This window comes from Triticum urartu, chromosome 5A (genome assembly GCF_056163025.1).
Source record: "Triticum urartu cultivar PI428250 chromosome 5A, HENAU_Tu73, whole genome shotgun sequence".
Taxonomy (NCBI): Eukaryota; Viridiplantae; Streptophyta; class Magnoliopsida; order Poales; family Poaceae; genus Triticum; species Triticum urartu.
In genome coordinates this window covers 488,663,768-488,734,369 of record NC_141877.1, presented here as the reverse complement: position 1 = coordinate 488,734,369, position 70,602 = coordinate 488,663,768, and the positions used below count along the sequence as shown (strand labels likewise).

Here is a 70,602-nt window from a genome sequence, read left to right as displayed (position 1 = left end):
TCCTACCCTCCCGTGGCAGCGGGGTCCTATTGGAAACTAAGGGATATTAAGGCCTCCTTTTAATAGAGAACCGAAACAAAGCATTAGCACATAGTGAATACATGAACTCCTCAAACTATGGTCATCGCCGGGAGTGGTCCCGATTATTGTCACTTCGGGGTTGTCGGATCATAACACATAGTAGGTGACTATAAACTTGCAAGATAGGATCAAGAACTCACATATATTCATGAAAACATAATAGGTTCGGATCTGAAATCATGGCACTCGGGCCCTAGTGACAAGCATTAAGCATAGCAAAGTCATAGCAACATCAATCTCAGAATATAATGGATACTAGGGATCAAACCCTAACAAAACTAACTCGATTACATGATAAATCTCATCCAATCCATCATCGTCCAGCAAGCCTACGATGGAATTACTCACGCACGGCGGTGAGCATCATGAAATTGGTGATGGAGGATGGTTGATGATGACGACGGCGACGAATCCCCCTCTCCAGAGCCCCGAACGGACTCCAGATCAGCCCTCCCGAGAGGTTTTAGGGCTTGGCGGCGGCTTCGTATCGTAAAACGCGATGATTTCTTCTCTCTGATTTTTTCTCTCTCTGAAAGCAAATATATAGAGTTGGAGTTGGCGTCGGAGGGTCAACAGGGGCCCCACGGGTAGGGGGGCGTGCCCTAGGGGGGCGCGCCCCCACCCTCGTGGAAAGGGTGTGGGCCCCCTGGTCTTCATATTTGGCGAGGATTTTTTATTATTTTTTCTAAGACCTCCCGTGGAGTTTCAGGTCATTCCGGGAATATTTGTTTTCTGCACATAAAACAACATCATGGTAATTCTGCTGAAAACAGCGTCAGTCCGGGTTAGTTCCATTCAAATCATACAAGTTAGAGTCTAAAACAAGGGCAAAAGTGTTTGGAAAAGTAGATACGATGAAGACGTATCAACTCCCCCAAGCTTAAACCCTTGCTTGTCCTCAAGCAATTCAGTTGACAAACTGAAAGACAGAAAGAAAAACTTTTACAAACTCTGTTTGCTCTTGTTGTTGTAACTATGTCAAGCCAGCATTCAAGTTTTCAGCATAGATCATAACTAACCACACTTGCAATAAGTCTTAGGTCTCATCATTACTCATATCAATAGCATAATCAACTAGCAAGTCATAATAATAAATCTCGGATGACAACACTTTCTCAAAACAATCATAGTATGATATAACAAGATGGTATCTCGCTAGCCCTTTCTGAGACCGCAAAACATAAATGCAGAGCACCTTTAAAGATCAAGGACTGACTAGACATTGTAATTCATGGTAAAAGAGATCCAATACCCAACATAGATTAATAGTGACGAATGAAAATGACAGCTGTGCTCTCCAGCTAGTGCTTTTTAATAAGAGGGTGATGACTCAACATAAAAGTAAATGGATAGGCCCTTCGCAGAGGGAAGAAGGGATTTGTAGAGGTGCGAGAGCTCAGTTTTGAAATAGAGATAAATTGTATTGTGAGCGGTATACTTTCATTATCAACGTAACAACTAAGAGATGGCGATATCTTCCATGCTAAACACATTATAGGCGGTTCCCAAACAGAATGGTAAAGTTTATACTCCCCCTCCACCAACAGGCTTCAATCCATGGCTTGCTCGAAACAACGAGTGCCTCCAACATACATCAGGTCCCAGGGGGAGTTTTGCTTGCAATTAATTTTGATTTAGTTTGCATAAAGCATGGGACTGGGCATCCCGGTGACCAGCCATTTTCTCGTGAGTGAGGAGCGGAGTCCACTCCTCTGGAGAATAACCCGCCTAACACGGAATATAAGGGCAGCCTTTGTTGATACATAAGCTATTCGAGCATACAAAATAGAATATTTATTTGAAGGTTTAGAGTTTAGCACATACAAATTTACTTAGAACAGCAGGTAGATACCGCATATAGGAAGGTATAGTGGACTCATCTGGAATAACTTTGGGGTTTAAGGGATTGGATGCACAAGCAGTATTCCCGCTTAGTACAAGTGAAGGCTAGCAAAATACTGGGAAGCGACCAACTAGAGAGCGACAACAGCCATGTACATGCATTAAAATTAAGAAACATTGGATGCAAGCATGAGTAGGATATAATCCACCATGAACATAAATATCGTGAAGGCTATGTTGATTTTGTTTCAACTACATGCGTGAACATGTGCCAAGTCAAGTCACTTAAATCATTCAAAGGAGGATACCACCCCATCATACCACATCATAATCATCTCAATAGCATGTTGGCACACAAGGTAAACCATTATAACTCATAGCTAATCAAGCATGGCACAAGCAACTATGATCTCTAATTGTCATTGCAAACATGTTTATTCATAATAAGCTGAATCAAGAACGCGGGATCCATCATATTTACAAAAACAAAAGAGGTCGAGTTCATACCGGTTTTTGTTATCTCAGTCAGTCCATCATATATCATCATAATTGCCTTTCACTTGCATGACCGAACGGTGTGAATAATAATAAGAGTGCACGTGCATTGGACTAAGCTGGAATCTGCGAGCATTCAATAAACAGGAGAAGACAAGGCAATATGGGCTCTGGTTAAATCAACAATAATGCATATAAGAGCCACTTCAACAATTTAATTATGGTATTCTCCTACTGACCCCCAAAGAAAAGAAATAAAACTATTTACACGGGAAAGCTCCCAACAAGCAAAAGAAGAACGGGAAATATTTTTGGGTTTTCTTTCAGTTATTACTACTACAACAGAAAATAAACTACTACTAATTTTTTTTGGTTTTTCTTAAGGTTTATTAAACACACAAGAAGAAAGCAGGAAAAGGAAAATAAACTAGCATGGATATTACAATGAAAAAGTATGAGCACCGACATCTAGCAATGAGTGTGTGTGAACATAAATGTAATGTCGGTGAGAAATACGTACTCCCCCAAGCTTAGGCTTTTGGCCTAAGTTGGTCTATGGCCACGGCTGGCCTGGCGGATATCCATAATAATAGTTGTTGGGGTCGTACTATGATGAGGAAGGATAATTGGGATCATATTGATGTGCAGCGGTTATCGCCTGCTGAGCTGCAGCGTGGAGTCGGGCTGCCTCCGCTCTCCTCTCGTACTCTTCTGCCTCCTCTCTGGTAATAACATATCTTCCTTTTGTCTGTGAATCAAAGAAGGCAGGAGCAGGGAGAGTTATACGGAAAACACGTCGTTTATCAAAAATTAAGCAATATAAGAGAGGTGATTCAGGCCTCTCGACAAACTGGTGTGAAGCCATAGAGTTATAATCTAAATATGCAGGAGGCAACTCCATATCACCCTCACGAATGTCTATTTCAAGAAAATGAGCCAAGCGGGTTGCATAAATTCCTCCAAAGAAATCTCCATTATGTCTATTATGATGCAACCTACAAGCTACAGTGGCTCCCATATGATAAGATTGGTCTCCTAACACAGCACTCCTAAGAATGCTGAGATCAGGGACACACATGTGACATGCTTCATCCTTAGCATTTATGCATCTACCGATGAAAAGAGCAAAATAATGTATAGAAGGAAAGTGAATGCTCCCTATGGTAGCCTGCGTTATATCTCTGGATTCCCCCACAGTTATACTAGCAAGAAAGTTTCTAAATTCAGATTTAGGGGGATCCCTAATACTGCCCCATGATGGAAGTTTGCAAGCAGAAGTGAAATCCTCTAGGTCCATGGTATAAGATTTGTCATAAAGATCAAACATGACTGAAGGAGAATTACGCGAAGATGAATACTCAAACCTCCTCACAAATGAACTTGTGAGATCATGATACTCGGGGCATTTGTTAGCCTCAAAATCTTCAAAACCGGCATCGCGCAAATATGACTTGAATTCTTCTTTAATTCTCGCACGGTCCATAAAATTTTGCGACGGCCATTCACAAGGCCGTAACGAAGCGTCTCTTGGTGGATCCTCGTCAGCATCGCGCATAGCAATCCTGGATCCTTGCTTCTTAGAGGAACCACCTTGGAACATCTTCCTAAACATATTGTTTTTCTCTGAAAAATTCTGAATTTTTTTAGTAACTTCAAAATAAAAGTAAACCAAACTCAATAAAACTGATAGCAACTACTCCTACAAGTGCCTAGAGCCTATATCAAGCATTAGAACTACTTGGAACCATATAAATTTGACATGCAAGCTCAAGAACATGGTCACCTATGCAGCACAAATTTGCAAAGAGTAAAGCACTAGAACAAAAACCAATTGGACCAATGGAGGAGTCACATACCAAGGAACAATCTCCCCAAGCAGTTTTGCGAGAGGTGCTTTGAGCAAGGAGATCGAAAATCACAGCAAAAGTGGATGGCACTCGTGCTTGAGTTGGTTTTTCGGGTTTGTGTGAGACAGAGGAAGAAGATGGGTGCTGGGATAAGTGGAGGAGGGCCACCATGGGCCCACGAGGCAGGGGGCGTGCCCTATAGGGGGGGCGCGCCCACCACCCTCGTGGCCAGGTGGCAGCTCCTCCCGCGGTAATTTTTGCACGGTAAATCCTCAAATATTCCTAAAAAATCATATTAAATTGGCATGGCATTCTGAGGACTTCTATTTTCGGGATATTTTTATATTGCATAGATAAATCAGGAAACAGACAGAAAATTACTATTTTTTTACTTTATTTAATATAAATGACAGAAAATATAAAGAGGGTACAAAAGTTTGTGCTTCTAGTTTCATCCATCTCATGCTCATCAAAAAGAATCCACTAACAAGGTTGATCAAGTCTTGTTAACAAACTCATTCCGATTAACATGAAACCAGAGAAATTTTGAATAACACTAGGTTACCTCAATGGGGATATGCACATCCCCTATAATAAGTATATCATATTTCTTCTTGACAGTAGGAAGAGGAAATTCAAAACCTCCAAATATAATCGATGGAATTTTTCTAATAGAGTTGATACTATGAACTTGAGGTTGTTTCCTCGGAAAGTGTACCGTATGCTCATTACCATTAACATGAAAAGTGACATTGCCTTTGTTGCAATCAATAACATCCCCTGCAGTATTAAGAAAAGGTCTTCCAAGAATAATAGACGTACTATCATCCTCGGGAATATCAAGAATAACAAAGTCCGTTAAAATAGTAACATTTGCAACCACAACGGGCACATCCTCACAAATACCGACAGGTATAGCAGTTGATTTATCAGCCATTTGCAAAGATATTTCGGTAGGTGTCAGCTTATTCAAGTCAAGTCTACGATATAAAGAGAGAGGCATAACACTAACACCGGCTCCAAGATCACATAAAGCAGTTTTAATATAATTTCTTTTAATGGAGCAAGATATAGTAGGTACTCCGGGGTCTCCAAGTTTCTTTGGTATTCCACCCTTAAAAGTGTAATTAGCAAGCATGGTAGAAATTCCAGCTTCCGGTATCTTTCTTTTATTAGTAATGATATCTTTCATATATTTAGCATAAGGATTTGTTTTGAGCACATCAGTTAATCTCATACGCAAAAAGATAGGCCTAATCATTTCAGCAAAGCGCTCAAAATCCTCATCATCCTTTTTCTTGGATGGTTTCGGAGGAAAAGGCATGGGTTTCTGAACCCAAGGTTCTCTTTCTTTACCATGTTTCCTAGCAACAAAGTCTCTTTTATCATAACATTGATTCTTTGATTGTGGGTTATCAAGATCAACAGCAGGTTCAATTTCTACATCATTATCATTACTAGGTTGAACATCATCATGGACATTTTTATTAGGTTCATGTTCATTACCAGATTGTGTTTCAGCATCAGACATAGATATATCATTTGGATTATCAGGTGGTTCAGCAATAGGTTCACTAGAAGTTTGCACAGTTCTATCATTTTTCTTCTTCTTTTTAGAAGAACTAGGAACATCAATATTATTTCTTTGAGAATCTTGCTCGATTCTCTTAGGGTGGCCTTAAGGATACAAAGGTTCCTGGGTCATTCTACCAGTTCTAGTAGCCACTCTAACAGCATAATCATTTTTCTTACTATTCATTTCATCAAGCACTTCTTTTTGAGACTTAAGTACTTGTTCTAATTGAGTGGTAACCATAGAAGCATGTTTGCTAACAAGTTTAAGTTCACCTTTAATATCAGCCATATAATCACCCAAGCGTCTAATCATATAAGCATTTTCTTTTAATTGTCTACCAAAATAAGCATTGAAGTCGTCTTGCTTATACATAAAGTTATCAAACTCATCCAAGCATTGACTAGCAATTTTAGTAGGAGGGACTTCAGCTTTATCATATCTATAGAGAGAATTTACCTTTACTACCTGTGTCGGGATATCGGGATCAGGAGGTCCTTCAGTAAATAAATAATTGAGATCATATGTTTCTTCAACAGGTGGTGAACTAAGACCATGTATTTCTTCAATAGGAGGTAAATTCTTAACGTCTTCAGCTTTAATACCTTTTTCTTTCATAGATTTCTTTGCCTCTTGCATATCTTCGGGACTGAGGAATAGAACACCTCTCTTCTTCGGAGTTGGTTTAGGAATAGGCTCAGTAATTGGAGCAGGAGTTGGCTCAGGAGCTGGCTCAGGAGGTGCCCAATTATTTTCATTTGTCAACATATTATTCAATAGAATTTCAGCTTCATCCGGTGTTCTTTCCCTGAAAAGAGAACCAGCACAACTATCCAGGTAATCTTTGGAAGCATCGGTTAGTCCATTATAAAAGATATCAAGTATTTCAGGTTTCTTAAGAGGATGATCAGGCAAAGCATTAAGTAACTTGAGAAGCCTCCCCCAAGCTTGTGGGAGACTCTCTTCTTTAATTTGCACAAAATTGTATATTTCCCTCAAAGCAGCTTGTTTCTTATGAGCAGGAAAATATTTAGCAGAGAAGTAATAAATCATATCCTCGGGACTACGCACACAACCAGGATCAAGAGAATTAAACCATATCTTAGCATCACCCTTTAATGAGAACGGAAATATTTTGAGTAAATAGAGGTAACGTGATCTCTCATTATTAGTGAACAGGGCAGCTATATCATTTAACTTAGTAAGATGTGCCACAACAGTTTCAGATTCATAGCCATAAAACGGATCAGATTCAACCAAAGTAATTATATCAGGATCAATAGAGAATTCATAATCTTTATCAGGAACACATATAGGTGAAGTAGCAAAAGCAGGGTCGGGTTTCATTTTATCTCTAAGTGATTCTTTGTTCCATTTAATTAATAACCTCTTAAGCTCATATCTATCTCTGCAAGCTAAAATAGCTCAAGAAGCATCATGATCAAATAAATAACCCTCAGGAATAACAAGCATATTTTCATCATCACTATCATCATCGTATTCAGATTCAATAATTTCTCTTTCTCTAGACCTAGCAATTTGTTCATCAAGAAATTCACTAAGGGGCACAGTAGTATCAGGCATAGAAGCAGTTTCATCATAAGTATCATGCATAGCAGAAGTGGCATCATCAATAACATGCGACATATCAGAATGAATAGCAGAAGCAGGTGTAGGTGTCGCAAACTTACTCATAACAGAAGGTGAATCAAGTGCAGAGCTAGATGGCAGTTCCTTACCTCCCCTCGTAATTGAGGGATAGATCTTGGTTTTTGGATCTCTCAAGTTCTTCATAGTGTCCAGCAAATATAAATCCAAAATGACTCAAAGAATAGAGCTATGCTCCCTGGCAACGGCGCCAGAAATTTGTCTTGATAACCCACAAGTATAGGGGATCGCAACAGCTTTCGAGGGTACAGTATTCAACCCAAATTTATTGATTCGACACAAGGGGAGCCAAAGAATATTCTCAAGTATTAGCAGCTGAGTTGTCAATTCAACCACACCTAGAAACTTAGTATCTGCAGCAAAGTGTTTAGTAGCAAAGTAATATGATAGTGGTGGTAGCGGCAACAAAAGTAAAGACAGCAAAAGTAATGTTTTTGGTATTTTGTAGTGATTGTAACAGTAGCAACTGAAAAGTAAATAAGCGAGAACCAGTATATGGAAAACTCGTAGGCACCGAATCAGTGATGGATAATTATGCCAGATGCGGTTCATCATGTAACAGTCATAACATAGGGTGACACAGAACTAGCTCCAGTTCGTCAATGTAATGTAGGCATGTATTCCGTAAATAGTCATACGTGCTTATGGAAAAGAACTTGCATGACATCTTTTGTCCTACCCTCCCATGGCAGCGGGGTCCTATTGGAAACTAAGGGATATTAAGGCCTCCTTTTAATAGAGAACCGGAACAAAGCATTAGCACATAGTGAATACATGAACTCCTCAAACTATGGTCATCACCGGGAGTGGTCCCGATTATTGTCACTTCGGGGTTTCCGGATCATAACACATAGTAGGTGACTATAAACTTGCAAGATAGGATCAAGAACTCACATATATTCGTGAAAACATAATAGGTTCAGATCTGAAATCATGGCACTCGGGCCCTAGTGACAAGCATTAAGCATAGAAAAGTCATAGCAACATCAATCTCAGAACATAATGGATACTAGGGATCAAACCCTAACAAAACTAACTCGATTACATGATAAATCTCATCCAACCCATCACCGTCTAGCAAGCGTACGATGGAATTACTCACGCACGGCGGTGAGCATCATGAAATTGGTGATGGAGGATGGTTGATAATGACGACAGCGACGAATCCCCCTCTCTGGAGCCCCGAACGGACTCCAAATCAGCCCTCCCGAGAGGTTTTAGGGCTTGGCGGCGGCTCCGTATCGTAAAACGCGATGATTTCTTCTCTCTGATTTTTTTCTCTCTGAAAGCAAATATATAGAGTTGGAGTTGGCGTCGGAGGGTCAACAGGGGGACCACGAGGTAGGGGGCGCGCCCTAGGGAGGGGCGTCCCCCACCCTCGTGGAAAGGGTGTGGGCCCCCTGGTCTTCATATTTGGCGAGGATTTTTTATTATTTTTTTCTAAGACCTCCCGTGGAGTTTCAGGTCATTCCGAGAATATTTGTTTTCTGCACATAAAACAACATCATGGTAATTCTGCTGAAAACAGCATCAGTCCGGGTTAGTTCCATTCAAATCATACAAGTTAGAGTCCAAAACAAGGGCAAAGTGTTCGGAAAAGTAGATACGACGGAGATGTATCACTCCTCATTGGGTTCGACACTCTTACTAATCGAAAACTGTTGCGATCCCCTATACTTGTGGGTTATCAAGACCTTTTTCTGGCGCCATTGCCGGGGAGCAATAGCGTGGGGTGAATATTCTCGTGTGTGCTTGTTTGCTTTATCACTAAGTAATTTTTATTTGTTGTTCTTAGTTGTTCTCTATCTTTAGTTATGGATATGGAACACGAAATACCAAAGAAATTAGGTGTACTTGCTACTCATGGAGATGGGGAACCTCCTAAAACCCTCGATGCTGGTTATGTGAAAAATATTATGTACTACTTTAATAATCCTGAGAAAACCCCATTCAATTATATAATGGGAATAACGTTGGATCAACATGAATACTTTAGGGATTACCGCTTGACACAAAAAGGGAAACTATTATGGGATCAAATTCATATATTGAATTGGTATGCTAGGCAACTATGCTTGAGATATGATTATACTTGTTGCTCTAAGGTGAAGGCTCCACACCTTCCCTTTTCATGTGAATTTAATGATAATGAAACCTTAGCTTCTTATGCTAATGGTATATATGATTACTATGATGTGGAACAAATAGAAGAATTTGTTGCTTTTAAGGGTGCTTATGAAATTGAATCTTTGTTTGAAAAGAATGAAGCTTATGATGATGATGTTTATAGGCCTGAAAATTTAGCTATCTTAAAATATTGCTATGATAATTATGTATATAATTCCTATATTAATGCGCTTATTGAGAAAGTCTCCGTTGTCCAAGAAGAGACTAATATTTTGCACGAGTCTATGGAAGAAGAAATTGATGAAACTGTGTGCTCATTGGATGAAAAAGATGAGGAGGAGAGCGAAGAACAAAAGGAGGAAGAGCGGATTAGCTACCCGTGCCCATCTTCTAATGAGAGTAACTCTTCAACCCATACATTGTTTAATTTCCCTTCGTGCTTACCGGAGGATGATTTCTATGATGATTGTTATGATCCCGTTGATTCTTTTGAAATATCCCTTTTTGATGATGCTTGCTATGCTTGTGGCCAAGATGCCAATATGAATTATGCTTATGGAGATGAACTTGCTATAGTTCCTTATGTTAAACATGAAATTGTTGCTATTGCACCCACACATGATAGTCCTATTATCTTTTTGAATTCTCCAAACTACACTATATCGGAGAAGTTTGCTCTTATTAAGGAATATATTGATGGGTTGCCTTTTACCATTGCACATGATGATTTTGATGAATATAATATGCATGTGCTTGCTGCTCCTACTGGCAATTATTATGAGAGAGGAACTATATCTCCACCTCTCTATGTTTCCAATATGATAAAATTGCAAGAAACTGTTTATACTATGCATTGGCCTTTACTTTGTGTGCATGAATTGTTCTTTTATGACATGTCGATGCATAGGAAGAGAGTTAGACTTCGTCATTACATGATATATGTTACCTTGTGCTCACCACTAAATTACAAATCATTGTTAATTAAAATTGGCTTTGATATACCTTGGGATCCGGGTGGATCCATTACTTGAGCACTATATGCCTAGCTTAATGGCTTTAAAGAAAGCGCTGCCAGGGAGACAGCCCAGAAGTTTTAGAGAGTCATTTATTTCTGTTTAGTGCTTTTATATAGTTTAAAAACAACAAAAATAAAGAGGGGAACCCAAAACCTTTTCAAAAAGGAAAGCGAAAGTGAGAAAGACAAGCATTGTTGAAGTGGGAGCTAGCCTTGAACTTTGTTCATGCTCACGGAAACTTTGTGAATCTTGATTACAGAAACTTTTCAATAAAAATAATTATCCCCTTGTACAATTCCATTGTATTATAAAAATAATGTGCCAAGGTTTGCCTTTAGGATGTTTACATTTGCTTGATGGTTTGTACGGTGTAGGACAGAAACTATGGCTGTAGTGTGCGATTTTACATTTTTTTGCTGGAACGTCAAATGGTTCTGATTCTTTTTGCACTGTCTTCCTATACAAATTTTTTATTTTTCCTAATTTTGGTAGAATTTTCAAGTATCATAAGTATGATGAATGTTTAGATTATTACAGACTGTTCTGTTTTAGATAGATTTTGTTTTTGATGCATAGTTTGCTTGTTTTGATGAAACTAACGATTCATATCAGTGGATTAAGCCATGAAAAACTTATACTACAGTAGACACAATGCAAACACAACATATGAATTGGTTTGCAACAGTACTTAGAGTAGTGATTTGCTTTATTATACTAACGGATCTTACCGAGTTTTTTGTTGAAGTTTTGTGTGGATGAAGTGTTCGATGATCGAGAAGGTCTCGATGTGAGAAGAAGGAAGAGAGGCAAGATCTCAAGCTTTGGGATGCCCGAGGCACCCCAAGTAAATATTCAAGGAGACTCAAGCTTCTAAGCTTGGTGATGCCCCGGAAGGCATCCCCTCTTTCTTCAACAAATATCGGTATGTTTTCGGATTCGTTTCGTTCATGCGATATGTGCAATCTTGGAGCATCTTTTGCATTTAGTTTTCATTTTTCTTTTATGCACCATGCTGGTATGAGATAGTCCTTGGTTGATTTATAGAATGCTCTATGCACTTCACTTATATCTTTTGAGTATGGCTTTATAGAATGCTTCATGTGCTTCACTTATATCATTTGAAGTTTGGATTGCCTATTTCTCTTTACATAGAAAACCGCCATTTGTAGAATGCTCTTTTGCTTCACTTAGATTTTTTAGAGCACGGGCATATCTTTTGTAAAAAGAATTAAACTCTCTCGCTTCACTTATATCTATTTGGAGAGATGACAGGAACTGGTCATTCACATGGTTAGTCATAAAATCCTACATAAAACTTGTAGATCACTGAATATGATATGTTTGATTCCTTGCAATAGTTTTGCGATATAAAAATGGTGATATTAGAGTCATGCTAGTGGGTAGTTGTGGATTAGTAGAAATACTTGTGTTGAGGTTTGTGATTCTCGTAGCATGCACGTATGGTGAACCGTTATGTGATGAAGTCGGAGCATGATTTATTTATTGATTGTCTTCCTTATGAGTGGCGGTCGGGGACGAGCCATGGTCTTTTCCTACCAATCTATCCCCCTAGGAGCATGCTTAGTAGTACTTTTTTCCGATAACTAATAGATTTTTGCAATAAGTATGTGAGTTCTTTATGACTAATGTTGAGTCCATGGATTATACGCACTCTCACCCTTCCACCATTGCTAGCCTCTCTAGTATCGCGCAACTTTCGCCGGTACCTTAAACCCACCATATATCTTCCTCAAAACAGCCACCATACCTACCTATCATGGCATTTCCATAGTCATTCCGAGATATATTGCCATGCAACTTCCATCATCATCATATACATGACTTGAGCATTCATTGTCATATTGCTTTGCATGATCGTAAGATAGCTAGCATGATGTTTTCATGGCTTGTCTGTTTTTTGATGTCATTGCTACGCTAGATCATTGCACATCCCGGTACACCGCCGGAGGCATCCATATAGAGTCATATCTTTGTTTTAGACATTGAGTTGTAATATTGAGTTGTAAGTCAATAAAAGTGTGATGATCATCATTATTAGAGCATTACCCCAGTGAGGAAAGGATGATGGAGACTATGATCCCCACATAAGTCGGGATGAGACTCCGGACTTTACAAAAAAATAAAAGAGGCCAAAGAAGCCCAAATAAAAAAAGAGGCCAAAGAAGCCCACCAAAAAAATAAAAACAAAAAAACAAAAAAATGAGAGAAAAAGAGAGAAGGGGCAGTGCTACTATCCTTTTTCCACACTTGTGCTTCAAAGTAGCACCATGTTCTTCATATAGAGAGTCTCTTGAGTTATCACTTTCATATACTAGTGGGAATTTTCATTATAGAACTTGGCTTGTATATTCTGATGATGGGCATCCTCAAATGCCCGAGGTCTTCATGAGCAAGCAAGTTGGATGCACACCCACTTAGTTTCAGTTGGAGCTTTCATACACTTATAGCTCTGGTGCATCCGTTGCATGGCAATCCCTACTCACTCACATTGATATCTATTGATGGGCATCTCCATAGCCTGTTGATACGCCTAGTTGATGTGAGACTATCTTCTCCTTTTTGACTTCTCCACCATCATATTCTATTCCACCTATAGTGCTATGTCCATGGCTAACGCTCATGTATTGCGTGAAATTTGAAAAGGTTTGAGAACGTCAAAAGTATGAAACAATTGCTTGGCTTGTCATCGGGGTTGTGCATGATGTGAACATTTTGTGTGGTGAAGATGGAGCATAGCCAGACTATATGATTTTGTAGGGATAACTTTCTTTGGCCATGTTATTTTGAGAAGACGTGATTTCTTTATTAGTAGGCTTGAAGTATTATTGTTTTTATGTCAAATGATAGACTATTGCTTTGAATCACTCGTATCTTAATATTCATGCCATGATTAGATATGTGATCAAGATTATGCTAGGTAGCATTCCACATCAAATATTATCTTTTTTATTATTTACCTACTCGAGGACGAGAAGGAATTAAGCTTGGGGATGCTGATACGTCTCCGTCGTATCTATAATTTTTGATTGTTCCATGCCAATATTCTACAACTTTCATATACTTTCGGCAACTTTTTATACTATTTTTGGGACTAACATATTGATCCAGTGCCCAGTGCCAGTTCCGGTTTGTTGCATGTTTTTTGTTTCGCAGAATATCCATATCAAACGGAGTCCAAACGGAATAAAAACTGATGGGGATTTTTTTTGGAATATATATGATTTTTAGGAAGAAAAATCCACGCGAGACGATGCTCGAGGGGCCCACGAGGCAGGGGGCGCGCCCCTGACCCTCGTGGCCACCCCGTAAGGCGGTTGATGCCCTTCTTTCGCCGCAAGAAAGCTAATATCCGAATAGAGATCGTGTCAAAATTTCAGCCCAATCGAAGTTACGGATCTCCGGGAATATAAGAAACGATGAAAGGGTAGAATCTGAGAACGCAGAAACAGAGAGAGACAGATCCAATCTCGGAAGGGCTCTCGCCCCTCCCTTGCCATGGAGGCCATGGACCAGAGGGGAAACCCTTCTCCCATCTAGGGAGGAGGTCAAGGAAGAAGAAGAAGGAGGGGGGCTCTCTCCCCCTCGCTTCCGGTGGCACCGGAGTGCCACCGGGGGCCATCATCATCACCGCGATCTACACCAACACCTCCGCCATCTTCACCAACATCTCCATAACCTTCCCCCCTCTATCTACAGCGGTCCACTCTCCCGCAACCCGCTGTACCCTCTACTTGAACATGGTGCTTTATGCTTCATATTATTATCCAATGATGTGTTGCCATCCTATGATGTCTGAGTAGATTTTCGTTGTCCTATCGGCGGTTGATGAATTGCTATGATTGATTTAATTTGCTTGTGGTTATGTTGCTGTACTTTGGTGCCCATCATATGATTGCGCGCGTGGATCACACCCTAGGGTTAGTTGTATGTTGATAGGACTATGTATTGGAGGGCAAGAGTGACAGAAGCTTCAACCTAGCATAGAAATTGATGCATACGGGATTGAAGGGGGACCAATATACCTTAATGCTATGGTTGGGTTTTACCTTAATGAACATTAGTAGTTGCCGATGCTTGCTAATAGTTCCAATCATAAGTGCATAGAATTCCAAGTTAGGGATGACATGCTAGCAGTGGCCTCTCCCACATAATACTTTCTATCGGTCTAGTAAAGTAGTCAATTGCTTAGGGGCAATTTCGCAACTCCTACCACCACTTTTCCACACTCGCTATATTTACATTATTGTTTATTTATCTAAAAAGCCCCTACCTTTTATTTACGTGCTCTTTATATTCTTGAAAACCTATCCAACAACACCTACAAAGTACTTCTAGTTTCATACTTGTTCTAGGTAAAGCGAACATTAAGCGTGCGTAGAGTTGTATTGGTGGTCGATAGAACTTGAGGGAATATTTGTTCTGCCTTTAGCTCCTCGTTGGGTTCGACACTCTTACTTATCGAAAACTGTTGCGATCCCCTATACTTGTGGGTTATCAATGACTTATTGGAAATAATACATACCGATGTATGCGGTCCAATGAGTGTTGAAGTTCGCGGCAGGTATCGTTATTTTCTAATGTTCATAGATGATCTGAGCAGATATGGGTATATCTACTTGATGAAACACAAGTCTGAAACATTTGAAAAGTTCGAAGGATTTCAGAGTGAAGTGGAGAATCATCGTAGCAAGAAAATAAAGTTTCCACGATCTGATAGCGGAGGCGAATATTTGAGTTACGAGTTTAGCCTTCATGTAAAGCAATGTGGAATAGTTTCACAACTCGTGCCACCTGGAACACCACAGTGTAATGGTGTGTCCGAACGTCGTAACTGTACTTTATTAGATATGGTGCGATCTATGATGTCTTTTATCGATTTACCAGTACCGTTTTGGGGTCATGCATTAGAGACAGGTGCATTCACGTTAAATAGGGCACCGTCTAAATCCGTTGAGATGACACCGTATGAACTGTGGTTTGGCAAGAAACCTAAGTTGTCATTTCTTAAAGTTTGGGGTTGCGATGCTTATGTGAAAAAGCTTCAGCCTGATAAGCTAGAACCCAAATCAAAGAAGTGCGTCTTCATAGGATACCCAAAAGAAACCATTGGGTACACCTTCTACCATAGATCCGAAGGCAACATCTTTGTTGCTAAGAATGGATCCTTTCTAGAGAAGGATTTTCTCTCGAAAGAAGTGAGTGGGAGGAAAGTAGAACTTAATGAGGTAATTGTACCTTCTCTCGAATTGGAAAGTAGCCCATCACAGAAAACCATTCCCGTGATACCTACACCAACTAGAGAGGAAGCTAATGATAATGATCATGAAACTTCGGATCAAGTTACTACTGAACCTCATAGGTCAACCAGAGCATGTCCGGCAACAGAGTGGTATGGTAACCCTGTTCCGGAAGTCATGTTACGAGACCATGACGAACCTACGAACTATGAAGAAGCTACGATGAGCCCAGATTCCAATAAATGGCTTGAAACCATGAAATCTGAGATAGGGTCCATGTATGAGAACAAAGTGTGGACTTTGGTTGACTTGCCCGATGATCGGCGAGCCATATAGAATAAATGGATCTTCAAGAAGAAGACTGACGCTGATGCTAATGTTATTGTCTATAAAGCTCGACTTGTCGCGAAAGGTTTTCGGCAAGTTTAAGGAGTTGACTACGAGGAGACTTTCTCACCCATAGCGATGCTTAAGTCTGTCCAAATCATTTTAGCAATTGCTGCATTTTATGATTATGAAATCTGGCCAATGGACGTCCAAACTGCATTCCTTAATGGATTTCTTAAAGAAGAGTTGTATATGATGCAACCAAAAGGTTTTGTCGATCCTAACGGTGCTAACAAAGTGTGCAAGCTCCAGTGATCCATCTATGGACTGGTGCAAGCATCTCGGAGTTGGAATATACACTTTGATGAGGTGATCAAAGCATATGGTTTTATACAGACTTTCGAAGAAGTCTGTATTTGCAATAAAGTGAGTGGGAGCTCTGTAGCATTTCCAATATTATATGTGGATGGCATATTGTTGATTAGAAATGATATAGAATTTCTGGATATCATAAAAGGATACTTGAATAAAAGTTTTTCAATGAAAGACCTCGGTGAAGCTGCTTATATATCGGGCATCAAGATCTATAGAGATAGATCAAGACGCTTAATTGGACTTTCACAAAGCACATACCTTGATAAAGTTTTGAAGAAGTTCAAAATGAATCAGTCAAAGAAAGGGTTCTGGCCTGTGTTAGAAGGTGTGAAGTTGAGCAGACTCAATGCCCGACCACTGTAGAAGATAGAGAGAAAATGAAAGTCATTCGCTATGCCTCAGCCATAGGTTCTATCATGTATGCTATCTGTGTACCAGATCTTATGTGTGCCTTGCTATAAGTTTAGCAGGGAGGTACCAAAGTAATCCAGGGGTGGATCACTGGACAACGGTGAAGAACATCCTGAAGTACCCGAAAAGGACTGAGGATATGTTTCTCGTTTTTGGAGGTGATAAAGAGCTCATCGTAAATGGTTATGTTGATGCTAGCTTTGACACTGATCCGGATGACTCTAATTCATAAACCGGATACATATTTATATTGAATGGTGGAGCTATCAGTTGGTGCAGTTCCAAGCAGAGCATCGTGGCGGGATCTACGTGTGAAGTAGAGTACATAGCTGCTTCGGAAGCAGCAAATGAAGGAGTCTGGATGAAGGAGTTCATATACGATCTAGGTGTAATACCTAGTGCATCGGGTCCAATGAAAATCTTTTGTGACAATACTGGAGCAATTGCCTTGGCGAAGGAATCCAAATTTCATAAAAGAACCAAACACATCAAGAGACGCTTCAACTCCATCCATGATCAAGTCAAGGAGGGAGACATAGAGATTTGCAAAATACATACGGATCTGAATGTGGCAGACCCATTGACTAAGCCTCTTCCACGAGGAAAACATGATCAACACCAAGACTCCATGGGTGTTAGAATCATTACAATGTCATCCCGATTATTGACTCTAGTGCAAGTGGGAGACTGAAGGAAATATGCCCTAGAGGCAATAATAAAGTTATTATTTTATATTTACTTATATCATGATAAATGTTTATTATTCATGCTAGAATTGTATTAACCGGAAACTTGATACATGTGTGGATACATAGACAAAACACCGTATCCCTAGTAAGCCTCTACTAGACTAGCTCGTTAATCAAAGATGGTTAAATTTCCTAACCATTGACACGTGTTGTCATTTGATGAACGGGATCACATCATTAGGAGAATGATGTGAAGGACAAGACCCATCCGTTAGCTTAGCATATTGATTATTCAGTTTTATTGCTATTACTTTCTTCATGCCATATACATATTCCTTTGACTATGAGATTATGCAACTCGCGAATACCAGAGGAATACCTTGTGTGCTATCAAACGTCACAACGTAACTGGGTGATTATAAAGATGCTGTACAGGTATCTCCGGAGGTGTTTGTTGGGTTGGCATAGATCGAGATTATGATTTGTCACTCCAAGTATCGGAGAGGTATCTCTGGCCTCTCTCTGTAATACACATCATAAGAAGCCTTGCAAGCAAAGTGACTAATGAGTTAGTTACAGGATGATGTATTATGGAACGCGTAAAGAGCCTTGACAGTAACGAGATTGAACTAGGTATGAAGATACCAACGATCGAATCTCGGGCAAGTAACATACCGATGGACAAAGGGAATTATGTATGTTGTCCTAAGGTTCGACCGATAAAGATTCGCTATTGGTTATTGACCGGAGAGGTGTCTCGGTCATGTCTACATAGTTCTCGAACCCGTAGGGTCCGCGCGCTTAACGCTCATTGACGATACAGTTTTATATGAGTTATGTATGTTGGTGACCGAATGTTGTTCAGAGTCTCGGATGTGATCACGGACATGGCGAGGAGATCCGTAATGGTCTAGAGGTAAAGATTGATATATGGGATAATTGTGTTTGGTCTCCGGAAGGGTTCCAGAGTTCACCTGAAGGGGTTTCGGATGTTTTCCGAAATGTTTGGGTATGAGAACACATTATTTGGGCCAAAGGGGAAAGCCCACGAGGCTTTTGGAAAGTGCAAAAGGGAGTTTTGCGGAGACCAGAGGCTAGACGCCAGGAACCCTGGCGTCTAGGGGGTAGACGTCGGGAACCCTGGCGTCCAACCCTGGAGTCCGAGAAGGACTCTTGCCTTTCGGGCAAAACCGACTTTGAGGAGGCTTTTACTCCAAGTTTCGACCACAGGGCTCAACATATAAATAGAGGGGCAGGGGTAGCACCCAAGACACATCAAGGTTCATCAAGCCGTGTGTCGGCAACCCCGTCCCCTCTAGTTTATCCTCCGTCTAGTATCTGTAATGCTTGGCGAAGCCCTGCGGAGATTGTTCTTCATCACCAACCGTCACCACGTCGTCGTGCTGCTGGAACTCATCTACTACTTCGCATGTCTTGCTGGATCAAGAAGGCGAGGACATCATCGAGCTGAACGTGTGCTGAACACGGAGGTGCCGTACGTTCGGTACTTGATCAGGGCAGATCGTGAAGGTTTACGACTACATCAACCGCGTTGATAAACGCTTTCGCTTTGCGATCTTCAAGGGTATGAAAATGCTCTCCCCCTCTCGTAGCTATGCATCTCCATGGATAGATCTTGCGTGTGCGTAGAATTTTTTTTGTTTTTCATGCTACGTTTCCCAACAGGGGGTCCAAACAACAGCGTCTCGAAGTCAAAATCTCATAATTGTTGACTTGATCTATGGTCATGAATCTTGATGGCGTCTTATAGAAGTCATGGTCTAGATAGCGGCAATTGGTGGGAAATGTTGGGGACGAGTGAGCCTATGATAGGCTCTCTGCGTGAGCCTAACATGAACCGGAACAACATGTGAACACTATGATGCCTAGTTTATAGTGAAACAAAGGTTTTAGGTTGGGCATCGAGAATCGTAATCCTATGAAAAAACTCTTATCCATAGTAGCACATAACTGAAATTGAAAAAGGGTTCAGAAGACTGAGATTTTTATTACAAGCATTGGAGTAATTCAAGCATGAGGCTCGTGAAATTTTTCTTCCAAAACTTCGATGTATCTTTCTTTTAGTTATTCTCGTACGCAATCTAACATTATTCATGCACGTCATAAAAAAACTCTTTCCGATTTTGGTGGTACTCCCTCCGTGTGGATACATACCGTGCATTTTCACTGGTTGTTAAGACATGTCTTTGACTAACAAGTACTTCATTAAAATATATTTTATGTAGTATAAACGATAGTTATAGTTACTATTGATTATAAACCTTTTGAGATTATGTTAATTAATCTTAAAGTGTTATTGCAAAATAAACTCATGTCTTAGGAAATCAAAATACGGTATGTGTATGTGGATAGCAGCATGTGATGCCATGTCATTTAATTAAGGTTGTGCTAGGCGTGAGCCGACTATAATTGGGTGAAAACCAACTGCGTACCCGGCCATCGGATTTGATTTTAAGTCAGGATCCAGAGCAATCTGGTCTATGCAATAGTAAAGAATTCCCCCATCCAACATGTGTGTCGTGTGTTGCGACATTTCCTGAAGGAAAGTATGAGAAAATGATGCAACATTTCAACACATACATGCAACAAGAAAAATCTTGGCACACAATGAATCCCCAACGATTTGTAGAGTTAGGTTTGGAAATGGATCGCAACACTCGCATCATGCAAGACAAACACATGCATCACACATACAACAATGTGGAAACACATTCGCAATATAAAGTTGAATCCTTCCCAACAGGCATAAGGAACCATTGCAACATAGTGAACCTGAGTAGACAACAAACATCATAGAATTTGGCAAATGTCAAAACACCACGCCTCACAGGCTGACATCAGAAGAACTTGAGAGTGACCTTACATGTGGTTTTACAGAGAGAAAGAGAGACAACGGGGGAAGAAGAGGGGTAGTTTGTTCTTAGGTGAGAGCAACCGATTTTTCTTCGAGATCTGTCCATTGGATTGGATCCTTTTCCTTTTAATTGTCCATTTTTAGGGATTTCAGTAGCACTTTTGAACTATGTTCGTACTCCAGGTTTCCCAGGTACACTAGTCCACTTCAGTCAACTGCTTGCTGCAAGATTTGTGCACTTTGGCTAGACAGCACGATCTATCGCCATTTCACATGACATAAGTTTCTCGTCGGGTGCGAATATGTGGTTAGGTTTTTTGCCTCCCTTCGGCGCCGATGTCGATCTACTTCATAACCAGTGGAGCTAGGGCCATATGGGGGCATGGTGGATCCCGACCCTTACTGACAGGAGCACTCTATTTTTAGATATGTTTTTAGTTTGGTTAGGTTTTCTGTCCTGCTCAGGAAAACGAGACAATTGTGGCTTCCTGAAGATGGAATAAGTTTCTCCTTACCTAGCCTCCATTCCAACGGTGCGTCTAGCGTCATCGGAGGGCATGTGGAGGTGTGTCTGCGGCAGATATTGCGGGATTCGATCAATGCTTGTCTTCAGTGGATCTGATTGGATCCGACCTCTGTTCGTCTGTGTTCATGTCTACAGGTTGAATCCTTTTGATCTATGCGTCTCTTCATCTACGACGGTTGCCGTTTTGGTGCGCTGGTCTTATGGGACTTAGTATGACAACTTTCCGGCTGTTTACTAGAACAAAGTTTGCCCAGCTCCGATGAAGGAGGGGTGATGGCGACGACGCGCCTTTGTCTCGTTTCAGTGCTTATAGTAGTCACTAGATGGTCTACAGATATGGATGTAATCTGTGTTACTTTTGATATTTTTTGTACTGCATTGATAGTTGATGAACAGATTGAATATTTTTCAGAAAAAGAAAATCGCCACTTCACAATCGAACTAGCTAGCGAGGTCGCAGCTGGCCGGCCGGTTCTGGTCATCGGGCAACAAACCTGCAGTCACTTCACACAGCAAGGCAGCGATGGATGGATGGACCTCGATCGATCGCCCGGGTCTCCGTCCGTCCAATCGAAATGCACATATATAGTCCCCGCGGCATCCGTTCTCGATCAACGCACGTACCCGGTACCCGCGCTGGCCGCAGGCAGCTGTGTCCATCCGTCCGTCGTCAAAGGATGAAATCACCGTACCATCTGTCCCCCTGGCCCTTCCGCCGGACGACACGGCGAGCTCTGGCCCGCGGCGCCGTGCCGGCCGGCCGGCGAGCCCGCCCGCCCGCCCGTGTGCACACGTACCTACAGTATATGTCAGCGCGCCCGAAACGCACGCGAATGCATGGCAGGTGGCCGCTGCCCGTTGATCGGATGGCGCGCGCACACCGGCAGCGCAGCATGGGCGCGTGACGGTGTCGTCCTAGGACTGCAGCGGTCGCCGTCCGCCGGCCGGGTCGACGTCGGCCAGCTGCTTGATTACCATCGATACCGATCGGTTGGCCGGGTGTGGGCGCGGAGGTCTCGCGGGGGAGGAACACGTACGCCCGGACCGCTCGACAAGGACGCTGCCAGCTGATCCACCACCCGTCTCGTCTTTGATGATTGAAGGTCGGTTCGGCTGGATCGTTGACTCATCGGTTGGCGCCTTGGCGGTGAGCGATAATGATTGATCGATCGAAAGAGGCGGTGTACGTGCGTTTGCGTGTACATGGTAACATAGACGTGGCATAATTCGTGACGGAGCTAGCTAGCTAGCTGGAAAATTGTGTTCAACGGGATCAATGTGCCGACAACAAGATAGTCTGCAGACAGCTTTCATGTGCAGTTTAATTCGTGATCGTGGTTGAGGCCTTGATGCTTTTCTTGAGAACATCTTCTTTTTTGAGAGAGAGAGAGAGAGAGAGAGAGAGAGAGAGAGAGAGGACATCTTGAAGGCTAGCTATACCACTGTAACCTACACATGGCATCGAATTGAAGGTGCTCTTAGACTGTTGACCCCGGCCTGCTGCTAGGCTAGATGTAAATACCATCGAACCGGAGATGGTCCTCCAGCGTACATACAGTATATCCGTACGTACGCATGCATGCATGCATATGTGGACCAATTGCAATGGTCGATGTAAAAAAGGCACATGCACGCATATACTCCATAGGTTATGGGCCAACGATGTAGATGGCCGGTACATCACACATATCGGTGACAAAGCTACCACGCATGCAGTGCACGATAAGAATTACCAGGACGCACGTACGTACATGCAGCCTCCATGCCGCGCTGCCTGCTCTCCGTGCCCTTTTGCGCGGAAAACACGCCGTGGTGGTGCGTGCGTACGTACGTACGTGCGTGCATGCTCAGCTCGAAAGCCGATACCGATCGAAACAGTGGCTGCTCGTACAAATACGACGGCTAAAAGCCACGTAAACTGCGTCGCAGCATGCAAGAGCGGGCTGCGATCGATCGCAGCTAGCACAGTGACCTGATGAGGTCCAGACGCATGCATTTAATTACGCGGAAGCCCACCACCATCAACCGCCTAGCAGCCTGGCCTGGCCCTGCAGCCGCCTGCCGGCCGATCGATCGGTTGCGCTACTTGAATGCACCGTACCGTCATGCATGCATGCATGGAATCATCCATCGGTCGACGTGGGTGCGAGAAAGCCTCTACAGAGCCATCCCCAAGTAATTTCGGGATCGCCATCCCACATTAGCGTGAGTTTTTTCTTTCCTCGCAGAAGATCTATATAGATCTATAATAGTAGATGTTCATCAGAACTACGATGCACCTCAAACGTAATAAAAATTACCACCTCCGTTTCAAAAAATAAATAAAAGTTACCATCGAATGACCACTACTATCATCAGATCGCCATTGTTATCGCTCTCCCTATCAAAGCCGGCTTGCCCTTGTCACCTAGGCACGAGTTAATTGTTTTCTTATAGTCTTAATCAATTTGTTGGATCAATGGATTGAAGTGCAACTATTATGGGTTCACCTTCCTCCTCCCTCCAGCCATGACCCTGTTGCAGGCCGCCCCACCTTGCCAGAGTTACTTTCTCTACGATGCCTTCACCGCACTCTGGAATCCTCTAAACCTTCCCACATCTGATATTTCCCTGACAGCACCACACCCCCACCCAAACCAATGAACCCGTTGCCGCTCCTCCACCAGCAACGCCATGGCCAGCCGCATCGCTCGCCCTGGTTCTGGTGTGGCCCTGGCCATTGAAAACTTATTTCGAATACAAATCCGATACTAATATATTTTCGTCTCATATAACTTAAATTTTAATATTCAAATTTATTTCAAAATATGAAGGCCTAACAAATGCAGATCATAGAACGGAGGGAGTGGGTTAGGCCAACTCCACCGCATGACCCCAAACGAACGTCCGTTTTACCCGGATTATGTCCGTTTGGGTAGAGCAATGGGGTCGTGTCCGGGCCGTTTTTGAGATGCGGTGGTCGTGCGCCCAACGGGCGGACACATCCCAGCCGCATCCTGTCCGCGTATATTTTTCTTTGCAAGCCCTTAACTTTTTTTCATCATTCATTTTTGGTACATGGGGATACATCACCAAATTTTGACTAGAAAAGCAAGACAAAGAAAGCAAGAACCACAAGAATACATTTTAGAAGATATCCAACTTCCATAACTGTCCCTGTAAGTTGGATTAGTGCCTTCTCGATGCAGTCATTGTTTAATTTATCTGCGGAGGAGGCTCGATCTTGCGTGCTTCTATCTTCTTTGAGTCTAAAGAAGCAGAGGTTGCTTCCTCGCATCTAGTCTCATGCCTAGCCTCTAATCTAGCAACAAATGCACTAGTCTCATCTCTAGCCTCTATGCTAGCTAAAAGTGCACGAACATCTACTAAATTGCGATCTATCAATATATCGATGTACTCTTCTTCCCAATACCAAAAATTGCATCCATGCTACACAATAAAATTTTAAGTTAGCACAACTAGTCAAATCTAAGAGCACAAGCCGAAGCTACAAAGAGCACATACCCCATCGTTTAAGCACTTGATAAACACCCATCCAGAATGTTCCAGCGTTGTAGACACGCGGCGCACGACCTTGTTTGAGCAGTGGTCGCACTTAATGAGTGGCAACGGTGCGCCGACGAGCTTTTGGGCTAGCACCGAGCCCGGCCGACCACCATTCGTGTATCTGCCGACGTACCACCGACGGTGTAGATCCGAGCGGCTAGAGGAGGAGCCACTGCCTGCATGCAGCCTTGCGGCCTTGCCAGGGCCTTCCGGCCCGATGCCCGGCCAGTCCATGGCGCGGCGGAGGAAGAGTGGGGAATAGTTGAGAAGAGTGGAGGGGGTGCGGCCGGAGGGAGGGAGGGGGCGGATAGAAAAAGGCGCCCCTGTGCCACCGACGGGCAGGCCAGGGAAGGATACGCGCAGACGCCGCGCCCGTCCGCGTGCTGTCTGTTTCACCCCAAAAGTGGCGCAAACTTGAGCCGGTGATGGGTCGAAAGCGGACAGAAAACGGACAAAAGTCCGTTTGCGCCCGCGCGCTGGGCCGTCTGATTCGTCCGTTTTACCCCAAACAGACGCACGCGGACAGAATGGGGTCGCGCTGTGAAGTTGGCCTTACTACACTACTACTTTTTCAGAGAGCTTGAAATAAGGGATTGGCTAGATGTTAGGTGACTGAAAATCTAATTTGGGTCAGTCGATTCGCTATGAGCCGTTAGATGCAAGATGAAGAGCCAGGTCGGGGTCTTCAACCTCCTTAACGATTCGCTGTTCATCTTCTTCAACATCGAACTGCCTGTATACGTCAGGCCTAACCACCCTTCCCTGGTCGGCGGCACTCCTACACCAGCATCGCCACCCCGCTCTTCCCCCAACCGCCGCCCCCCGACTTCCCTCTAACCCTGACCTTGAACCATTTTTTCCGGGTGAATCTACACCCCCACCCCCAACGCCCCTAACATAAATAATGAGGCCACCCGCCACCCTAAAATAGATAGTGGGGTCATCTGCCATTCTAAGATAGACCGAGAGGGCTTCTCTTACGGGCCGGCGACTACTTCCTTCTATCCGGTGGCTTTTTCCTTCCTTTCAAAATCAACTGACCCAAAAATAGTTGAGATATCATATAGGGAGGAGATAATGATGAGATAACGATCGCGCATTGACTGGCTGTCTCCAGGGGACAGCAATACGCAGTACTTCTAGAAGAAGGCAAGTACTAGAAGAGCAAAAAACAATATATCTCAGCTTGAAAGGCTGGATGGGACACTTACTTCTGATACTAAAGAGATGGCCGGAATGGCTAATGAGTTCTACGAGAATTTGTACAAGTCTGAAGGATGTATTGGGATGGAGGAGGTTTTGTCCCACATCCCTGTCACAGTGGATGGAAATATGAATGTGAAGCTTAATGCATCATATACAAAAGAAGAGGTCAAAGTTGCTCTCTTTAAATGTTTCCAACAAAAGCACCGGGTCCCGATGGTTTTCCTGCACATTTCTTTCAGAGACATTGGGACCTATGTGGAGAGGAGGTTACTGGCATGATCATCAGATTGCTCGACGGCGAGGACTCGCCGGAGGATATCAACCGCACGTTCATCGTTCTTATTCCCAAGATTGCAAGTCCAAAAATTCTAGGACAGTTTCGGCCTATAAGTCTTTGCAACATGATCTATATGATTGCGTCAAAGGTCTTAGCTAGTAGGTTGAAGATCATCCTTCCGGAGGTAATTTCTGAGGAGCAGTCAGCTTTTGTGCCTGGACGTCTTATCACGGATAATTTTTTGACAGCTTACGAGTGCTTGCATTATATGAAAACGAGGAGAGTAAAGAATAATCAGTTTGTTGCACTGAAGTTAGACATGATGAAAGCTTATGACCGCCTGGAATGGCCTTATCTGAAGGCAGTTATGTTGAGAATGGGCATTAGTCCACGTTTCACAGAGACTATTATGAGATGTGTTTCTTCAGTCACATTTTCAGTTCTTTTTAACGGTGGCAGTCTGCATGATTTCAGGCCATCAAGGGGTATGAGGCAAGGGGATCCTATCTCCTCGTACTTATTTCTACTTGCAGCTGAGGGGCTCTCATCCTTATTAAAATATCACGGTGGCGGCATACGGGGTTTAGCTGTTGCAGAAACAGCCCCGCAAGTTAATCACTTGCTCTTTGCGGACGATAGTCTACTGTTCTTTGAAGCAAACATGGAGAATGCAACTCGAGTCCAGAACATTTTGAGGATGTACTGCGAAGCGTCGGGCCAACGAGTAAACACAGATAAATCCTCTATATATTTCAGCAAGGGGGTGCCAGAGGCAACACGGAACGAGATAAAGAATGCATTGGATGTTCAAAACGAATCCTTGTCAAAGAAGTATTTGGGCCTGCCCACGGACGTAGGGAAGAACAAGGAAGGAAGTTTCAAGTATTTAAAGGACAGAATTTGGAAACACATCCAAGGGTGGATGGAGAAATGTTTATCAGCAGGAGGGAAAGAAGTCTTGATCAAATCGGTTGCACAGTCCATACCGACATATTCCATGTCATGCTTTAAATTGTGTCGCGGCCTAACTGAACATATTAATAGCCTTATTCGGAAGTTTTGGTGGGGGAGTAAGCGAGGTCAGAGAAAACCGGCTTGGGTTTCTTGGAAGACTATGTGTAAACCAAAGCATATGGGAGGCATCGGATTCAGGGATATAGAGCTTTTCAACCTTGCTTTGCTTGCTCGTCAAGTCTGGCGGCTACTTCAGGACCCGGAGTCTTTGAGTGCGCGTGTTCTTCGTGCTTGTTACTACCCTCAGAGCAACATATTGGTTGCTAACCTTGGCGCCGGGCCTTCTCAGGTTTGGCGCTCGCTGATGGAGGGGAGAGATGTGCTCGCTTTGGGCCTTATAAAGAGAATCGGGACGGGGACTGAAACACACATTTGGGAAGACAACTGGCTGCCGCGTGATTTCAAGTTGAGACCTATATGTTCTATTTCCCCCGCCCCGCCGCAGTTAGCGTCAGAACTCATTGATGCAACGTCCAGATCATGGAACGTACAAGTACTGACCGAGAACTTCGTTCAGCCGGATGTGGATGTTATTTTGAACATCCCTTTAAGCACTCGTGTACAACCTGACTTTTGGTCATGGCACTACGATCGTCGGAGAATCTTCACAGTTAAGTCAGCTTATAGGATGATGAGTGGAATTAAACACCGGCGAGAGGACTGGCTAGAGCACAGGCCGAGCCACTCGAACACTGAAGCTGAAAGCAGATCATGGTCTCAATTGTGGAAAGTGAAAGTTCCGTCTAAGGTCAAGGTTTTTGTGTGGAGATTAGCACAAATGGCATTGCCTACTGGTTCAGTCCGCCACGAGCGTAACATGGCCACATCACCTGTTTGTGGTTTATGCGAAGCGGAATATGACTCATGGCGGCATTCTTTGTTTGAGTGCAAGATGGCACAATGCGTCTGGGCTCTAGGTGATGAGGAAACGTTGGAACATCTGATTTCCAACAGCAGTGATGATGCACGTTTATGGCTATTTGAATCTCTGAATCAGCAAGACCTCGCCAGAGTTCTAATCACCATGTGGGCAATATGGTGGGCACGGAGAAGGGCAATCCATGATAATAAATTCCAGAGCCCATTGTCAACCATGTGCTTCATTAACAGGTATCTGCAGGACCTTGAAATATCATCGAATCGCAATCCCATAGTGCATGGCGGCGAGGCAAAGCCCAGAGGCCGGAAGTGGATCCCTCCTGGCGAGGATGCGGCGAAGATAAATGTGGATGGCGCTGTCTCCAGATCAGGGAGGACGGGAGCATGCGCTGCTATCTGCAGGGACAAAGAAGGAAACTACATTGGCGCATCGGCGGTGGTTTTCGAGGGCCTAGTGCACGCTGCAAGTCTGGAGGCCCAAGCATGCAACGAGGCACTCGCCCTCGCTCAAGATCTTCATCTATCACATGTGATCATAGCGTCGGACTGCATGCAAGTCGTCTCAGACATCAATGGCGCTGCGCAATCATCTTCTTATGCTTGTATCATCGAAGAGATTAAAGATAGATCTTTAGACTTTGTTAAAGTTAGTTTTCGTTTTGAAAATAGGGAGGCGAATTATGAGGCTCATGCCTTGGCAAAAGCATCCTCGACACTCCCTATCGGTCGACATGTGTGGCTAGGGAACACACCAGACATCATTTGTATCCCGTCAGTTTTGTTGATGAATAAAACCCTAGTTACACCTAAAAAAAACTGACCCAAAAATTATTTTCAGACGACTTACAAAAGTAGCTATTGTTTATATATATATAGGAATAATGCATGCCCCGTGCGTAGCTTTGGAGTCACCCCCTGCCATTCCATTCTGCCGCTGGTGAAGCTAGCGGACCCTGCAACAACGCGAAACGCAAAGCAAGTTTAATCATCCTGTTACAGCTAGCTAGAGGCCTAGATACCCAAACAGTTGGTCTTGATCGCTATAGCTGTACGTACATGGTACGTGTCCCTGCATGCATGCAGCAGGATCGCAGGCACTATTTACCACAGCTGCGACTCGCATCATTTGCTGGGCCGACGATCAATCATGCATGCATGCACTGCACGCCAACCGATGACCAGAAGAAGGAAAAATAAAGCTAAAACAACAGTTGGTTGGCGTGTCTTAAAAGCCGACTACAGGGAAGCATCTTCAGATCACTGCACGCAAACACCATCGGCCCATGGAACGCACAGCCAGCCCTTCCCTGGGTCGGTCTGGGCCCGGCCGCACGCACGTGGTCTCTACGCCGCGCTTGGCGCGAGATACTGCCTACGTACGGGCGGCAGCGAGGGATGGAGGCGCCGATCTCGCGCTGTGCATCCGCCATGGGCGCAAGCTCTGCGTGTGCATGCACTGGCCCCGTACCGGCCAGCATGGCCCCGCGCGCACGGCCGCGCCCATGCGTGATCGGCGCCATGGATGGACCCCGGCCGGCGGCGGGCTGCTCCGCCCGTCGTCGTCTAACAGGCGACGGCGATGGCAAAGCGAATGGCCATGCATGGTCCCTGGACATGTGCTTTTGGGTGCCGCGGGCGGGCCTACGTACGGCAGAACATGCAGGCGATGCATGGCAAGGATGGACCGTGGGGCTGGCCGGCCGGCAGCGCGCCTCGGGCCAATGCGGCGGCAGCACGTCGGCGGCGACCTAGCCAGGTGGGGCGGCCGTGATTTTGTTGATTGTTACTGGTACGTAGCTTGTTGGATTTTGTGTGCCACGGAGAGGTACCTGGTACCAAGCCTGCTTGGGAAGATACATGCATGCGTGTTTTACCACCCGACCAGAGTGCACGTACCGCACTTGTGATTTTGTTTGAGACATGCAACAAGAGAATGGATCGGAACGCGCAACTTGTTCAGATAGAACCTGACCGCTGTGTTAATTACCTGATAGCCAAAAGCACAAAACGAGTAATCACACAATAAACGAGGACGTCAATCCTTCAAAAAGGTGTTGCGGAAAAAGTCAACCTAGTAGTAGTTGTTAAATTAATATCTTGTAATGGTTGTGTCATGCTCCCTCCTTTCTGGTTTAAAGGGTTAATCTAAAAAGAATCAGATTTCTATTATATTTAGCTCACTATGAATCCAATGGAGTTAAAGTGCTTTGAGTCTCATCACACCACATTTAACTCATAGGGATAAGAGAAGGAGAATTAGTGGTCATGCATGCATATTTTTTTACATGCACCATGCAAGTCCAATGAGACAGAGGGTGCTACACTTATTGCTTCGAATGCATGGGAAATATTTTATTGGACAATTTTGTATCCTCAAAACTCGTGTCATCAACTCGCAATCTACCTTGGTTGATGAGATTTCAGATTTCTACCCTCTAAACTGGAACGGAACTGTTGTGCGGACGACGTAGATCTGCACGACAGCTGCACAATAGGCAACCCAGCTGTTCGCTGCATTTTTTGTACATGCATAGATAATGTGATGCATGCTGTCATGCAAGAATCGTGCACACAATGTTGTGTGTACTCCATTTGTTGACAACTTTGGCCTCGTTGCCTTGCATCAACTTTAATAGAAGTCCATTTGTTCACATCTTTGACCTTGTTGCCTTGCATCAACTTCAATAGAAGTCCATTTGTTGACATCTTTGACCTTGTTGCCTTGCATCAAGTTCAATAAAAATATTGATGAAGAGATCTGGGGCTTCAACCTCCTCTAAAAAAATCAAACTATTACCGGGTACTTCCATCTAATATTTTCTAAGAGGCGCTATCGACCGGGGAGAGGAGGGGGGGGGGATCTTGCATTTCTTCAGCAAGATCCAACTTTGTTGATTAATACTTTCCTTTTTACAGAGGGCCAAGATCGGAATTACAAGAAATTTACATTGTGGAATTTTATTAAAAAACAAAAACACCTTATATAAAGGAACGGAGAGAGTATAACAAATTAAACCATATCTAAGAAACCAAAATAACTAAAGGATGACAACAAACCATGATAAAATTGAAAGTTTTTTTCTATGAAGATCGTTTGAGGTTGCCACCTCCACACGCTCATGGTAACGAAAGCCTTTCGACAAAAAAATTGCGGGAGCCAGAGTTTTGGTGTGTGTAAAGAAGAGTCTGCATGTTTGTTGGTCCATGAGTGTGTGGACCGGGCGGCCGGGCCGGATGGCTGATCGATCCATCCATCCACCATTTATGAGCCGAATCCGGCCGCGGGGCAAGGCGACGCGCCCATCCCGGCCACCCTCAACGGCAAGTAAGCAACCAAAAACCGTCCATGTATGCAACCGCAGCGCCGCGGCCGGCGCGGTGTCGCAGGCCGCCGCAGACGGCAGTCGGCAGTCGTGGACGGCCGGATCGTACGTACGTACGTGGTCCGGCTCCGGCGGCCGTACGTACGGCGCAGGTGGGCGCGGCGGAGGGCGCACATGAGCCGCGCCACCGGCCACGTGCGGTGCTCCCTCTCCCCGCCCGCCTCGCCGGCGGCCTGCCTGCCGGTGCATGATGCAGGCCGGGGCCACGTACGGGCGGTGGCCCGGTGGTCACGCGCGGCCGGCCGGCCGGCCGTTGCCCAACGACCGCCTCACCAGACCTACAATGAACCAAACTGACTCTACCACCGCCACGCTAGCCGGCCACATGGATGGTTTGGTTATTGCTACTACGCCCACTCCATCAGCAGCATTATCAGCCAATACCATACCACTACATGGCTAGGCAGCTAACAAGGCAGGCCTAGCCTAGCTAGCAGTGGTAGGAACAGTACTGATCTGTGATCTCCACTCACCAGAGAGTGGAGACGGCATGAGTTTCCAGTGAAAAGACAAGGGCCGGCATCACAGAACTCCTTGACCATTTGCCAGGCGTGACACAGTGACAGACACCACATGCATGGAGGGAGATGGAGCGGCCAGGTCGTGCCCACGGGGTAGGCCGATGCCATTACCACCACCACCGGCAGCAGCAGAAGAGACTGAAGAAAGAGCAGGGATGGATCATCGGCCGGCACGGATGACGCCCAACAAGGCTAGGCTGATCGATGAAGCCTTTACTGCAATCTTGGCCCAGACAATCTGACGTATCCATCCAGCAAACTCAGCAAGCCACCCACAGTGGTTGTGGTCACATACCATGGAAGGAAGCAAGAAGCAGAATAAATATGCCAAGCTACGCATGGACCGAATGGTTACAGATTTTCAGGTTCTACGCCCACTCCATCAGCGATTCAGCAGCATTATCAGCCTACCTATGTCATTAGAGGATGAAGTATTAGATTAGTACCACCCGCAAAGAAAAAAGTATTAGATTAGTATCGTACTTACTTATTGTGATCATCTTAGTCATGCTCTGACGTTCATAAATTGTGACCATATTTATAATTCCTTATCAAACTTGTCCGGACCGAAATTATATTTATAATTTATATGGCCCCTGGTTGACATGCTTGACGTTTCAGTATAACTCAAGCTTGAGAGAGGTTTACAGATTCTTTTGTGATTGCCCCATGTAACGCATCAACTTGCTTGACAACAGAGTAGTCAGAAAAACAATTCCACTACAAAAAACGAAAGATATTTCGATAGGTCAAGCAAAAATGACATTGGCATAGTATTTTGTTTTGTATACAGCAGATAAGAAGTACTGGATAAATTTTGTGTATACAATAGCGCGTTCAAATATAAAGCAACATGTCTAAAAAGATGCAGAAAATCTAACTGCACAAATGTGAGGTTATCATTTACTAGTTGTCTATATATAAGACTGAGTGAACAGAGTTCTTGGAGAAGTTTCAGAAACAACAGAGAGCCTGCTTACAGCTGAAACTTCACAAGAATCAGGTCATTTCCCTCAGCGTTATAACTGTTTGACGCATCTGAAGAGGGCGAAAAAATCAGGCATCCATGGCTCTGCCTTATCCCCTCATTGCTTCGACAGCGTAGATTCGACGATAAGTTAATTCAGATGCTTCAAGTTGTGCTCGCCTCAACTGTTCATCAGTGCCTTCAGCTTGGACTCACTTCTCCTCCGTAGGCAGCGAAACAAGAAGATGAAGAGCCAGAACAAGCTCCGCTATGTAACCTTCGGTCGTCTCCTTGTCGGCGTAGTACAGCGTCTCTACCTTGCTCACTTTGGCATCTGCATGAGCGAGCATGGAACCGACACTGACATGATTCTCTTGTTCGAACCAGTTTGTTTCGTCAACATTGACACCCTCCATCCTGTAAAAGAGATTTGATTCATGAGACATCAGGGACAGCCTGACAGAACATTGCAGCTTATACATCTGTTGCATGAGCAAACGCAGAAACGAGACGAGTGGTCGTACGTTACGTACCCTTTCATCGCCCATTCTTGAAGGCAAAGCCTGATGCATCAAGAAGGCAACCAGGCGAGCCGTGATCATATATACAATTAAGAACAATTTTCCAACATCTATAGCTTTCTGTGCAATATTGTTAAAAGTAATGTACTTCAACTCTTTAAGTAGTGGTGTTCCGTTAACTGGAAAAGTTGTATGAAGTACCTGGTGGATTCTGCAGCTGGCACAAGCCACCGCAATACCCTGTTCATTTCAGCTCTCACCTCTGCTACCGTCATGGTCTACAAGATGACAAGGGGTGGATTTCCCTATTCATATGTAATGTTTGCTGAAAAGAGTTGGCCACCTACCTGCTTTTCTCCGAGGGGAAAACGCCGCCGCAGTTGGGTATGCAGGACTGGTTTGATCCGAGGAGGCAGTGCTTGGTATAAAGCCTCCCGAGCATTTTGAGGAACCGCTGGTGATGCCAATGCCTGGCAATGGGATATGTATATATGTCATTAAAGCATAACAAGAGTCAACGAAATTTCTAATGCGGTTTTTTTGCTTCATTGTTGTAATGTTGGTCATGTGTGTTTTGTCCTCTGCTTTACTCTTGTCTGAATTTTCTACTGTAAGGAGCTAAGGATCCTTAATTTTGAACTTTAAGCGGGTATGTGTGTTTTGGTATGTCTATATAACTTGATGTCAAGTATGTGAAAAGGGAGACATACCAAAGCTTTTAGCTGCAAGATGACATTGGCGTAATGCAACTCAAGTCCAGCGGGCCCTAACGTTTTCGCGAGATTGTTAGCTACGCGAAGTCCTCCAGATGATTTCCTGGCATGGTTCTCCAAGAATGCTCTGTTGATCTCAAGATGGATGAAGTCCACGATCCCTACAAGTTTCTCTACAATCTGCAACAAGGCAACATGGATCGTTGGTCATTGTCATCATGGCCTGGATTGAAGAAGCACTAATCATAAGTCATCGTCCTAAATTCCTCATGCGTTATTACATCTTCCATACTCTTCGACCAGAGCGATTTCCTTTTCAAGACCTTCACCGCACCCCTTTGGCTCTTGATAGCATCAATTTGTTTCTTAACAGGAATAGCTGCCACATCTGCATATGGTTACCGTGTAATTAGAAAGGAGAGGAGACTCATCGAATGCCAGTGACAAAATGGTTTGTCGTACAATGAGTGTGCTCAAGTCTGTCCAGTGCTAGCATTTCTTGGCGCAGAACCTGAACACATGGAAAAGTGAAAACGGGATTTCAGTGTTTTGTCTGCTGAAAACATCTCTACAAGGATGTAAGCGCGCAAAGAAAAGACATAGCTGGCTTGTCAGGTGAAAACAGCTCTGCGACCATGGTTTAGAAATTTCTCTCTCAAGAAGAAATACTGACCCATGTATTTTGTGCCAATTTTATCAGATACTGCAAACTGGGAGGTGCTTCTTCACTGGAGTTGTTCTTAGATGGCAGTGCAGAACCACATCTGTTCATTGACAAGAACAGTGTATGTTATGTACACAGAACAAAAAAAGATGAGGCATGGTGAAGACATGGACTCCGAAGTGAATTAAGTGGTAACGGCGATAAGTTTTACCTGCAGATACTGAGATTGTGCCATTGAGGGCCTTCACACAGATCTCCAAGCCGGGCAACCTCTATACAAAATAGTCTCAACTCTTCTCTGCATAATTCCAATAAAGAGGATGCATGTAAGACTTTTCTTAAATAAACTGCTAAACAGACAGGCCCAGAAAATCATGTTACCGTATATCATCTTCAACGAGAATGGACAGCAGACTGTAATCTTCAGAGATAAGACAGCGGACACCTTCAGACCTAAGCACGCCCTCTTTCAGGTGCCTTATTCTTTGCTTGGAGAGGAATTTTATGAGACTGGAGGCCCTGGCAATTGTGTTGGCAACCTCAAAAGCTTGGATCGATACCCTTCTTCCTTTGGGAGCAGAGCGGAAAACGGTGCTCATGTTTGCGGAACCTGGGACGAATGCTCTACTGTCGAATTTTGCTTCTGGTTCCTGTAAGATTAGAGGAAGCAATGTACTCACAAACACCTGTGTTTGAGGCTAGTAATTAGCACGCAATACTCGATTAGTGAACTAAGAAGACATCTTAAAGGGGCATTGTTGTGAGAAGGCTACAGCTCTGCCACTCACAATGACCGGCAGTCTTCCACTCACAATGGACATCCACTAAAACTTTAGAGGGAGTCGGAAATGGTATTGACTTTGACCGGCAGTCTTGCACTCCTCTTCCTTTTGTTTCCAAGGTTTCTAAAAGCTGTGAAATCTTTCATGGATGTAAGCCGTGCCAAATAAGGCGTGCCGCAAAAACTCACAACAAAACATGACTTCTTGTGACCCGTATGGAAACGACATAACTATATCATGGGCATGGTACTTGGTACTCCCTCCGTCCGGAAATACTTGTCATCAAAATGGATAAAAGGGGATGTATCTAGATGTATTTTAGTTCTAGATACATCTCTTTTTATCCATTTTAATGACAAGTATTTTCGGACTGAGGAAGTACTTGACACAGCTGGCCATATATTTCCCTTTAGTTTTTGCAACTGCCCATGATAGAGCATTATTTACATCCATGAAACATTTCACATTTTTGGGAAAAAAAAACAAAAAACAAGACAGTATATGGGTTGCACGGGCCCCTATGGGCTTTGCTTGTAATGATGCACAGGTACAGTACTGAACAAGGGTTCGATTAGCACCAGTTTTAGACAGGTCGATTCAGACAACAATTAGCATACAATCGTAGCTATGCGCTAACGGATGTCACAGCGATACGCGTCAATGATGCCTGGGCTCCGAACAGGTCTGGGCTCTATGATACCTGAAGTTCATATGGAAGGAAGGACTGGATGAGTAAGCAGTACTGCAGTAATGTTTTATAACAGAAGATTGCAATCATGGTGCAGGATTCACCTGAAGAACTGGAAGGTAGAGCTTGAACTCAGGCGGGAGCTCCTCCTCTTTTCATCCGTTAGGAGAGATTCAACTGAATGCTGTTCCAGACGCCATGAAGCTTCAACGGCATTGTGCATATATATGGCTTCACCCTTTGTGACAGACTGAACAAAGAATGCATGTTACCACAAGTTCATACTCTACACAGTGGTTGCACGAGCAAAGGGGGAAAATATAGCAAAGCTGAAAATAATAGCTCTAGGTTCACTGAGAAACAGCTTAAGAGTCATCATTTGTATATGACACCACACCATGCCAACACTGGTCAGAAAAAGAAGCGATGTTGGATAAAAGTGCTATTGGCTTTCAGCTCAAAGTAACAGTGTAAGTGTGTAACAGCTAACAGCTTTGTCTTTCTCATTATGTCTTTACTTCTCCCTCATCTTTACACAGTTCAGAACTTATACACATGATTGTACTATCACTTGTGCTAGTTCCTTAGCTACAGAGTGTCAGAGTCTATATTCTCCACAGCGCCTACTACTCTTTTATTCTGATGATGATGAAACAAGGGATATATAACCTAGCACTGTGGGGTTATTTTCGATTAGATAAACAAGGACAGTGCAGATATATAGGCTAGCTGTGTGGGGTTGTTGTGCACAAAATAAAAATACCCAAATTACATGGATGAATCATCAAGTAAAAATACACTTTTGTTAAGTCCGTGTTTCATCAGATGTAGAACAATTTCAATTGTTTGTTTTAGGACAAGTACGACCAAAAAGTCACAAGTCAGGATTCTCACAAAAAAGGGTGAAAATTAGAGAAAAGCTTGGCAAGTGTAGTCACTTGCACAGCTACTAATAGAAAAATCTGCCAACTAACACAAAAAAGGTTTTGTTTTATTTTTGAGCATATATTTTTAAATTTTAAATACATTTTTAGAACAGATCCTTACAAATTCAAAGCATGTTGTTGTGTGTCATGAATTAGTTGTTCAACTCTAGTTGAAAGAGAGAAAACATAGACCATAGATACGCAAGAGAACTAGAGAGCGGCCACCTTCCTATACATACAGTATACCTAGTACTAGTAGGCAATCCTTTGCAAAGAGTGTTTTGATTGGCCTCTTAATACATAAACGAAGCAGACACACACACACAAATAAAAAAAGACATAGAGTACACATTACACTTGTATGCTCCATTGATTGGTTATTTAGCTCTGAGAAACGCCTGTCTCTTATGCAGTTTCCACTCCCCTATAGGTACGATAAACATGAACTACATTTGCTTTCACGAGTTCGTACAAAATTCCTGAATCCCAGGCCAATCCAACAAGTGATAATAGGCAGGAAACACTAACAAGCAGGGTGCAGAAAAGATCACAGGAAAAAGTATGACTATACAGAGGTTTTCATTTTCCAGGATTTGTAAAAAAAGGCTATTGGCTTTCAGAAAAAGAAGCGATGTTGGATAAAAGTGCTATTGGCTTTCAGTTCAAAATAACAGTGTAACAGCTAACAGCTTTGTCTTTCTCACTATGTGTTAACTTCTCCCTCATCCTTAGCTACAGCGTGCATATTCTCCTAGCATATCTCTACTCCTATAAAAATGCGAATTGGTGATGATGGTGTGCCTGCCTTCATGCCATCTGCACCGTCTGATTTGGAACGTAAGGCTGAGATGGGTTGTCCCCGATCCACTCGTACTTCTGCAAAGACATCCCATGCAGACATCTGAACTCCACATCACACCACGCGAGGTTCTCCTTTCTCCTTCTCTCGCGAATGAACCCGAGCGTTTGAGAACCACTCCCAGATTCCTTGTGGACGGTCCCTCCCCACTCTTCCCCGGAGACCGCCGGAGTTGGGCAAGAGTCCCTCCCCTTTGTAGCTGTAGTTGTATTTAGGGTCTTAATGAATCAGATTTGACTTCGAGTTTTTGCCGGTATCTCTCCTTTTAGATCTGGCTGGAAAGGCCACCGGAGACGGCAACGATAGCAGTGTTTGCTACACTTTTGAGCTGGCTCTGGTTGTCAACTTCCAACAAGTGTCCCTTCTTCCGTGCTACCAATGGAGGCTACTAGTGGCAGGACGCCATGAGTATGCTTGGGCGTATCAGGCTCTGCCGACGAGCTACTTGCTCCCGGCGCTGCCAATGCCAAACTGCCCATAGAGGATGAGTGGTATATTTGTGCTTGACCTTTTCCAGTTTGCTTAATGTTCGATTAGGTGCCTATTTCAGAAGATAATCCCGTCCTTGTCTCTGATTTTGATTTTGTTTTTTCTTGAGGATTTCAGGATAGAAGGGCACTTCGCAACAGGGTTACGACGAGCAAGGTGGCTACTGTGTCTATTCTTATATAGTTTGTTTCAGAGAACTCAAACTAACATCTGTCAACTGTCAATTTGAAGAGAATTTGGTCATGGAACAGTCTTCGGTGAAGACTGATCTAGAACTGGAAATATGTTTATAAGCGTTGTGCAAAATTTTGGTGATCTGACTGAGCGGGTCGGTTTTGAAATATAGCCAAAAATCATGTCAATGTGCCACTACTGTTTTGCACAAAATTCTGTTCTGTTTGGGTGGTGCCAAACTACCAACAGAAGACAAGCTGTCTTCTGGAGTTCTGGTAGACCAATGCCAAAATTGCATAGTTGTATGTTATTTAGGGTCTCTATTGCATATGACTTGGAGTTGTCTCTGTTGACATCACGTGGTAATGAAATTTACAACATTATTCCTGTCATATTCAGTTTAATCAAGCAGTATACCCTTTGATTCCCTACTCGTAAGGTGGTATATAAATAATCAAACCAGGGTTCAAGGCATCAGTTTCTACTATGTGAAATGCAGTTTTAACTCTAAGACTCTCTGGCCTCGCTTTGGCCTTTCTACTTCTACTATACATAATTTTGGAGGGCATCAATAATTAAATCCAAGAAGTTTACCCATACACTTCTATTTGCCATGTCTTGCTCATTTTTTATTCAGATTTACTTCACTTATAATTAGATAGTACGTAGTAAGTTATACTAATTCTGGAGTGTTCCTCCCTTTTCTTTTGGCGAAAGAAAGTGTTCCTAATTTTTGAGCAAGTCCGAATTCTGAATAATTGTTTTTTGTCCTGCTGCGTGAACCAGGAACTTTTGGACTTTGGAACAATTCTCTACTACACTGCTACTATGAAAATATTAACAGCATGTAGATTTGCTTCAGTGTCAGTTGTTCTTATGAGTTTCAACTCATCTCAGCATGGTCTTAACGTATGACTGTCTTCATAGCCCTCAAAGAAGAAAAATCCTATAAGTTTAGCACAACTGATGCTGTTTCATTTGACGATCAGTTTTATTAATCATAAAAACATTCATGTGACATCTTTCATTTGTAATGCAATGAGCAATAAAGACTTGTAGATTGTGTACCACTCTACTTGTGAAATTCTTGGCATTTTGGTTGTCTTTTGGGTCTATTTACTTGACACAAAGTTTAGCATTTTTAAACTCTTGAATGCTTGTAACCTAATGATCTACTTATAGTGTGCTCATGACAAGGTCTGAATGCTTCTAAACTTATTGAACTAAAGGGTCCTGATGATTACAATTTATCAATGTTTATAGAGTATATTCCAATGCATCTCATCCTGATATGTTTTGTTAAATAGAACACTATTTCAGCAAAGGATATCTCCTTTTTTTTGTATTTCACAAGTACGTGATTACCATATAAACTGAAAATTGCTACATTGATAGCATACATACTGCATTTTTTTAGCCCAAATTCTAAAAAGTGCAGCTGCACTTTTTAGACGTCCCGAGCACACAGGCCTGCGAGCCGTTGGATGCGCGATCACGGTCCCCAGGTGTGCCGCTGTAGGAGGAAATCGTCCGTGCTAATTCAACCGCCGAAGCGGCAGCCAGTGTAAAATAAAAGCTTCGCTATTTCTTCCCAGAAAAAACACCTAGCCCGATCCCCTTTTCCTCGTCGAGCAGAGGAGCGCCGGCATCGATTCCCGGGTGGTCGAGGGGGAGGCGGTAGATTGGAGGAGCCCGATCCTCTTCATCCTCTCTCTCGCGACCCGATCCTCACCAACTCCTCCTCCCGGCGACGCACCCCGCCTCCTCCAATCGGCGAAATGCCCCCTCCCACTCGCCGGAGAGCGCCGTTGCGCCTCCGCAGCCATCGGATGCCAACAGCCCCTCCCCCCGCCACCGCATCTCCACAGCCGCCGCACGCCACCGACCCCTCCGGATCGCCGCATCGCCAGGATCTCAGCAGCCTGCCGGATGCAGCCGCTGCGCTCGGATCCCCGCGGCCTCCTGGATCCCATCGCCGCCGGGTCTCCCGCTCCAACGCCGGGCCGACCCATATCCACGACGAAGGCGAGCGCGCACTGCCTCCATGCTCCTCATTCAGGGCCGTTGGCCCTGACACCATCACAGCGGGCCTCTTCCTCTCCAGCAGCTCGCTGCCGACCGCATCTAGGACGGCCTCGACCTCCTGCTGCTAGCTGCTGGTGCACCTCTGTATCCCTACTGCTATCTCCTTCTGCACCGTACAACTACCCTAGCTCCGATGTCTGAACTTCTACACCTGACCGTGTACAGGTGCTGGCTATAGCTTGGACTGGAGCAGGAAAATTGCATCAAGGTAGCAGGTGGATGATGGTGTTTGTGCCTTTTCTCTTGAATTGTTGCTGGTGACGGCTGCAATTTGAAGACGTCGGTTTTTTTTCTCTCTTTTCATATTCTGCAATTGTGCTTCCCCTATGCGTGATGATTCTATTGCTTGGTGCATTGTGGTTTGGGTTGTTTTACTGCTTGACATTGATCTGTGTGAGCCTGTGACAGTTGGAGAGATGATAGTAGCAAGTACAAACTCTCTTGAATGGTTAGTTGATAGTATAGTGGTAACTGTACTATGATCATATAATAAAGCAGAAAAAATTCAAGATTTATATTGAGCTATTGGACTCATTTCTTCTATTAGACTTGCTCAAACTTGCATGATGTTTTGATAAGTAGATGCCTCATTTCTGCTATTGGACTTGCTCAATGGGTCGACACTCAACAGGCAATTTGTATCCCCTATCTTATTTCTTCGGCAAGTTGGTTGCAGAATCTATGGGAATTGTCTACAAACCTAGTATGAGTTGCTACCTTTTAAACTTTTTTTCTAAACAAAACCTGGATTGCCTGGATATAGTATGCAATTTGCTTAGATTAGAGCACAACTTGCCTACAACAACTAAAACATTTGCCCAGGGGACACAACACAACTTGATGTTCCACACAATATAGGTCCACTTTTTTTGCCTAAAACTTGTAGGCAAATTGCCTACAAACCAAGTAGTAGGTGCTCCTGACTTCCACTACTTTTTTTCTACGGCTAGCAAACCAATGAGTTGGCTGCAAAAACTATGGAAATTGCCTACAAACCCAATACGAATTGCTACCTTTCAATCCTCTTTTTCTAAACAAAGCTTAGAGTTGCCTGGATATGCTATGCAATTTTCTTAGATCAGAGCACAACTTTCCTTCAACCACTGATGCATTGACACAACACAACTTGATGTTCTACACAATATAAGTCCACATTTTTTTCTCGCAACATGTCAAATTGCCTATGAACCAAGTAGTAGATTCTCCCGACTTCCATTATTTATTTTTTCTTTGGTATTCAAGCTAATGAATTGGCTACAAAATCTATGGAAATTTCCTACAAACCCAGTGCAAGTTTATAGTGGCTACTTATAGTAGTTGCTCCTGACTTAGCGTTTTTCACTTGGAGCAGAGGGCAAATATAGAGGCTACTTATTGTATTACGTACAGTACTACACATGAACGGATACTTGTAGTTGTACAACACAAACCAATCTGCACAAGAGACGCATACCCCCTTCCTCACTTTAACCTGAAAGTTTGGCCGTGCCCCACCTTTGTATTTGCTTCGATCCTGCAGCACTACCACAGAGGTCTAGAGGCCTACAACGGCTACAAAGATCCCTCATGCAGACTAGAAGCATAAAAAATTGTTGCTATGCTAATCTATGACATCCCCTGGCAGGGAGAAGAAGATGAACATGAGAGAGAGAGAGAGGGAGAGGGAGAGGGAGGGATGGAGGGAGGGAGGGAGAGAAGAAGATGAACATGAGAGAGGGAGGGAGGGAAGAAGATGAACATGAGAGAGAGAGAAGATGTAGTGGCATTCATGATTCTGAGTCATTTGTATGGTTGCTACTACTTGTACTGCAATGACTATCCTATCCTATCATATTTGAATATTTGACTAGTAGTACCTGCTCTTGCTGGAGCAAACGAAAACCATTGCTCAAAACGCTACCCCTAATCACCTAAGTGTCGTAAATATTCTTGCCTAAAAAAATTGTTTGTTTTGCTTGAAGGGCCTCACTAAATTCTCAAATGATGTCAAAGCAACATTTTCGAGGTTTTGTGCACACACCCAAGCAAGAGGCTTCAACATACACTTCCAGGTAAGCTTTGCACAAAGCTATCCATTTTTTGTTTTGTTTTTTTGTTTCGGCAAAAAATAGAAGTTGTCTCAAACTTATATGCATTTTGCCTACATCCCAGCAGGACTTCCTTTTTTTATTTTCCATCTTTGCAAGTAAGAAGCTTTGCCAGCCACTTCAAGGTGAATTTCACACATCCCCAGTAGCTTTTCAACTAGTTTTTTCTGCCTCCCAAGTAGCTCGCTGTTAGTTTTTTTTGTCCCAAAAAATTAAGGGAGTTGCCTGAAACTTATGTGCAAATTGCTACATCACAGGAATACTTGCTTCCTACGCCGCCCTTTTATTGCCAGCAAAAAGTTTTACCAGCAACTTCCAGGTAAAGTTCACAAAACCCCCAGAGCTTTTTCCAACATGTTCTTTATGAATTCCTAGTAGGTGCCTTTTTTGTTCGGCAAAAATGAGAGTTGCCTGAAACTTAAATACAAATTGCGTACATTACAGGAAGACTTGCTTTTGATTTCCCCTTCTCTTTTTTGGCACCAAAGTAACAAGCTGGCTACATAAATAGGTTTTAACTCACAAAATTTGCCTAGACCGCAAACACAACTTGCCAAGCAGAAAAAAGTGCAAAACACTATCCTACTGATGATTTTATTTTTTCAAAAACAAAAGTTGCCTGCAAGCATTAGGGAAATTGCCTACAACTCGGCACAACTTGTCTAACCAAAAAGCCACACAAGAGTATCATACAAATATAGAAAAAGTGTCTCAACCATTTTACTAGGATTTTCGCTGATGTAGGCAAACTCTTGCTTTGCTAAATTCCTGCTTTTCCTGAACAATTAGAACTTTTTTTCTCAGAATTTTTGCTGCCCCTTTTACTGCTGAGTTGGGGAGGGGGGGGGGGGGGGGGGGGGAGGATGGGTCAAATTATTTTTAAGTTTTTCCAAACAACGAACCTATAACTTGTGTTTTTCAATGTCCACATTTTTTTCAAAGGAACATTATGTTTTTTTGTCTGGCACTAGCAAGTCAGAGTGCATTACACAGTGCATTGCAGCTAGTGATGAGTACGACTTGCTTGAAATTTGGCTGTGACTTGCTAGTGCTAAGCATGTGACTTGCCTGCTCTGCATCTGTGATTTGCCTATTTTGCATTTTGTGATTTATCTGACACACAAACCTTTTCCCCCTCCCTTACTATGTTTTCCAAACAACAAACCTGTAACTTGTGTGTTTCAATGTCCACAGTATTCAAAAAACATTTTTTGCATGCTTCCTATAAAGGAACACAAGGTTTTTTCTACCCTCGCAAGTCAGAGTGCATTACAGAGATTTGCCTATTGGGGTTTACTGAACTTGCCCAAAATAACTGCCATAAGTTGTTGACGGTTTTTTGCTCTCGATAAATCAAACTGAAGAACCAACCTAATACAAGGACTCAAGGAGGGGTTGCATGCATAACATCCAAGTTGCATGCATAACACTGATGCCTTTTGTGTTTCCTTGTCGCAGGGATCAGGGCATAGTGGCACACCCCCAAGTTGTCCAGATAGAGAGGTGGCGCACGGAAGGTTCAAGTGCTGATGGTTGGGTGGATGGATCCTGCAGAAGATGGAGGAGGGAGGGGTTGATGGGGAAGAAAGGGTGGAGGAGGAGCGGGGAAGGGAGAAAAGTCTCCAGAGGTTTTGTGCCGTGTGTTCACACACACTGGGTTGCGTCGGTTACGATTGGGAGAAAAGGGAATCTGGCCATGTGCACGATCAGATCGTTTCTTTCCTTTTTTGACGCCAGCTGGCAACAAGAGAGGGTCCACTGCCTTATTTAGGGCGTGTGCCCTGGACCGCTAGCTAGCCAACGGTTGCTGGCTAGTCGCGTCCTTTTTTTAGATAGAACACAAGAATTGGCATAGTGTGATTACACCTTTGCTCACTGAACACTTGAATAACCGGAATCATCAAAGACCATGACTTCTGGTACAAACATGCCATATTCAAAACTACTTGTGCTTCATCTTTTTGAGAACAGTGCTACCTCTCTTTTTTTGTGTGTGGGTTCCGTGGCAACACACGGGCGCCTAACTAGTTCTAATTAAACAAGAGATATAGGGAGCGGTGACCCGTCTTTTGAATACGACGCACAAAATAAAAAATAACCAAATTACACAGACAGCGAATTTTTTCAGGAATTTAAATTTCTTATTTTAATCTATCTTTTCTTTAGTTGCTTAGGAAGAAGAATTTGGAACCCCCCCTTTTGGCATTTTTCCTGGGAGGCTCCCCCCTATACTCCCCCTCCACCGCTGCCCGGCCATCCCCCTCCCTCCGTAGCCGGGCTCCGCCCGCCCCCTCCACCCCGCAGCCCGGGCATACCTCCCCCCTACCCCCTGCCCCCACTGTCCCCCGAGGCATAGTCCCCCCCCTTTACCTGCGCCTCGGGCATACCTCCACCATCTACCTGCCCCTCCCCCTCCCCCTGTAACCCTAGACCCACTACCCATTACCGTACCCTATAGTCTATCTATCTTCTACTCTACTACTACTTGCTGATAGCCTGGCTGAGGGAAACACTTTTAAATCGGTGCAAAGTCTTGTAGATCGGCGATGTGGGACTAAAAAGATGCAGCAGTATCCGTCGACTTACCCGTAACAGAGCCGACTGGCGTCCCCTGCCGCTCCGGCGCGCGCTCCCTTCGGCCCTTCGCTTCCGCACGGACGTGCCGACGCGCAACCCTAATGCTCCTGCTCCTCCTCCTCCTCCTCTCACGGTGGCCGCCTCCCCTGCTCACCGACGTCGATGGTTGCGCGACGAGATTGGGCGGGAGGTGGAGAAACCAGCCCCATGTCCGTGGAGAGCCACGACAGCGGACGGGGTGCACTCCAACGAGGGATTTGGGGGCGATGCAGATCGATGGCTGGCACAGCGAGGGAGAGGAGGAGAAGAAGGGGGGATTTGATGATTTGCCCTGTGATTGTCTCAATGACAGTGGCCCCGGGCCCCACCCGATAGCCTCTTAGGGAGGGGCAAATGATCTTATGGAGAAGTAAAGTGGGGCAAAAGATCCAATTTCTCGGAGAAGAAGGGGCTCGACCTCGAAAGTGTCCGTACAGCAGCGTACCGAGCGTATCTCTCCTATGCAGCCACGCAGGTGGGCCACGGAGATGCTGGCCCAGGCCCTATCGAAAATTGGCATTCCATGTATTCTGTATCCTTTTTGTTTTTGATGAATTGAAGCTTTCTCAAAAAAAAAACACCTCCTGTATCTGCTGTTGGAGTGTTGACTGCTTCGATTTCCAGCACCTCTGAGGGCCTACGGTTCATAGCTCTTCACCATTTATTTTGTGGGCCATCAGCCGTTCCAGTGAGTTGTGCCCCATTCAATATTCATGTTGAGTAAAGAGTATTTATTTATCTTTGTTATAATATCTTGTTGAGGTCCGAATCAACATGATCATGGCGTCCTCGTAGGTGCAGTAAACTGAGGGTGGCCATGCTATATTATCGATGCATTTGGACCGGCAGCTACAGCAGTGGAGGGGGTTCAATTAGCAACAGTTCTACACAGGTTATCCATACAACAATTAGCGTACATCCAGATACATCCATTAAGCATTCTGATACTTTACGCATAGTTTACACGCTGACGGACGTCGAGGTGACATGCGTCGATAGTCGCCTTGGCTCCTGGGGAGGTCATGACTCCCAACCATCCATCTTGGTCTGAGCTCTATGATTTCTGAAGCTCATGTAAAAGGAAGGAATGTATGAGCAAGTAGTGGTGTTCTATAACAGAAGGGTGCAGACATTGCACAGTACTCACCTGAATTGGAAGGTAGAGCTTGAACTCCGCCGGCAGCTCCTCCTCCGAGTAGAGGCGGTCGGCGAAGTAGACCCTGCGGAGCCGGCAGTTTGCGTGGACTTGCACTCGCAGCGTCTCGACATAGTTTGTGCCATAGGCTCTTTTTGTCAGGTCGGTGAGATTCAGCTGGATGTTGTTCCAGCCATCATCAAGCTTCAACGGCATCGTGCAGATGTATGGCTTTACCCTTGTGACGGACTGCACAAAGAATGTATGTCACTACAAGTTAGTATACGGTGGTTGCATGAACAAAACGTAGACACCCGTGACCTATGCCATTTCAAATTTAAAATAAACATTGCTAAAAATCAGGCATGCCTGGAAGACATAAATCTACATTGGAAAAGAAACCACATCAAACACCACACACTTTCTAGCACGAATCAAGCACATCACAATACAAATTGTCACAACCATATCATACACAGAAGTTAAAATTAACAAAAATGCATATACACATCTGAGTTCGTCTGAGTATGAACTTCAGAAAGGGGCAATTGGAGATTAGCATTAACAGAAGAGAACTATAATGAACTGAGGTTTATCTGAGTATGAAGCTGACGAGTTCAAGTGGGAGCGTAAATTATCTTTCTTGATTCCAAGGGCAAAATTGAGATAAACAACTTCTGCACGGGTTGATGCCATATTGGCATTGCTCAAAGAAATAATCTAGTTTGCAAAGTTAACAGAAATCATACTACTTCAAGGTATGCACGAGAATATTGTAGGTAGCAGTTATTAATACCAATATGATGAAAGCTCAACCAATGGATTTAACAGTAAAATGCACTTGATAACGCTTAAATTAACAGATATAAATCAAAAGAACATGAGGAGAGGCACAGTGAAGGAACACTTACAAATCTAATTGATATATTGTAGGTAGCAGTTATTAATACTAATACAGTGAAAGCTCAACCAATGGATTTAACAGTAAAATGCATTTGATAACGATTAAATTGACAAATACAAATCAAAAGAACATGAGGAAAGGCACGGTGAAGGAACACTTCCAAATCTACTCCCTCTGTCTCACAATATAAGATGTTTTTGCAAGCTAACATACCTTGCAAAAGCGTCTCACATTGTGGGACGGAGGGAGTAATAGATAAGCAATAAGCAGTTAAGCACCGCACAGAATTTACTTCTAAATGGAACCATAGCTCTTACAGACTTGAAAATTTGATGCTCGGAATCGTCGGCGAACATTCTTGTCATCCAAAACTTGGACCTCAAATGTGAAGTATTTTTTAAGATTCTTCACAACAAGGGCAAGAAATGGAAGTTTAATTCCAAGAGTGGCAGCAGGGTCAGCTGGGCAAGTGATGTATGTTGATTGCACATTTGTTCCAACAATTTCAAGTACGTTAGACTTAATATCTTCATCCTGGGGTCTTTTAATGTGCCCATCAACAACTGCAAAGCAGACGAGGTATTAAGTAACTAAACCTGACTTTCATGCAGAACAAGCTAAGTAAAAGGCTGAAGCACATGTACATACATACTCGAAAGTAAGTCCACTGTCCTTAACTGCCCAATATAAACTATTAGAATTATGTTACCCATAGCTACTCCCACATCATTACCATAGTAATATATTAGGCTCAGGTCTCAAATAGGTTGTTAGCATGCAGAGAGGCAGAACAGTCCACCCTAAACACAATATTCATCAAAAGACTAACAGCTTGCAGAGTTAACTATACCAGACCTGCCTTTGCTGTAAGAAGCAAATAATGCTTTAGGTTGCCAGGGGAAAAGTATCTGCATTCTACAGCATAGGAGTAAAAAGTGAAATTTAGAGAACCCCAGGCATTACTGACTCACCTTCCTTGTCCCATATCTGCAACGGCTTGGTCCTGGCCAAATAACACAGAGAAAAACACAAGACATGAGGTATCCAGACTAAAGAAAAGAAAGCATTGTAACTAGTGAGACCAATACAAGGCCACCATGCTGCATACCCAAGGCTGTAGAGAATCGACAGAAACCCGGACTGGAATGTATTCTTAAACATTCTTTTTCCAAGCTTGTAAGTCCAGCTAAACTGCAAAACATAGCACAACAAATGAGTAAGCCTTTCGTGCCTGTGTCCTCGGTTACGGGATTAGGATGTACTAACAGCAGGCGTGCGGTTTTATAACAGGTTTGACACATGACTTTGATTCTGTTGATCACGGGGCACTCGTCAATTTGTCGAATTAACATGGCAGGCAGGCAGGCAGGCTAGTGTGTCACTCACGCATTGCCTATTTCCAATTGGCCAATAATAATCAAAGAAAGTAGGCCGAGGTCTACCTGAGCGGAGGCGAGCTGGAGGCCGAGGACGATCTGGACGGCGGCGAGACGGGGGACCGGTGTGGACGGGTCCGGCGGCGGCGAGACGGGGTGGACGGGTCCGGCAGCGGCGACCTGCTGGTGAAGGAGCTCGGCAGATGTGGCTGGAGGATGCGGTGGGCGGAAGATGGCGCGGGCGGGGCGGGGCGGGGCTGCGGCGGGAAGGGAGGCGGGAGGTGGGAGGCGACGGCTGCGGCGGCGGGGATTGGGGGCGACGAGGTGAAACCCTACCCGCTTGGAGCTTGCCAAACGGGAGGAAGAGCGGCGACGCTTGGGCGGAGGGGAGAGACCGAGAGAACCGTGCGAGGAGCGGGGGGCTTGGACTGCGAGCAGGGCCCACCGCGTCCTGTGATTTTTACGAAGCGCCCCTTCTGATTCGCACATCTTACAATCCATAGAAGGGTCAAAAAAATATACCATAACTGACAAGTGGGTCCCACCTGTAATAACGGCAAATAGAAGGGTTAAAATAAACAGAGTTGGCTTTCCTGTCACGTCGGCTCTGACGGGTGGGCCTCACCTGCCATAAACACGTTTAAATCGTCCAAATCGGTCACTAAGTAAAGGTGGTACTCCCTTCAATCCAAATAAGTGTCGTGGTTTTAGTTTACCACTACACTTTTTTTTTTGGATTCGGACGGAGTATTTTTAGCAAAAGTTTAGCACTAAATTTGTGAGTATGTTTTAGTCACAAATTTGAAAGGGAACAGTACCCAAAATGTGATATATTATTTTTATCAATTACTCCCGTGCAAGAGGACGCCTTACCCATCTGAGCAAGTTCGTGAGCTATTGAGTTCTTGTTTCTATGTACATCCTCTTACCCATCTGAGCAAGTGCATGAGCTATTGAGTTCTTGTTTCTATGTACATGTACTAACAGGTTGCTCACACCAAGATCGTAGCAGGCGTTTGGACTCATCCACCCGGTCTGCTACCGGGGACCTGCTACTCTAGGATAGGAGGTTTCATGCTCAACTCCAGCGCCAATGTATTTTTGGCCCGTGGCTTTTCAAGCCCTTGATTTTCAACAAGGTTGCTGGGTAAGATGGAGATCCAAAGGAGACAACAAGCTCAGGTCACGGCGCACTGCCACGACCCTATTTTTTTCAAGTACTTGGCTGTAATTTCATATTCTTAGGGTTAGTCCTATTTAATATATAGCCTTGGGCTTTTTTGAAAAAATATATAGAGAAGATAGTCGCTTTCGTTGATTTCTTTGTGTATTATCGATGCGGATCTTTGGGGCATGAGACCAATGCACCCGAATTGGAAAAGCAATTTTACAAAAAGTCAAAAGGAGTCAAAAAGCTTTTGAAACTTGTAACCAACACAATCTAGCGTAATACTCGTATGAAAAGTTTCGCAGAGAAATGACTCTCGTGGTATCCTCAAGAAAAAAATTGCAAGTCCAAAAAATGTGAATAATAACTTTTATATTGTACAGGTTTTGTTTCTTATCGCTCAAAATACCATGGAAGTCATTTCTTTATGAAACTTTTCACACAAATATCACTCTAAGTCATGTTTGTTATAAAAAAGGCTTCATTTTTTTATACTCTTTTTGATATATTTTTTTGAAAGAATCTATTTCGGGTGCATTGGGACCTGAGACCCATTGGCTCTTCCCGGTGTACTATGTCACTAAAATGTGAGTGATTGGATGAGTAAGAAAACATTGAACAGAAGCGTTTTGGACTGGAGTAGACCATGGGGCAGGGATTTGAAAAATTATGGAGAACGAGGAGAAGCGGGGCTAGTGATTTTGACGAGCAAGTGAAGAATTTCTTGTTGCATGGAATTCGGACAAAGGAGTATGTATAACACGTTAGAGGATGATTTAAAAGGTTCCTGTTGAGGTTTGTAGTGTGTGTCTACCATCTGAGTTAGCACGTCATGGTTGTATGTTTTTGCAAAGTGACCACTCCTGTCAGGGATCGAGAAAGGTGCCGACTTAACTATTTGCATGTTGATGAACCAAAATGTTTCACTTATCTAGCTAAAGAAACAAATGTTTCGCTTATCAAGTTGTGTGTGTGTTGGCGGGTTTGTTTGGTTAACCCTTTTTTTTTTCACATTTCCGTGTTGAAATTAATGGGAAATAAAAAATTGGAAATTTTGTACGCCACATGCCAAGATCGTGTGCTTCTAGAAACAACAAAAGAAAAGTGTGCTTGAGAGGAAGAAGGGTGAAAGAGCCTTGCTGCAATCTGCAAGTTGCTGATCTTCCGAGCATGCAGCTTGTTCCTAGTCAAAGAGCCAGCCCATCTGTTTGGCATTCGTATAGAAATACAAACCGGGTGAGAAACTTGGCAACGACGATGGCTACATAAGACACTACCGAACGCCTCTCTCGTTCGTCTTGGTAGAGATCGATGTGATGGATATATGTCCATATTATATCACACACTGCATCAATTCAATGAGATATTGGAGATAAACTAACCACGTCGATGATGATTCATTGCTTGGTCACCGTCGCGATGGGATTGATTGAATCTTGGTGGACAGGCTGATCGCTCATATGGAGGCTCATGATTGATTGAATCTGCCTACTACCGACATCCACACAAGTACGAGAAAATAGATGTGTTTTTGGGAGAGATGAATCTTGGACATACACCTTTTCATACCGTTTTAGCATGCATAAATACTCAATGTCATCAGTAAAGAGATCACTGGCAATCCATTTTAATTTGCCAATCTCTTGTTACAATTTACAACTAACATGTTGTCAGCACACGCTCTAAACAAGAGCACAAGGGTGGAAATTTGGGGAGTACGAAGAAAGCGGGGCCAGGAATTTTTGCTATCAAATGTAGAATTTTTGTTGCTAGGGATTGGACAAAAGGAATATGTATAACACGCTACAGGAATGATTGGAAAGGTCGATTCCATTTTTGCAAATCTGCATAGCTGATTGAGGTGTAACGTGTGTCTATAGCGTGAGTCAGCAGGTAATGGTGACATGTGTTGGACTCCCTGACTGATTTTGGACAAAGTGACCACACATGCCAAAGTTTAGGGTGTCAAATTCAATACAAAGTGGATCTCAAAAAGAAAAAATCAATCCAAAGTAACAGACTAAAACGTTGCTTTTACTCAAAAGTCTAAACACTTCTGCTTGAGTACACCCCCCTAAACACAAGAACGACGACACAGGCTCCGAACAGGGCATGCACGCAGCCTTAACACCCCTGTCCTCCCTCCTGAACCTGGAAGCTGGCGGCAGCGGCCGCGGTCGAGGGAGAACACCGGCGGTCGGGGTAGTGCCTGCAGCCTGAGCGCACGACGCAGACGGCGGAAGAACGACGGGTGCAGTAGCCGGAGATGCCGATGGAGTGGTGGCCGCCGCGGAGGCTCGGGCGAGCAGCATTGCCGGGCGAACCGAGAGACGGGGGGCCGCCGAGACTGCTTCGGCCCCGACGCCGGGCTCCCCTGTCCTTGCCGATGCCGCCTCGGATGTGTTGTTGTCGGCCCCTGTTGCTGTTGGGGAACGTAGTAATTTCAAAAAAATTCCTACGCACACGCAAGATCATGGAGATGCATAGCAACGAGAGGGGAGAGTGTTGTCCACGTACCCTCGTAGACCGAAAGCGGAAGCGTTAGCACAACGCGGTTGATGCAGTCATACGTCTTCACGATCCGACCGATCAAGTACCGAACGCACGGCACCTCCGAGTTCTGCACACGTTCAACTCGATGACGTCCCTCGAACTCCGATCCAGCCGAGTGTTGAGGGAGAGTTTCGTCAGCACGACGGCGTGGTGACGATGATGATGTTCTACCGACGCAGGGCTTCGCCTAAGCACTGCTACGATATGATCGAGGTGGATTATGATGGAGGGGGGCACCACGCCTTTAGTGCCGGTTCCATAACCGGCACTAAAGGGTGGGCACTAAAGCCCCCCCTTTAGTACTGGTTCGGCACGAACCGACGCTAAAGTGCCACCACGTGGCGTGAGCTCGCGCCCTGGTATGGGGGACCTTTAGTACCGGTTGGTGTTACCAACCGGTATTAAAGTTTTTTTTTGAATTTTTTTTGAATTTTGAAAAAAAAATTGATTTTTTTTTTATTTTTAATTTTTCTGAATTATTTGATGATTTAGTCTCTAATCACCTCTCTTAACTGCTCAAGTGTCGATCACTCATTCCAAATCGCCTGGCTTCCCGGTCGGTCACCCATCCTCTCACTCTGCCTGAGCACGCTTAACTTCGGAGTTCTATTCCCCCTACATTCCAAGTCTGCACTTGTTGTTTTCCTAACAAATGTAAGCTGTCAATCCTATTAACCCTCAACAGTTTAGCTTGAGCATTAGGTCACACGTTTCACCGTTTGAGTTTGAAACTATTATTCTAAAAAACAGTAATTATTTAGTAACACTAATATTTCTTGAATAAGTTTGACCATAGCTTGACCATAGTTTGACCATAGTTTGACCAGATTTGACCAAAATTTAAAAAATTGAAATAATTATTTAGTAACACTAATATTCTTGAATAATTATGTAGTAACATTAATACTTCTTGAATAAGTAGTTTGACCAGATTTAACCAATTTTTTTTTAAAAAAACTGAAATTTGACCATATCTTTTTTTCCTTTTGGAATTTGAGGATTCTAAAAAATTGCAAACAGGCCGTAGGCGGTCTCCATCGGATGCGGATTTTCGTGCTGAATTTTTTGATATATTATACGTTTTTTCCGACATTGTATGCAAAAATTATAACCGTTTTACATTTTCCCTCCACTTTTTGCATACGTTTTTTTTCCGACATCGTATGCAAAAATTGCAAACAGGCCGTAGGCTGTCTCCAAATTTAAGTTTTCAAATTTTCCTAACTAATAGATGTAGTAATATAGCTACCTCTCGAAGGATTTTATTTTTTTGAAGTTTTTATCATTTTCTTTTGATTTTTTCAGAACTGAAATGGCGACACACGGGGGGAGGGGGGTAGAGTTTGAAAATTGCCCTGTAGTGCCGGTTTGTGACACAAACCGGTACTATAGGTCAGACCCCTTTAGTATCGGTTCGTGGCACAAACCGGTACTAAAGGTTAGCCCTTTAGTACCGGCTTGTGACACGAACCGGTACTAAAGGTGATCGTGGGGCCCCGGCCTAACGCCAGCCTGCCATCACCCCTTTAGTACCGATTCGTGGCACGAACCGGTACTAAAGGTTCAACACGAACCGGCATTAATGCATAGCCTTTCGAACCGGCACTAATGGTACCATTAGTACCGGGCTAAAATCAAACCGGCACTAATGTGTCTCACATTAGGTCCTTTTTCTACTAGTGAGGGAAGGAAAGGGAAGGGAAAAGGGGAAGGAAGGAAGGGGGCGCCCCCCTCCCTAGTCCAATTCGGACCAGCCCATGGGGAGGGGTGCGACCACCCTTTGAGGCCTTTCTCTCCTTTCCCGTATGGCCCATTAAGGCCCAATACGAATTCCCGTAACTCCCCGATACTCCCGAAAATATCCGAATCACTCGGAACCTTTCCGATGTTCGAATATAGTCGTCCAATATATGAATCTTTACATCTCGACTATTTCGAGACTCCTCGTCATGTCCCCAATCTCATCCGGCACTCCAAACTCCTTCGGTACATCAAAACACATAAACTCATAATATAACCGTCATCGAACTTTAAGCGTGCGGACCCTACGGGTTCGAGAACTATGTAGACATGACCGAGACACGTCTCCGGTCAATAACCAATAGCGGAACCTGGATGCTCATATTGGCTCCTACATATTCTACGAAGATCTTTATCGGTCAAACCGCATAACAACATACGTTGTTCCCTTTGTCATCGGTATGTTACTTGCCCGAGATTCGATCGTCGGTATCTCAATACCTAGTTCAATCTCGTTACCGGCAAGTCTCTTTACTCGTTCTGTAATACATCATCCCGCAACTAACTCATTAGTAGCAATGTTTGCAAGGCTTAAGTGATGTGCATTACCAAGAGGGCCCAGAGATACCTCTCCGATATTCGGAGTGACAAATCCTAATCTCGAAATATGCCAACCAACAAGTACCTTCGGAGACACCTGTAGAGCACCTTTATAATCACTCAGTTACGTTGTGACGTTTGGTAGCACACAAAGTGTTCCTCCGGTAAACGGGAATTGCATAATCTCATAGTCATAGGAACATGTATAAGTCATGAAGAAAGCAATAGCAGAATACTAAACGACCATGTGCTAAGCTAACAGAATGGGTTAAGTCAATCACATCATTCTCCTAATGATGTGACCCCGTTAATCAAATGACAACTCATGTCTATGGTTAGGAAACATAACCATCTTTGATCAACGAGCTAGTCAAGTAGAGGCATACTAGTGACAATCTGTTTGTCTATGTATTCACACATGTATTATGTTTCCGGTTAATACAATTCTAGCATGAATAATAAAAATTTATCATGACATAAGGAAATAAATAATAACTTTATTATTGCCTCTAGGGCATATTTCCTTCAGTTGCCTCTGTCAATGGGGACGACGTAGGCTGTGAAGAGGAAATGGTCGTGACGCTGCCACCACGGGCCGTGTTGTGTGCCTCCGCTGCTGACGACGATGACGATGAAGATGACGAAGAGGAGTTGGCTCCCCAGACACCGCCGGCTGCCACCAAGGCCCTCGACTCTAGAGGGATGTGCGTGGGGGCATGACGCAAACACAAATGAGGGTTGGCAGGAGGTGCTACCGCGGCGCGGCCCGCGTCGTCCGGCTTCGTCGCCTTCCTCGACAATGGCTCCTCGTCCCATCTCCGCTTGGCTTCGCGGTAGATGTTACAGATGCTTCGCTCATGGTCATCGCGCGGCTGTTTGCAAAGAGCCGTTGCGGTGCTCCCGTTGTTTGGAGAACGGTCATCGTGCGTGTGGATGTTGCAACCCATGGCGTCCTCTAAGCTCAGTGCCATGCATTGATGTGCGGCGCATGTCGCAGCTCGACGTCGTGCATCGTCCTGCTCTTGCTTCATGTGAGGGTCCGTTTCATTGTGGGACTTGGGTGTCTGTCGTCTCTGGTACCGCTGGCTCACCAACCTTGTCGGGGCTGATGTTGCAGTCTGCTTTGACTGATCAGATTGTGTTGCTGCAAGGTTGTTTGGCGCATGTTGGGAGCTTTTTAGAGCGAGCGGAGGCTGCTCTGAGTAGACTCTCCCTTGCGCCAGCTATGTTGCAGACCTCTCTGACGCCGCACTCTCCTTGTGCGGCCGGTGTTTTCTCCGCGGAGGATAGGAGGGTGGAGTTATATGGCTCCTTCTCCCCCGTGTTGGAGACAATTCATCCTCGATGCCTACCTCCCATCCTATGTTGTCTTCCACTGAGGGTGAATCCATTGCCGTGCTTGTGGCTCCGGTACTGCAGGTCATGCCCGAGCTTAGGGAGCTATGTCTGAGTTTGTCAGTGGATCATATGAAGGTGGACACGTCGACGACCTCGAGCGAGGGACAAGATTCACCTTTGTCAAGTGAACAGCTGGAGGTTCCTATGGTTGATGATGCGAGAGGGAAGGCATCCGCGATGTCATGATGGATTGTGCTCGGTTTCTCGTGTTGTCGACATGACCTTGGTATTTTGAGTCATCATTGCCGTTTTCTCACCCGGGGTTCCGTTGCATTGTAGAAGTGTTGAGGGTTGTTCTTGTTGGGTGTTGGGAGCACTTGGCAGGTCATCTAAGTGGCCGTGGTGCTTCGTGTTGAGTGAGTTTGTCTGAATCGGTTTTCGCCCAGTTTTCCATAAATTAACTGGGCAATTCTTTTCTTCTTAATTAATTGATGAGGCAACTCTTTTGCCTCCGTTTAAAAAAAAATACAAAAACAACTCAGATTAGCCCATATCTCTTCATAAATAAGGGCACGATAGTCATATTTTATAAATCTTCACCTGTCATATACATTTTTTTAGAAACACCCATCATATACGTATATGTTGTACATGAACGGGCGCGCACACCCTCCCGCGCATGGTCAATCTATTTGGTTAAACTACTTTTACACGTTCTCATGTTGAGATCAACCAAAAAAAATAAAATGAAAACGTGTGATGCCAAGATCGTGTAGTGCTTCTAGAAACAAGAAAAGAAGGGCGTGTGCTTCGGGTGAGGGAGGGTAAAAGAACCGGGCTGCAAGTTGAGTTCGATCACGCATGCATGCAGCCTGCTCCTATAGCTAGCCAAAGAGCCAACGCATCCGTTTGGCATGCCTCCCAAGTCCCAACACACAAAGTGAATGAGAGCTCTTCTAGTAATCCTGGCAACGAGCGGTTCCTACATAAATCCACACCATGCGCCGTTCTCGATCATCTTGGTAGAGATCCAGAAATGGATTGAACTACTTGGCATGTGTGTGTGTGTGTGTGTCTGATATGTCACACGCTCGCAGCAATTCTTTGAGATATTGGAGATAAACTAACAACAACGATGTGGACTGTTCACTCGGGTGCTGCAAGGATGGACCAGTCGCTCGCTACGCTAGCCACACTCGGTTGAGAGACTGATCCTCATGCCGAACGCCGAGTATTGATTGACCAATTGCTGGCTACATCCACACTTTCCCTCTACAAGTGTTACAAAGAAAAGGTGTCTTTTGCCAAGCCATGATGGTTATCACCTCTTGGTTTGTACTAGAGGTTGGGGCGTCACCTGGTGGCGTCTTGTGAGAGAAAGCTAAGCCGTGGTACAAGGCGTCCCTTTCACTTTCTTGTTTACATTATCTATTGTTATTGCATCAGATTGAAAATATCAGGTGTATATTAAGCAACATTTAGCCGGGACAAAACCGGGATTTCAGATCACCAGGGACAAAATACAAAATTCATCACACACTTGATGGAACGAGTGACACATGCATCTTGGTGCTAATTAACATCACACTGATAGAGTACTGAAATCATCTCTACAAAAAGGAAAAAAAACAGTGAAGTGAAACATGTAACAGCAGTGACATGCTCTGTGACCTAGATAACCAAGTAAATCAAGCTAATAGTGCAGGGAGAGATTCATACTATACTTTAGAGAGTTCCTTATTTTTTGCCTCTGACCATGCCTCCTGTGCTGCAGCTGCGTGCCAGCTGACGCATGCCAATACCTCTAGCTAGTAATGGCCGCTGTCGCCTCCGCTACAGCTAGCCCCGACAGCCAACACACAACCCTCAGCCACCGTGTCGATCTTCAATTCTTGAAGCATACATCACAGCACCAATTTGGAACCAAATGTGATATCTGTAAGAAGATATAAACAAGAAAAAAAATTATTGTTAACTTCTTATGCACATAACACTCACAACTTGTTGATGACAGTAGAATTAGTTTTTCAAGCAGCAAGACCTTGCACACAAAAACTTAGAATAATAGTTAAATATTGGTGGAGTTTTGCATATTCAAATTCATTATGCTTTTTAAATGATCAGTTTCAGCAATTCACTCCAGTTTTAGACATAGCTCTTATACAAACAGTAATTAATTGAATGCATGTAACATAGCAAAACATAAAACTCATTTATGCTCGTCTTTCTTTACTTTGAGTAGCAGATTGCATATCGTGATGTTTTTCTATTTCAGCTGACAAAGAGCATGTGTGTTCCAGAAATTAGCAATTATTGAATTCTCTAAATAGGTTAACATTGTTCTATGTGTATTATTTATCCACACCTAGATGGATGACCTTATGTGTGTTCCAGAAATTAGCTATTCCTGAATTCTCTAATAGGTTAAGATTGTTCTTTCTGTATTATTTACCCACACGTAGATGGATGAACTTATGGTATGTTGTAAGAGAGAGAGAGAGAGAGAGAGAGAGAGAGAGAGAGAGAGAGAGTTGACACCGAGGATGAGACTATGCGAGGATGGTAGGTCGTCAATATATTAGCTGGCTGTCAATCTACATGTACCTTGTTGTTTTTGAACTGGAGGCAGCAACAATGAAGTTCTATTTCAACGGTACTTATCTTGCAATAGCTACATGGATCATAAAAAAGAAGAAACATAAAACAAATCTTGTGGTGTTCAGCACAACTAATAATTGTGCAAAGAAAGAACTGATGTCAATACAAGCAGAAATCGTACTGCATAATTGTTGATCAAAGGCATATATTCATCAACTACAACTCCATGAAGATCAAACACAGATGTCGAGTCACTAAGATAAAATCAGTTGTACTACACATGCAAAATTTTCAATTCGCTATTCAGTTCATGAACGTTTCAGTGTGCACACACATGTTTCACTAACTTTTAATGGGTTAAAACAAAAACATTGCATCATTTTGATTTTCACGAAACCAAAAAGTATGTGCGTTTTGCACAGGAAACAACATACTTGCATTTATATTGTCCGAAAAAAAAGAAAATTGGATAGTATTGACCATTGAATCCTAGTAAGGCATATTTAAACAAATGACCGTAGCAATACAATAGCATTACCAAAGAAAAGCAACGGACATGCTCCTCTAGATCCACACATAAAAAAAACTTCCAGTGAGCTCAGACTTCATGCAGTTGAAAAAGTAGCTTCCAATTTAAAGTGATTCTACATGACATTGCTACTAAATCCTCTTTTGCTAAAATAAATACATGATACTGCATAATCACGAGCTGAGCATAGGCCTGCAACATTTACCTCCTTGTTTGCGGTGGCGTCCTCCTTCCGCTGCTTCTTCCTCCTCTTCTTGCGCCGGTTCTTCTACTTCTCCTCCTCCTACCTCCTGTGGACTGCGTCCCCAAGTTCCACCACGGTGTCCTTGTCAACCTCCTCGTCCAGTGACAGGGAGATCACCCCGGCAAACCCGGGTTGGCCTTGCGCCACCGCACCAAGAGATCAACGGTGTTGCAAGGAATATGGATCAACAACTATTGATTAAGTCAGTAGAATCAGAATATACAGTAGATGTGATTCTTTCAAGAGGTTAAATTTAGAAAATAGAATAGATAGCGATATGCCATTCTGAAAGTAAGGTCCATCTGGTGTCATCTTGGCCTCCAAACTGAGCATGCCCCGCTCTATGCAAACTATAGTATGACATTCTGAAAGTAAGGGCGATGTAGTCCGTAGGAATATTTCTGTTAGAAAAGGGAAGCTGCATAAGAATCATATCATAGGGGAGTATTTCTGTAGTATGTCGTAGTCAATCAAAAACAAGAATCATGAATGGGTTGTGAATGAATTAACTGACACTTGTACAGAATGTATATCAAATGTAGGAATAATTTCAGCACAGCAAGCCGGACTAGCTTCACACCATCTTCAGAAATTCACCGCCAGCTAGATATCTGCTTACCTGGCCAAACGAAAGGACCCCACCCTCTCACGCCGGTGACCCGTTCCGGCCGCCGCTCCACCCAGCATGACAGAACCCGTCCTGCCGCTCTGCCTCCTCCCCGGCGCCATCGACCATAGGGGCTCTGCCATCCATCTCCATGGATCAGGATTCATTATTGAGTGTATTGAGAGGAAAAAAGGGGTAGCAGACGAGATGAGAGGGGGTGGGGCTGTGAGGGAAGGGGAGTGGAGGAGGCGGCATGCGGGGGAGTGGCGGAGACGCCGGCGATCTGCAGCGTTTCATCCACCGCTGGGGCCTCTCCTCCCGCCGTCGGTCGCGACCTCTCCTGCTCCTGGTGCCTCCCAGCGTGGCATCCACCGGATCTGGATTTGTTGTTGAGAGGCAAAATCGTCGGAGACGAGGCGAGGGAGAGAGGATCTAGCTGTGAGAGAAGAGGAGAGCCGGTCGATGTGGAGCTGGCTTGGTAGCGAAGGAAACAAGGACGAGGAAGTTTCCTAGAAATTCATTGGCCACAACCTGACCAATCGCTGCATTTTTTTGGTCTCACCCGCACAATGCAAGCTACCGACGTGGACACGACGAGCGAGCGCACATTGCGCGACTGCTAATGGGTTCAATTCTTTTCACCATGTGTAAACACTCAGCATCATCAATTAATAAAAAGATCATGGTTAATCCATTGTCCGTCTCTAGTTACAATGACAACTAACACGTTATCAGCATTGCTTTAACCGAGAGCACAACGGCTACTTTAAATAGAACAACGATTATTAGATAACAGCAGAGGAGGGAAGAAATAAGATGTGATCTCCAATTAGATTTGATGTACTCTTGTGCACGACAACCTATGTTGTTCCAGTGTCATGCCTTGGTCGACAAATTCTCCCAGGCATCATCCATCCTCCGACCACCATAAAGAGCCACCCACGGTGTAGTGCACGGGTCATCCCCGGCGATAGAGCCGTCCCTTCAGCCCAGGTGTGAGCCCTATCGTCAGCAGTACCTGACTCAAGGCTATGGGCAGTTTTATGTAAGGCTCTTCGGATTTATGTGGCAACGATGGATGTCATGGTGGCATGACATTTTTTTAGTTTAGCCCAGGTATTTTCCTGAATCTCATATTATCACATGTGTCCCTATTTTATACGTCAGCGGGAGGTGGGAGGTGACAGCTGCGGCGGTGGGGATTGGGGGCAACGAGGTGAAACCCTAACCGTCCCCGCTTGGCTCTTATCAAACGGGGGGAAGAGCCGCGACGCTTCGGTACAGGGGAGAGACCGAGAGAACCGTGCAAGGAGCAGGGCCGCGGGAGGCCTTGGACTGCGAGCAGGACCCACCTCGTCCTGTAATTTTTACGAAGCAGCCCTTCTGATTCGCACATCTTACAACGAAAAGTGCAAGCAAAGGCCAAGCTCCATAGAGCTCTTTCATTTTTTCAGTGAAAATACCTTTTTCCACATCTCTGAAAAATCTAAAAAAAGTGTTCAGGTTGAAATATATTTTTAGTATACATGTACAGAATTTCATATATATATTCATATGCCATGTACACAAAAAAGACAAATACACAGATTAAAATAGGTTTTTGTTGTATTTGGGTAAGATATTTGTCTTTTTGTGTAGCATGCAAATAATACAATTAGTTGAGAAATTTTATGCACACTTGAAGAATATGCATACGTATTTGTAGAAAAAATATGATATTTTTTTGAAACTTTTAAATATATATTGATATTTTTTGGCAAAACGAACGAGCTCCATGGAGCTTAGCCTTTGCAACGCTGCTCTCCATCTTACAATCCCTATAAGGGTAAAAAAATATATAACTGACTGTAGGTTTCACCTGTAATAATGGTAAATATATGGTTCACAATAAACGGAGTTAACTTTCTTGCCACGTCAACTCTGACGGGTGGGCCTCATCTGTCATAAACATGTTTAAATCGTCCAAACCGGTTAACAACTAAAAGTTGTACTCCCTCCGATCCAAAAAAGTGTAGTGGTTTGAGTTTTTCAAAATTGAACTAAAACGACACTTTTTGGATCGGATGGAGTATTTTTAGCAAAAGTTTAGCACTAAAGTTGTACTTCCTCCATTTCATAATGTAGTGCGTATATGAGAGTTCACGGACAGCCCGGGTATATAGGGATGATATGAGGGGTCCGGTTGTGTCACATTTTTCCTTCTTTCTCCTGTCCGGTCACTGACCGGGCGCGCCCGCGGGCGTATGAGGGATGGTTTGAGACGTCCGGCTTTAGATGCTCTTACTGCCATGTGAGAGGACGTCTTACCCATCTGAGCAAGTGCATGAGTTACTGAGTTCTTGTTTCTACTACAACAAGTTTTACCCGGCTCGAGTGAGAAAGGGGAGGTGGCGGCGGCGCTGCTTCGGCTTACTTTAGTGCTTGTAGTCGTCGCTAGGTGTTCTACGAATTTGGATGTATTTTTTATTATTTCTGATATTCGTTGTACTATCATGATTGATGATGAATAGATTGAAAGTTTTACTTGAAAAAAGGTTGCTCATGCCAAGATCGTAGCGGGCGTTTGGACTCCTCCACCCGGCCTGCTATCAGGGACCTGCTACCAGGGACCGATTAAGGCCATGTTCCCGATGCAATCCAACTCTAGGATAAAAGGTTTCGTGCTCCACTCCAGCGCCAATGTATTTTTGGCCGATGCTTTTTCAAGCCCTTGATTTTCAACAAGGTTGTTGGGGTAAGATGGAGGTTCAAAGGAGATAACGAGCTCAGGTCACGACGCACCACCACGAAGCTAAAATTTTCAAGTACTTAGCTATAATTTCATGTTCTTATAAGGGTCGGTCTTATTTAATACACAGCCTTGGGCTTTTTCATAAAAAAATAGTAGAGATGATAGTTGCTTTCATTGACTTTTCGTGTATTATCGATGTGGATCTTTCGAACATGAAGCCAGTGCACCCGAATTGGAAAAGCAATTTTACAAAAAGTAAAAAGGAGTCAAAATGTTTTTGAAACTTGTAACCAACCTGACATAGCGTAATACTCGTATGAAAAGTTTCACGGAGAAATGACTCGTGGTATCCTCGGGAAAAATTGCAAGTCCAAAAAATGTGAATGGTAACTTCTATAAAGTACGGATTTTGTTCTTTATCACTCAAAATACTATGGAAGTCATTTCTTAGTGAAACTTTTCACATGGATATTACTCTAAGTTATGTTTGTTACAAAAGTTTCAAATTTTTTTACTCTTTTTAGAAGAATCTATTTTGGGTGTGTTGACCCATTGGCTATTTCCGGTGTCTTATGTCACTAAAATGTGGGGGTTGGATGAGTATGAAAACATTGAACATAAGCGATTTGGACTGAAGTAGACCATGGGGTAGGGATTTGAAAAATAAAATATGGAGAATGAAGACAAGCAGGGCTAGTGATTTTGACGAGCAAGTGAAGAATTTCTTGTCGCATGGAATTCAGATAAAGGAGTATGTAAAACACGTTAGGGGATGATATAAAAGGTTCTGGTTGAGGTTTGTAGTGTGCGTCTACAATCTGAGTTAGTGCGTCATGGTTATATGTTTTTGCAAAGTGACCACTCCTGCCAAGTTCAGGTGTCGACTTAACTAGTTTGCAAGTTGATAATGTTAGGTTGATCTCTATCCCGTTCGAACCCAACGGGTCGAATGGGCCCTTAACTCGCGCCCTGATCGGGGGCGCCCAACCAAACCATGGTTAGTGGGCCCTTGTGACCCGCGCTATATAAACAGAGGTGGGGGCCGAGGCACGTTAGACGAGGTTAATCGCTGCCATAATCCTCACCAACACTCCCTACCGATCTAGGGTTAGCGCGGTGCTCACGGGAAGCACACCACCGCCGCCATCTCACTGCCATCACAACCGCCACAACATCACCATGGCTGCTGGTTCAAGCTCGCAAGGCAAGGCAGAAGGTAGGCTACCGGATTGATCTAGCCTACCCCCGATCCTAAGGTCTATCAATGGTATCAGGCCATGCATAGGCTAAGATTTTTGGTACAAAGAAAAGAAACCAGAGAAAGAAAAGAACCCCCTCCCCCCAAGAATCCTACACAGGGCAAAGAATGAATCCTCAACGGAAAAGTTAGTGCCGCCGCACATGGCCGCGCCTGTTCCTCTCGATCCGGACGCGCATCGGCAAGCCGAGGCGTCGGACGAAGAACTACCGGAGCTAGCTCAACGACATGCCGGCAAAGAAAAGAAAAAGACAAAAAAGGGGGGTAGGCACTGTTGGAAATATGCCCTAGAGGCAATAATAAAATGGTTATTATTATATTTCTTTGTTCATGATAATTGTCTATTGTTCACGCTATAATTGTGTTGTCCGGAAATCGTAATACATGTGTGAATACATAGACCACAACACGTCCCTAGTGAGCCTCTAGTTGACTAGCTCGTTGATCAAAAGATAGTCATAGTTTCCTGACTATGGACATTCGATGTCATTGATAACGGGATCACATCATTAGGAGAATGATGTGATGGACAAGACCCAATCCTAAGCATAGCTCAAAGATCGTGTAGTTCGTTTGCTATAGCTTTTCCGAATGTCAAGTATCATTTCCTTAGACCATGAGATTGTGCAACTCCCGGATACCGTAGGAGTGCTTTGGGTGTGCCAAACGTCACAACGTAACTGGGTGACTATAAAGGTACACTACAGGTATCTCCGAAAGTGTCTGTTGGGTTGGCATGAATCGAGATTGGGATTTGTCACTCCGTATGACGGAGAGGTATCTATGGGCCCACTCGGTAATGCATCATCATAATGAGCTCAATGTGACCAAGTGGTTGATCACGGGATCATGCATTACGGTACGAGTAAAGTGACTTGCCGGTAACGAGATTGAATGAGGTATTGGGATACCGACGATCGAGTCTCGGGCAAGTAACGTACCGATTGACAAAGGGAATTGTATACGGGATTGATTGAATCCTCGACATCATGGTTCATCCGATGAGATCATCGAGGAGCATGTGGGAGCCAACATGGGTATCCAGATCCCGCTGTTGGTTATTGACCGGAGAGTCGTCTCGGTCATGTCTGCGTGTCTCCCGAACCCGTAGGGTCTACACACTTAAGGTTCGGTGACGCTAGGGTTGTTGAGATATTAGTATACGGTAACCCGAAAGTTGTTCGGAGTCCCGGATGAGATCCCGGACGTCACAAGGAGTTCCGGAATGGTCCTGAGGTGAAGATTTATATATAGGAAGTCAAGTTTCGGCCATCGGGAAGGTTTCGGGGGTAATCGGTATTGTACCGGGACCACCGGAAGGGTCCCAGGGGTCCACCGGGTGGGGCCACCTATCCCGGAGGGCCCCATGGGCTAAAGTGGGAGGGGAACCAGCCCCTAGTGGGCTGGTGCACGCCCCATGGGCCTCCCCCTGCGCCTAGGGTTGGACACCCTAGGGGTGGGGGGCGCCCCACTTGGCTTGGGGGGCACTCCACCCCCCTTGGCCGCCGCCCCCCTTGGAGATTCAATCTCCTAGGGCCGGCGCCCCCCTAGGGGTTCTATATATAGTGGGGGGAGGGAGGGCAGCCGCACCCTAGCCCCTGGCGCCTCCCTCTCCCTCCCATGACACTCCTCCCTCTCCCTGAGCTTGGCGAAGCCCTGCCGAGATCACCGTTGCTTCCACCACCACGCCGTCGTGCTGCTGGATCGTCATCAACCTCTCCTTCCCCCTTGCTGGATCAAGTTGGAGGAGACGTCTTCCCAACCGTATGTGTGTTGAACGCGGAGGTGCCGTCCGTTCGGCGCTAGGTCATCGGTGATTTGGATCACGACGAGTACGACTCCATCAACCCCGTTCTCTTGAACGCTTCCGCGCGCGATCTACAAGGGTATGTAGATGCATTCCTCTCTCCCTCGTTGCTAGATGACTCCATAGATTGATCTTGGTGATGCGTAGAAAATTTTAAAATTCCGCTACGTTCCCCAACAGTGGCATAATGAGCTAGGTCGATGCGTAGTTTCTATGCACGAGTAGAACACAAAGCAGTTGTGGGCGTGGATATTGTCAATTTGCTTGCCGTTACTTGTCTTATCTTGATTCGGCGGCATCGTGGGATGAAGCGGCCCGGACCGACCTTACACGTACGCTTACGTGAGACTGGTTCCACCGATTGACATGCACTAGTTGCATAAGGTGGCTAGCGGGTGTCTGTCTCTCCCACTTTAGTCGGATCGGATTCGATGAAAAGGGTCCTTATGAAGGGTAAATAGAAATTGGCATATCACGTTGTGGTTTTGGCGTAGGTAAGAAACGTTCTTGCTAGAAACCTATAGCAGCCACGTAAAAACTTGCAACAACAATTAGAGGACATCTAATTTGTTTTTGCAGCATGTGCCGTGTGATGTGATATGACCAAAAGGATGTGATGAATGATATATGTGATGTATGAGATTGATCATGTTCTTGTAATAGGAATCACGACTTGCATGTCGATGAGTATGACAACCGGCAGGAGCCATAGGAGTTGTCTTAATTTATTTATGACCTACGTGTCAACATAAAAGTCATGTAATTACTTTACTTTATTGCTAAAAGCGTTAGCCATAGTAGTAGAAGTAATAGATGACGAGATAACTTCAAGAAGACACGATGATGGAGATCATGGTGTCATGCCAGTGACAACGATGATCATGAAGCCCCGAAGATGGAGATCAAAAGGAGCAAATGATATTGGCCATATCATGTCACTATTTGATTGCATGTGATGTTTATCATGTTTTGCATCTTATTTGCTTAGAACGACGGTATCTTAAATAAGATGATCCCTCGTAATAATTTCAAGAACGTGTTCCCCCTAACTGTGCACCGTTGCGAAGGTTCGTTGTTTCGAAGCACCACATGATGATCGGGTGTGATAGATTCTAACATTCGAATTCAACGGGTGTAAGCTAGATTTACACACGCAATACACTTAGGTTGACTTGACGAGCCTAGCATGTACAGACGTGGCCTCGGAACACGAAAGACCGAAAGGTCGAGCATGAGTCGTATAGAAGATACGATCAACATGAAGATGTTCACCGGTGTTGACTAGTCCGTCTCACGTGATGATCGGACACGGCCTAGTTAACTCGGATCATGTTTCACTTAGATGACTAGAGGGATGTCTATCTGAGTGGGAGTTGATCAAATGGCCCACACTAATGTTGCCCTCAACTTCAACGTGTTCCTAGAGAAAACCAAGCTGAAAGATGATGGCAGCAACTATACGGACTGGGTCCGGAACCTGATGATCATCCTCATAGCTGCCAAGAAAGATTATGTCCTAGAAGCACCGCTAGGTGACACACCCATCCCAGAGAACCAAGATGTTATGAACGCTTGGCAGTCACGTGCTGATGATTACTCCCTCGTTCAGTGCGGCATGCTTTACAGCTTAAAACCGGGGCTCCAAAAGCGTTTTGAGCGACATGGAGCATATGAGATGTTCGAAGAGCTGAAAATGGTTTTCCAAACTCATGCCCAGGTCGAGAGATATGAAGTCTCCGACAAGTTCTTCAGTTGTAAGATGGAGGAAAATAGTTCTGTCAGTGAGCACATACTCAAAATGTCTGGGTTGCATAACCGCTTGACTCAGCTGGGAGTTAATCTCCCGGATGACGCGGTCATTGACATAATCCTTCAGTCGCTTCCACCGAGCTACAAGAGCTTTGTGATGAACTTCAATATGCAGGGGATGAAAAAGAGCATTCCTGAGGTATATTCAATGCTGAAATCAGCAGAGGTGGAAATCAAAAAGGAACATCAAGTGTTGATGGTGAATAAAACCACCAAGTTGAAGAAAGGCAAGGGTAAGAAGAACTTCAAGAAGGACGGCAAGGGAGTTGCCGCGCCCGGTAAGCAAGCTGCCGGGAAGAAGTCAAAGAATGGACCCAAGTCTGAGACTGAGTGTTTTTTGTTGGAAATATGCCCTAGAGGCAATAATAAATTGGTTATTATTATATTTCCTTGTTCATGATAATCGTTTATTATCCATGCTATAATTGTATTGATAGGAAACTCAGATACATGTGTGGATACATAGACAACACCATGTCCCTAGTGAGCCTCTAGTTGACTAGCTCGTTGATCAATAGATGGTTACGTTTCCTAACCATGGACATTGGATGTCGTTGATAACGGGATCACATCATTAGGAGAATGATGTGATGGACAAGACCCAATCCTAAGCCTAGCACAAAGATTGTGTAGTTCGTATGCTAAAGCTTTTCTAATGTCAAGTATCATTTCCTTAGACCATGAGATTGTGCAACTCCCGAATACCGTAGGAATGCTTTGGGTGTATCAAACGTCACAACGTAACTGGGTGACTATAAAGGTGCACTACAGGTATCTCCGAAAGTGTCTGTTGGGTTGGCACGAATCGAGACTGGGATTTGTCACTCCGTGTAAGCGGAGAGGTATCTCTGGGCCCACTCGGTAGGACATCATCATATGCACAATGTGACCAAGGAGTTGATCACGGGATGATGTGTTACGGAACGAGTAAAGAGACTTGCCGGTAACGAGATTGAACAAGGTATAGGGATATCGACGATCGAATCTCGGGCAAGTACAATACCGCTAGACAAAGGGAATTGTATACGGGATTGATTAAGTCATTGACATCGTGGTTCATCCGATGAGATCATCGTGGAACATGTGGGAGCCAACATGGGTATCCAGATCCCGCTGTTGGTTATTGACCGAAGAACATCTCGGTCATGTCTGCATGTCTCCCGAACCCGTAGGGTCTACACACTTAAGGTTCGATGACGCTAGGGTTATAAAGGAAGCTTGTATGTGGTTACCGAATGTTGTTCGGAGTCCCGGATGAGATCCCGGACATCACGAGGAGTTCCGGAATGGTCCGGAGGTAAATATTTATATATAGGAAGTCCTGTTTCGGCCATCGGGACAAGTTTCGGGGTCATCGGTATTGTACCGGGACCACCGGAAGGGTCCCGGGGGCCCACCGGGTGGGGCCAACCATCGGAAGGGTCCCGGGGGCCCACCGGGTGGGGCCACCTATCCCGGAGGGTCCCATGGGCTGAAGTGGGAAGGGATCCAGCCCAAAGTGGGCTGGGGCGCCACTTCCCTTATGGCCCATGCGCCTAGGGTGAAGGGTAACCCTAAGGAAGAGTCCCAAGGAGGGAAGGCACCTCCTAGGTGCCTTGGGGGGGGGAGGGAAACCTCCCCTGGCCGTCGCCCCCTAGGAGATTGGATCTCCTAGGGCTGGCGCACCCCCCCTTGGGATCCCTATATATAGTGGGGGTAGAGGGCCTCTTGAGACACACCTTATGCCTTTGGTGCAGCCCTCCCTCTCTCCCAAGTTCTTCTCCTCTCCCGTGGTGCTTGGCGAAGCCCTGCAGGATTGCCACGCTCCTCCACCACCACCACGCCGTTGTGCTGCTGCTGGATGGAGTCTTCCTCAACCTCTCCCTCTCTCCTTGCTGGATCAAGGCATGGGAGACGTCACCGGGCTGTACGTGTGTTGAACGCGGAGGTGCCGTGCGTTCGGCACTTGATCATCGGTGATTTGAATCACGACGAGTACGACTCCATCAACCCCGTTCACTTGAACGCTTTCGCTTAGCGATCTACAAGGGTATGTAGATGCACTCTCCTCCCCTCGTTGCTAGTCTCTCCATAGATAGATCTTGGTGACACGTAGGAAAATTTTGAATTTATGCTATGTTCCCCAACAGCGGCATCATGAGCTAGGTCTATTGCGTAGATTCTATGCACGAGTAGAACACAAAGTAGTTATGGGCGTTGATTTTGTTCAATATGCTTACCGTTACTAGTCTTATCTTGATTCGGCGGCATCGTGGGATGAAGCGGCCCGGACCAACCTTACACATACTCTTACGTGAGACCGGTTCCACCGACAAACATGCACTAGTTGCATAAGGTGGCTGGCGGGTGTCTGTCTCTCCCGCTTTAGTAGGATCGGATTCGATGAAAAGGGTCCTTATGAAGGGTAAATAGCAATTGGCATATCACGTTGTGGTTTTGCGTAGGTAAGAAACGTTCTTGCTAGAAACCCATAGCAGCCACGTAAAACATGCAAACAACAATTAGAGGACGTCTAACTTGTTTTTGCAGGGTATGCTATGTGATGTGATATGGCCAAAGGATGTGATGAATAATATATGTGATGTATGAGATTGATCATGTTCTTGTAATAGGAATCACGACTTGCATGTCGATGAGTATGACAACCGGCAGGAGCCATAGGAGTTGTCTTTATTTATTTATGACCTGCGTGTCAACA

General features: G+C 44.3%; 4 protein-coding genes, 1 long non-coding RNA gene and 1 pseudogene across 11 annotated transcripts; 3 read left to right on the top strand and 3 right to left on the bottom strand.

Moving 5' to 3' along the window:
- Positions 1–25,892: 25,892 nt before the first annotated feature.
- Positions 25,893–29,784, top strand: LOC147972167 (uncharacterized). The gene is made up of 3 exons (XM_087524251.1): positions 25,893–26,027; positions 26,102–28,678; positions 29,275–29,784. Exons 1-3 carry the CDS (start codon positions 25,893–25,895, stop codon positions 29,782–29,784), a joined length of 3,222 nt encoding a protein of 1,073 aa, XP_087380377.1.
- A 2,925-nt stretch (positions 29,785–32,709) lies between these two features.
- Positions 32,710–35,585, bottom strand: LOC125507203 (protein PSK SIMULATOR 1-like). 2 transcript variants are annotated; one of them, XM_087522965.1, is made up of 10 exons: positions 35,183–35,585; positions 35,013–35,099; positions 34,811–34,901; positions 34,600–34,648; positions 34,419–34,525; positions 34,135–34,317; positions 33,772–33,894; positions 33,626–33,702; positions 33,437–33,466; positions 32,710–33,320 (listed from the first exon to the last, which is right to left on the bottom strand). In XM_087522965.1, the coding sequence occupies exons 1-10, from the start codon at positions 35,398–35,400 to the stop codon at positions 33,116–33,118; spliced, it is 1,170 nt and encodes a 389-aa protein (XP_087379091.1). In that variant the 5' UTR covers positions 35,401–35,585; the 3' UTR covers positions 32,710–33,115. The 2 variants fall into 2 exon arrangements, 1 of the variants encoding a protein (XP_087379091.1); XR_015603385.1 differs by having other exon boundaries at positions 33,184–33,320; positions 33,437–33,544.
- A 2,518-nt stretch (positions 35,586–38,103) lies between these two features.
- On the top strand, positions 38,104–44,853 carry LOC125510007 (uncharacterized). 5 transcript variants are annotated; one of them, XM_087521327.1, is made up of 6 exons: positions 38,104–38,547; positions 38,663–38,701; positions 42,766–42,855; positions 42,956–43,016; positions 43,149–43,210; positions 44,350–44,853. In XM_087521327.1, exons 3-6 carry the CDS (start codon positions 42,785–42,787, stop codon positions 44,660–44,662), a joined length of 507 nt encoding a protein of 168 aa, XP_087377453.1. In that variant the 5' UTR covers positions 38,104–38,547; positions 38,663–38,701; positions 42,766–42,784; the 3' UTR covers positions 44,663–44,853. The 5 variants fall into 5 exon arrangements, 4 of the variants coding, with proteins under 4 accessions (XP_087377453.1, XP_087377452.1, XP_087377451.1 ...); XM_087521326.1 differs by lacking the exons at positions 38,104–38,547; positions 38,663–38,701 and adding exons at positions 40,788–40,878; positions 40,970–41,012; XM_087521325.1 differs by lacking the exons at positions 38,104–38,547; positions 38,663–38,701 and adding an exon at positions 40,964–41,083.
- A 1,504-nt stretch (positions 44,854–46,357) lies between these two features.
- Positions 46,358–49,330, bottom strand: BUG22 (cilia/flagella-associated protein). Of its 2 annotated transcripts, XM_048675091.2 has the most exons (6): positions 48,989–49,321; positions 48,655–48,737; positions 48,518–48,549; positions 47,868–48,109; positions 46,655–46,891; positions 46,358–46,570 (listed from the first exon to the last, which is right to left on the bottom strand). In XM_048675091.2, exons 2-6 carry the CDS (start codon positions 48,705–48,707, stop codon positions 46,562–46,564), a joined length of 573 nt encoding a protein of 190 aa, XP_048531048.1. In that variant the 5' UTR covers positions 48,708–48,737; positions 48,989–49,321; the 3' UTR covers positions 46,358–46,561. The 2 variants fall into 2 exon arrangements, with proteins under 2 accessions (XP_048531048.1, XP_087377450.1); XM_087521324.1 differs by having other exon boundaries at positions 48,518–48,737; positions 48,989–49,330.
- A 6,223-nt stretch (positions 49,331–55,553) lies between these two features.
- Positions 55,554–56,636, top strand: LOC147972166 (uncharacterized; annotated as a pseudogene).
- Positions 56,637–57,842: 1,206 nt separating this feature from the next.
- LOC125510005 (uncharacterized) lies at positions 57,843–60,817 on the bottom strand. Its single transcript, XR_007284437.2, has 3 exons — positions 60,312–60,817; positions 59,654–60,093; positions 57,843–58,257 (listed from the first exon to the last, which is right to left on the bottom strand). It is a non-coding gene; the product is annotated as an uncharacterized LOC125510005 (long non-coding RNA).
- Positions 60,818–70,602: the final 9,785 nt, after the last annotated feature.

What these genes read in the sequence shown, in the direction of transcription:
- BUG22 (XM_087521324.1), bottom strand. Translation starts at nt 48,707, where the DNA reads ATGTTTAAGAATACATTCCAGTCCGGGTTTCTGTCGATTCTCTACAGC. An exon ending in GCAGATATGGGACAAGGAAG is followed by an intron (nt 48,110 to 48,517) that starts GTGAGTCAGTAA and finishes TCTGCTTTGCAG; the next exon opens with TTGTTGATGGGCACATTAAA. An exon ending in TCCGAGCATCAAATTTTCAA is followed by an intron (nt 46,892 to 47,867) that starts GTCTGTAAGAGC and finishes TTCTTTGTGCAG; the next exon opens with TCCGTCACAAGGGTAAAGCC.
- LOC147972167 (XM_087524251.1), top strand. Translation starts at nt 25,893, where the DNA reads ATGGCTAATGAGTTCTACGAGAATTTGTACAAGTCTGAAGGATGTATT. An exon ending in CATCATATACAAAAGAAGAG is followed by an intron (nt 26,028 to 26,101) that starts GTCAAAGTTGCT and finishes CATTTCTTTCAG; the next exon opens with AGACATTGGGACCTATGTGG. An exon ending in GATCTTTAGACTTTGTTAAA is followed by an intron (nt 28,679 to 29,274) that starts GTTAGTTTTCGT and finishes AGCCGACTACAG; the next exon opens with GGAAGCATCTTCAGATCACT.
- LOC125510007 (XM_087521327.1), top strand. Translation starts at nt 42,785, where the DNA reads ATGATGTCAAAGCAACATTTTCGAGGTTTTGTGCACACACCCAAGCAA. An exon ending in GCTTCAACATACACTTCCAG is followed by an intron (nt 42,856 to 42,955) that starts GTAAGCTTTGCA and finishes CCTACATCCCAG; the next exon opens with CAGGACTTCCTTTTTTTATT. An exon ending in GCTTTGCCAGCCACTTCAAG is followed by an intron (nt 43,017 to 43,148) that starts GTGAATTTCACA and finishes GCTACATCACAG; the next exon opens with GAATACTTGCTTCCTACGCC.
- LOC125507203 (XM_087522965.1), bottom strand. Translation starts at nt 35,400, where the DNA reads ATGAGCACCGTTTTCCGCTCTGCTCCCAAAGGAAGAAGGGTATCGATC. An exon ending in CACAATCTCAGTATCTGCAG is followed by an intron (nt 34,902 to 35,012) that starts GTAAAACTTATC and finishes GTCAATGAACAG; the next exon opens with ATGTGGTTCTGCACTGCCAT. An exon ending in CAGACTTGAGCACACTCATT is followed by an intron (nt 34,526 to 34,599) that starts GTACGACAAACC and finishes AACCATATGCAG; the next exon opens with ATGTGGCAGCTATTCCTGTT.